General features: G+C 45.3%; 1 protein-coding gene across 1 annotated transcript; it reads right to left on the minus strand.

Annotated features, from left to right (window-relative positions):
* Nucleotides 1-10,142: 10,142 nt before the first annotated feature.
* On the minus strand, nucleotides 10,143-52,537 carry LOC144673076 (ABC-type oligopeptide transporter ABCB9-like). The gene is made up of 9 exons (XM_078535073.1): nucleotides 52,363-52,537; nucleotides 50,113-50,318; nucleotides 48,637-48,834; nucleotides 45,903-46,031; nucleotides 44,618-44,806; nucleotides 42,354-42,527; nucleotides 31,862-32,021; nucleotides 30,547-30,683; nucleotides 10,143-10,615 (listed from the first exon to the last, which is right to left on the minus strand). Exons 1-9 carry the CDS (start codon nucleotides 52,457-52,459, stop codon nucleotides 10,400-10,402), a joined length of 1,506 nt encoding a protein of 501 aa, XP_078391199.1. The 5' UTR covers nucleotides 52,460-52,537; the 3' UTR covers nucleotides 10,143-10,399.
* Nucleotides 52,538-65,827: the final 13,290 nt, after the last annotated feature.

Below are 65,827 nucleotides of genomic sequence, written 5' to 3' on the forward strand. Positions count from 1 at the left end.
GTCACACAGATACACATTTCAGACACTGTGTGACACAGTTACACGTTTCAGACACTGTCACACAGTTACACATTTCTTCCGCTGTCACACAGATACACATTTCAGACACGATTACACATTTCAGACACTGGCACACAGATACACATTTCAGACAGAGTTACACATTTCAGACACTCACACGGTTACAGATTTCAGACACGGTTACACATTTCAAATACTGTCACACAGTCACACATTTCAGTCTCAGTTACACACTTCAAACACTGTCACACATTTACACATTTCAGACAGTCACACAGTTAGACATTTCAAACACTCACACAGATACACTTTTCAGACACAGTCACACGGTTACACATTTCAGACACTGTCAACAGATAACACGTTTCAGACACAGTCAGTTACAAATTTCAAATACTGTCACACAGTCACACATTTCAGTCACAGTTACACATTTCAAACACTGTCGCACATTTACACATTTCAGGCACAGTTACACATTTCAAACACTGTCACAGTGATACACATTTCAGATACTCACACGGTTACACATTTCAGACAATGTCACACGGTCACACATTTCAGACACGGTCACACGATTACACATTTCATCCACTGTCACACAGTTGCACATTTCATCCACTGTCACACGGTTACACATTTCATCCACTGTCACACGGTTATACATTTCAGACACGGTTACACATTTCAGTCACTGTCACACAGATAACACGTTGCAGACACACTCAGTTACACATTTCAAATACTGTTACACAGTTACACGTTTCAGACACTGTCACACAGATACACGTTGCAGACACACACAGATAAACATTTCAGACACTGTCACACGGTTACACATTTCAGACACTGTCACACGGTTACACATTTCAGACACTGTAGCACGGTTACACATTTAACTTACTGTGTCACACAGTTACACATTTCAGACACTGTCACACAGTTACACATTTCATCCACTGTCACACAGTTACACATTTCAGACACTGTCACATAGTTACACAATTCAGACACTGTCACACAGTTACACATTTCAAATACTGTCACCTAGTTACACATTTCAGTCACAGTTACACATTTCAAACACTGTCACACATTTACACATTTCAGACACATTTACACATTTCAAACATTGTCACACTGATATACACATTTCAGACACTCACACGGTTACACATTTCAGACAATGTCACACGGTCACACATTTCAGACACGGTCACACGATTACACATTTCATCCACTGTCACACAGTTGCACATTTCATCCACTGTTACACAGTTACACATTTCATCCACTGTCACACGGTTATACATTTCAGACACGGTTACACATTTCAGACACTATCACAAAGATACATGTTTCAGAGCAGTCACACAGTTACACATTTCAGAGACTCACACGGTTACACATTTCAGACAATGTCACACGGTCACACATTTCAGACACGGTCACACGATTACACATTTCACCCACTGTCACACAGTTGCACATTTCATCCACTGTTACACAGTTACACATTTCATCCACTGTCACACGGTTATACATTTCAGACACGGTTACACATTTCAGACACTATCACACAGATACATGTTTCAGACACAGTCACACAGTTACACATTTCAGACACTCACACAGTTACAGATTACGGACACGGTTACACATTTTATCCACTGTCACACGGTTACACATTTCATCCACTGTCACACGGTTATACATTTCAGACACGGTTACACATTTCAAATACTGTCACACAGTTACACGTTTCAGACACTGTCACATTTACACATTTCAGACACTCACACGGATACACATTTCAGACACAGGCACACAGACATTTCAATCACTGTCACACAGATACACATTTCAGACAGAGTCACACGGTTACACATTTCAGACACTGTCACACAGATAACATGTTTCAGACACAGTCAGTTACACATTTCAAATACTGTCACACAGTTACACGTTTCAGACACTGTCACACAGATACACGTTTCTGACACACACAGATACACATTTCACACACTCACACGGTGACACATTTGACTCACCGTGTCACACGGTAACACATTTCAGACACTGTCACACGGTTACACATTTCAGACACTGTCACACGGTTACACATTTCAGACACTGTAACACGGTTAGACATTTAACTGTGTCACACAGTTACACATTTCAGACATGTCACACAGTTACACATTTCAGACCCTGTCACACAGTTACCCATTCCAGACACTGTCACACAGATACACATTTCAGACACTGTGTGACATAGTTACACATTTCAGACACTGTCACAGTTACACATTTCAGACACTCACACGGTTACACATTTCAGACACGGTAACACAGTTAGACATTTCAGACACTCACACGGTTACACATTTCAGGCACTGTCACACAGATAACACGTTTCAGACACAGTCAGTTACACATTTCAAATACTGTCACACAGTCACACATTTCAGTCACAGTTACACATTTCAAACACTGTCACACATTTACACATTTCAGACACAGTCACACAGTTAGACATTTCAAACACTCACACAGATACACTTTTCAGACACAGTCACATGGTTACACATTTCAGACACTGTCACACCGTTGCACATTTCATCCACTGTCACACGGTTATACATTTCATCCACTGTCACACGGTTACACATTTCATCCACTGTTACACAGTTACACATTTCATCCACTGTCACACGGTTACACATTTCATCCACTGTCACACGGTTACACATTTAATCCACTGTTACACAGTTACACATTTCATCCACTGTTACACAGTTACACATTTCATCCACTGTCACACGATTACACATTTCATCCACTGTCACACGGTTACACATTTCATCCACTGCTACACAGTTACACATTTCATCAACTGTCAGACGTTTATACATTTCAGACACGGTTACACATTTCAAAAACTGTCACGCAGTTACACGTTTCAGACACTGTCACAGTTACACATTTCAGACACTCACACGGTTACAAATTTCAGACACAGTCACACAGACATTTGGAACACGGTCACACAGATACACATTTCAGACAGAGTCACACGGTAACACATTTCAGACACTGTCACACAGATAACACGTTTCAGACACAGTCAGTTACACATTTCAAATACTGTCACATAGTTACACGTTTCAGACACTGTCACACAGATACACGTTTCAGACACACACAGATACACATTTCAGACACTCACACGGTGACACATTTCACTCACCGTGTCACACGGTAACACATTTCAGACACTGTCAACGGTTACACATTTCAGACACTGTCACACGGTTACACATTTCAGATACTGTAACACGGTTACACATTTAACTTACTGTGTCACACAGTTACACATTTCAGACACTGTGACACAGTTACACATTTCAGACCCTGTCACACAGTTACACATTTCATCCACTGTCACATAGTTACACAATTCAGACACTGTCACACAGATACACACTTCATCCACTGTCACACAGTTACACATTTCAAATACTGTCACACAGTTACACATTTCAGTCACAGTTACACATTTCAAACACTGTCACACATTTACACATTTCAGACACAGTTACACATTTCAAACATTGTCACACTGATACACATTTCAGACACTCACACGGTTACACATTCCAGGCAATGTCACACGGTCACACATTTCAGACACGGTCACACGATTACACATTTCATCCACTGTCACACAGTTGCACATTTCATCCACTGTTACACAGTTACACATTTCATCCACTGTCACACGGTTATACATTTCAGACACGGTTACACATTTCAGACACAGTTACACATTTCAGACACTTTCACACAGATACATGTTTCAGACACAGGCACACAGTTAAACATTTCAGACACTCACACGGTTACAGATTACAGACATGGTTACACATTTCAGACACTGTCACACAGATAACACGTTTCAGACACAGTCAGTTACACATTTCAAATACTGTCACACGTTACACATTTCAGACACTGTCACACAGATACACGTTTCTGACACACACAGATACACATTTCAGACACTCACACGGTGACACATTGCACTCACCGTGTCACACGGTAACACATTTCAGACACAGTCACACGGTTACACATTTCAGACACTGTCACACGGTTACACATTTCAGACACTGTAACACGGTTACACATTTAACTTACTGTTTCACACAGTTACACATTTCAGACACTGTCACACAGTTACACATTTCAGACACTGTCACACAGTTACACATTTCATCCACTGTCACAAAGATACATGTTTCAGACACTGTGTCACACAGTTACACATTTCAGACACTGTCACACAGTTACACATTTCTTCCACTGTCACACAGATACACATTTCAGACACGATTACACATTTCAGACACTGGCACACAGATACACATTTCAGACAGAGTTACACATTTCAGACACTCACACGGTTACAGATTTCAGACACGGTTACACATTTCAAATACTGTCACACAGTTACAAGTTTCACTGTCACAGTTACACATTTCAGACACTCACACGGTTACACATTTCAGACACAGTCACACAGTTAGACATTTCAGACACTCACACAAATACACTTTTCAGACAGTCACACGGTTACACATTTCAGACACGGTAACACAGTTAGACATTTCAGACACTCACACGGTTACACATTTCAGGCACTGTCACACAGATAACACGTTTCAGACACAGTCAGTTACACATTTCAAATACTGTCACACAGTCACACATTTCAGTCTCAGTTACACACTTCAAACACTGTCACACATTTACACATTTCAGACACAGTCACACAGTTAGACATTTCAAACAATCACACAGATACACCTTTCAGACACAGTCACACGGTTACACATTTCAGACACTGTCAACAGATAACATGTTTCAGACACAGTCAGTTACAAATTTCAAATACTGTCACACAGTCACACATTTCAGTCACAGTTACACATTTCAAACACTGTCGCACATTTACACATTACAGGCACAGTTACACATTTCAAACACTGTCACACTGATACACATTTCAGACGCTCACACGGTTACACATTTCAGACAATGTCACACGGTCACACATTTCAGACACGGTCACACGATTAACATTTCATCCACTGTCACACAGTTGCACATTTCATCCACTGTCACACGGTTACACATTTCATCCACTGTCACACGGTTATACATTTCAAATACTGTCACACAGTTACACGTTTCAGACACTGCCACAGTTACACATTTCAGACACTCACACGGTTATACATTTCAGACACTGTCACACAGACATTTCAAACACTGTCACACAGATACACATTTCAGACAGAGTTACACATTTCAGACACTCACACGGTTACAGATTTCAGACACGGTTACACATTTCAAATACTGTCACACAGTTACAAGTTTCACTGTCACAGTTACACATTTCAGACACTCACACGGTTACACATTTCAGACACAGTCACACAGTTAGACATTTCAGACACTCACACAGATACACTTTTCAGACAGTCACACGGTTACACATTTCAGACACTGTCGCACAGATAACACGTTTCAGACACAGTCAGTTACACATTTCAAATACTGTCACACAGTCACACATTTCAGTCTCAGTTACACACTTCAAACACTGTCACACATTTACACATTTCAGACACAGTCACACAGTTAGACATTTCAAACACTCACACAGATACACTTTTCAGACACAGTCACACGGTTACACATTTCAGACACTGTCAACAGATAACACGTTTCAGACACAGTCAGTTACAAATTTCAAATACTGTCACACAGTCACACATTTCAGTCACAGTTACACATTTCAAACACTGTCGCGCAGTTACACATTTCAAACACTGTCACACTGATACACATTTCAGACGCTCACACGGTTACACATTTCAGACAATGTCACACGGTCACACATTTCAGACACGGTCACACGATTAACATTTCATCCACTGTCACACGGTTACACATTTCATCCACTGTCACACGGTTACACATTTCATCCACTGTCACACGGTTATACATTTCAGACACGGTTACACATTTCAAATACTGTCACACAGTTACACGTTTCAGACACTGCCACAGTTACACATTTCAGACACTCACACGGTTATACCTTTCAGACACTGTCACACAGACATTTCAAACACTGTCACACAGATACACATTTCAGACAGAGTCACACGGTTACACATTTCAGTCACTGTCACACAGATAACACGTTTCAGACACAGTCAGTTTTACATTTCTAACACTGTCACACAGTTACACGTTTCAGACACTGTCACACAGATACACGTTTCAGACACTCACACGGTGACACATTTCACTCACCGTGTCACACGGTAACACATTTCAGACACTGTCACACGGTTACACATTTCAGACACTGTCACACGGTTACACACTTCAGACACTGTCACACAGTTAACACGTTTCAGACACAGTCAGTTACACATTTCAAATACTGTCACACAGTTACACGTTTCAGACACTGTCACACAGATACACGTTTCTGACACACACAGATACACATTTCAGACACTCACACGGTGACACATTTCACTCACTGTGTCACACGGTAACACATTTCAGACACTGTCACACGGTTACACATTTCAGACACTGTCACACGGTTACACATTTAACTTACTGTGTCACACAGTTACACATTTCAGACACTGTCACACAGTTACACATTTCAGACACTGTCACACAGTTACACATTTCATCCAATGTCACATAGTTACACAATTTAGACACTGTCACACAGTTACACATTTCAGCCACTGTCACACAGTTACACATTTCAGACACTGTCACACAGTTACACATTTCATCCACTGTCACAAAGATACACGTTTCAGACACTGTGTCACACAGTTACACATTTCAGACACTGTTACACATTTACCCATTTCATCCACTTTCACACTGTTACACATTTCAGACACTGTCACACAGTTACACGTTTCATCCACTGTCACACAGATACACATTTCAGACACTGTGTGACACAGTTTCTCGTTTTAGACACTGTCACACAGTTACACATTTCAGACACTGTCACACAATTACACATTTCATCCACTGTCTCACATTTACACACTTCAGACACGATTACACATTTCAGACACTGGCACACAGATACACGTTTCAGACACAGTTACACATTTCAGACACTCACACGGTTACAGATTTCAGACACGGTTACACATTTCAAATACTGTCACACAGTTGCACGTTTCCGACACTGTCACAGTTACACATTTTAGACACTCACACGGTTACACATTTCAGACACAGTCACACAGTTAGACATTTCAGACTCTCACACAGATACACTTTTCAGACACAGTCACACGGTTACATTTCAGACACTGTCACACAGATAACACGATTCAGACACAGTCAGTTACACATTTCAAATACTGTCACACAGTCACACATTTCAGACACAGTTACACATTTCAAACACTGTCTCACATTTACACATTTCAGACACAGTCACACAGTTAGACATTTCAAATGTCACACGGTCACACATTTCAGACACGGTCACACGATTACACATTTCATCCACTGTCACACAGTTGCACATTTCATCCACTGTTACACAGTTAGACATTTCATCCACTGTCACACGGTTATACATTTCAGACACGGTTACACATTTCAAATACTGTCACACAGTTACACGTTTCAGACACTGTCACAGTTACACATTTCAGACACTGTCACACAGATACACATTTCAGACATTGTCACACAGATAACACGTTTCAGACACAGTCAGTTACACATTTCAAATACTGTCACACAGTTACATGTTTCAGACACTGTCACACAGATGCACGTTTCAGACACTCACACGGTGACACATTTCACTCACCGTGTCACACGGTAACACATTTCAGACACTGTCACACGGTTACACATTTCAGACACTGTCACACGGTTACACATTTCAGACACTGTCACACGGTTACACATTTCAGACACTGTCACACGGTTACACATTTCAGACACTGTCACACGGTTACACATTTAACTTACTGTGTCACACAGTTACACATTTCACTGTCACACAGTTACACATTTCAGACCCTGTCACACTGTTACACATTTCATCCACTGTCACATAGTTACACAATTCAGACACTGTCACACAGTTACAGATTTCATCCACTGTCACACAGTTACACATTTCAGACACTGTCACACAGTTACACATTTCATCCACTGTCACACAGATACACGTTTCAGACACTGTGTCACACAGTTACACATTTCAGACACTGTTACACATTTACCCATTTCATCCACTGTCACACTGTTACACATTTCAGATACTGTCACACAGTTACACATTCCAGACACTGTCACACAGTTACACATTCCAGACACTGTCACACAGATACACATTTCAGACACTTTGTGACACAGTTACACGTTTCAGACACTGTCACACATTTACACATTTCATCCACTGTCACACAGTTACACATTTCAGACACGATTACACATTTCAGACACTGGCACACAGATACACATTTCAGACACACACGGTTACAGATTTCAGACACGGTTACACATTTCCAATACTGTCACACAGTTACACGTTTCAGACACTGTCACAGTTACACATTTCAGACACTCACACGGTTACACATTTCAGACACTGTCACACAGTTACACATTTCATCCACTGTCACATAGTTACACAATTCAGACAATTTCAGTGTCTGATACGTGTATCTGTGTGACAGTGTGTGAAATGTGTAACCGTGTCTGAAATGTGTAACCGTGTGACAGTGGATAAAATGTGTAACTGTGTGACAGTGTCTGAAATGTGCATCTGTGTGACAGTGTCTGAAATGTGTAACCGTGTGACAGTGTCTGAAATGTGTATCTGTGTGACAGTGTTTGAAATGTGTATCTGTGTGACAGTGTTTGAAATGTGTATCTGTGTGACAGTGTTTGAAGTGTGTGACTGTGTCTGAAATGTTGAAATGTGTGAGTGTCTGAAATGTGTAACTGTGTGACAGTGTCTGAAATGTGTAACTGTGGGACAGTGTCTGAAATGTGTAACCGTGTGACAGTGGATGAAATGTGTAACTGTGTGACAGTGTTTCAAATGTGTATCTGTGTGACAGTGTTTGAAATGTGTGACAGTGTCTGAAATGTGTATCTGTGTGACAGTGTTTGAAATGTGTATCTGTGTAACAGTGTTTGAAATGTGTGACTGTCTGAAATGTTGAACTGTGTGACAATGTCTGAAATATGTATCTGTGTGACAGTGTCTGAAATGTGTAACTGTGCGACAGTGTCTGAAATGTGTAACCGTGTGACAGTGGATCAAATGTGTAACTGTGTGGCACTGTAAGTGAAATGTGTAACTGTGTTACAGTGTCTGAAATGTGTAACCGTGTGACACGGTGAGTGAAATGTGTCACCGTGTGAGTGAAATGTGTATCTGTGTGACAGTGTCTGAAATGTGTATCTGTGTGACAGTGTCTGAAACGTGTATCTGTGTGACAGTGTCTGAAATGTGTAACCGTGTGACACGGTGAGTGAAATGTGTCACCGTGTGAGTGAAATGTGTATCTGTGTGACAGTGTCTGAAATGTGTATCTGTGTGACAGTGTCTGAAACGTGTATCTGTGTGACAGTGTCTGAAACGTGTATCTGTGTGACAGTGTCTGAAATGTGTAACCGTGTGAGTGTGTCTGAAATGTGTAATTGTGTGACACAGTGAGCGAAATGTGTAACTGTGACAGTGAGTGAAATGTGTAACTGTGACCGTGAGTGAAATGTGTAACTGTGTGACAGTGTGTTAAATGTGTAACCATGTGATAGTGTCTGAAAAGTGTAACTGTGTGACACAGTGAGTGAAATGTGTAACTGTGTGACAGTGTCTGAAATGTGTAACCGTGTTACAGTGTCTGAAATGTGAGTGAAATTATCATCATGTGACTCAGTCTGCAAAATGTGTAACTGTGTGAAACTTCCATCGTTCTTGGCATGAAATAAAGAAGGTAAGTGAATTGTAAATACAAAGTGGGTTAACTGAAACGCAGTTTAATTGCCAATTTCTAATTACAAAACTTTACAGTGTTGGATCCATCAGCGATTACAGCAGTAGATCCATTCAAAATGTACAGAAGCAAAACAGAAGAGAGTAAAACAGTAAAATTAAGGGCGTATGGATTTAAGGGGAGGGTGACTTGCATCAATGAGCCTCAGCCCTCTGCACTCAGGTGCCCCACAGTGTGGTTAACATGCAGCATGGTCCTGATCTCTGTTATTCTGCACAGTTTTGTTAAAACTGAGCATGGTCCTGTTTCCCATTATGAGACAGTCTCCGCAGCAGGCGAAAATAGTAGCCTTTTTGTTCCAGTAATTCCTTATGTTTCCCCTCTTCCACCACCTTCCCATTGTCAATCACAATGATCTTATCGGCCTTTTCCACAGTCTTCAAGCGATGCGCAATTACCAGAATGGTTTGCCCCGTGTCCCTCGATAAGGTCTGCTGGATCTGGGGAGACAGCAGAACATGTCAGCAGCATGGACACTGACAGTGTGGCATAACCCCAGAATCTATCCACAAACAGGGGCAATTTTAACTTCACTCACCCCGTCGAGGGGGCACTGACTGGGCCAGGTGCGGCACTGCATTCCACACTCCCATTATCTGCTCACTTCACCGGGGGAGGGGGTAAAACTGGGGAATCCCCCAATCCTCAGCGATTCCACGATATTTACAGTAAGCAAAGTGCTTCAATTTAACACAATGAAAAACAGTGCTGGGCATGTAGGCACAACTTCCCCAAACCTAATCTCTACGACAGCGCATTAATCCTCCATTAGATCTACACTCTATGACACGGTGTTTTGGTCTAGTTATATCAGTAATAAATACGATCAATCAACACTCTATGACACTGTGTAATATTGCGGTTATATCAGTAATAAACACCATCAATCTACACTCAATGTCACTGTGTTATAGTCTAGTTATATCATTAATATACCCTATCAATCTACACTCTATGACACTGTGTAATAGTCCTGTTATATCAGTAATAAACCCCATCAATCTACACTCGATGTCACTGTGTTATTGTCCAGTTATATCAGTAATAAACCCCATCAATCTACAATCTATGTCACTGTGTTATATTCCTGTTATATGAGTAATAAATCTATCAATCTACACTCTATGTCACAATGTTATAGTCTAGTTATATCAGTAATATACCATATCAATCTACATTCTATGTCATTGTGTTATATTCCTGTTATATCAGTAATAAACCCTTTCAATCTACACTCTATGACACAGTGCTATAGTCCAGTTATATCAGTAATAAACCCTATCAATCTACAATCAACGTCACTGTGTTATATTCCTGTTATATCAGTAATAAACCCTATCAATCTACAATCTATGTCACTGTGTTATATTCCTGTTATATCAGTAATAAACCCTATCAATCTACACTCTATGTCACTGTGTAATATTCCTGTTATATCAGTAATAAACCCCATCAATCTACACTCTATGTCATTGTGTAATATTGCTGTTATATCAGTAATAAACCCTATCAATCTACACTCTATGTCACTGCGTTATATTCCTGCTATATGAGTAATAAATCCTATCAATCTACACTCTATGTCACAATGTTATAGTCTAGTTATATCAGTAATATACCATATCAATCTACAGTCTATGTCACTGTGTAATATTCCTGTTATATCAGCAATAAACCCTACCATTCTACACTCTATGACACAGTGGTATAGTCCGGTTATAGGAGTAATAAACACCATCAGTCTACACTCTTTGTAACTGTGTTATAGTCCAGTTATATCAGTAATAAACCCCATCAATCTACACTATATGTCATTGTGTTATTGTCCAGTTATATCAGTAATAAACCCCATCAATCTACAATCTATGTCACTGTGTTATATTCCTGTTATATCAGTAATAAACCCCATCAATCTACACTCTATGTCACTGTGTCATGTTCCTCTTATATCAGTAATAAACCCCATCAATCTACACTTTATGTCACAGTGTTATATTCCTGTTATATCAGTAATAAACCCCATCAATCTACACTCTATGTCACTGTGTTATATTCCTGTTATATCAGTAATAAATGTTTTAATCAATCTACACTCTATGTCACTATGTTAGTATCGTCTAGTTATATCAGTAATAAACCCTATCAATCTACACTCTATGTCACTGTGTTATATTCCTGTTATATCAGTAATAAACCCTATCAATCTACACTCTATGTCACTGTGTTATATTCCTGTTATATCAGTAATAAACCCTATCAATCTACACTCTATGTCACAGTGTGATATTTCTGTTATATCAGTAATAAACCCTATCAATCTACACTCAATGTCACTGTGTTATATTCCTGTTATATCAGTAATAAACCCCGTCAATCTACACTCTATGTCACTATGTTAGTATTGTCTAGTTATATCAGTAATCAACCCTATCAATCTACACTCTATGTCACTGTGTAATATTGCTGTTATATGAGTAATAAATCCTATCAATCTACACTCTATGTCACTATGTTAGTATCGTCTAGTTATATCAGTAATAAACCCTATCAATCTACACTCTATGTCACTGTGTAATATTGCTGTTATATCAGTAATAAACCCTATCAATCTACACTCTATGTCACTGTGTAATATTCCTGTTATATCAGTAATAAACCCCATCAATCTACACTCTATGTCACTGTGTAATATTGCTGTTATATCAGTAATAAACCCCGTCAATCTACATTCTATGACACTGTGTTATGTTCCAGTTATATGAGTAATAGATCCTATCAATCTACACTCTATGTCACAATGTTATAGTCTAGTTATATCAGTAATATACCCTATCATTCTACACTCTATGACACAGTGTGATAGTCCAGTTATAGGAGTAATAAACACCACCAATCTACATTCTATGTCACTGTGTTATATTCGTGTTATATCAGTAATAAACCCTATCATTCTACACTCTAAGTCACTGTGTAAAAGTGTTGGTACATCAGTAATAAACCCCATCAATCTACATTCTATGACACTGTGTTATATTCCTGTTATATCAGTAATATAGCCCATCAATCTACACTCTACGTCACTGTGTTATTGTCCAGTTATATCAGTAATAAACCCTATCAATCTACATTCTATGTCACTGTGTTATATTCCTGTTATATCAGTAATAAACCCCATCAATCTACAATCAACGTCACTGTGTTATAGTCCTGTTATATCAGTAATAAACCCCATCAATCTACACTATATGTCACTGTGTTATTGTCCAGTTATATCAGTAATAAACCCCATCAATCTACATTCTATGTCACTGTGTTATATTCTGGTTATATCAGTAATAAACACTTTCAATCTACACTCTATGTCACTAAGTTATAGTCTAGTTATATCATTAATATACCCTATCAATCTACACATTATGACACTGTGTAATAGTCCTGTTATATCAGTAATAAACCCCATCAATCTACACTCGATGTCACTGTGTTATAGTCCTATTATATCAGTAATAAACCCCATCAATGTACACTATATGTCACAGTGTAAAAATCCTGTTATATCAGTAATAAACCCTATCAATCTACACTCTATGTCACTGTGTCATGTTCCTCTTGTATCAGTAATAAACCCCATCAATCTACACTCTATGTCACTATATTAGTATCGTCTAGTTATATCAGAAATAAACCCCATCAATCTACACTCTATGTCACTGTGTAATATTGCTGTTATATCAGTAATAAACCCCGTCAATCTACATTCTATGACACTGTGTTATGTTCCAGTTATATGAGTAATAGATCCTATCAATCTACACTCTATGTCACAATGTTATAGTCTAGTTATATCAGTAATAAACCCTATCATTCTACACTCTAAGTCACTGTGTAAAAGTGTTGGTACATCAGTAATAAACCCCATCAATCTACATTCTATGACACTGTGTTATATTCCTGTTATATCAGTAATATAGCCCATCAATCTACACTCTACGTCACTGTGTTATTGTCCAGTTATATCAGTAATAAACCCTATCAATCTACATTCTATGTCACTGTGTTATATTCCTGTTATATCAGTAATAAACCCCATCAATCTACAATCAACGTCACTGTGTTATAGTCCTGTTATATCAGTAATAAACCCCATCAATCTACACTATATGTCACTGTGTTATTGTCCAGTTATATCAGTAATAAACCCCATCAATCTACATTCTATGTCACTGTGTTATATTCTGGTTATATCAGTAATAAACACTTTCAATCTACACTCTATGTCACTAAGTTATAGTCTAGTTATATCATTAATATACCCTATCAATCTACACATTATGACACTGTGTAATAGTCCTGTTATATCAGTAATAAACCCCATCAATCTACACTCGATGTCACTGTGTTATAGTCCTATTATATCAGTAATAAACCCCATCAATGTACACTATATGTCACAGTGTAAAAATCCTGTTATATCAGTAATAAACCCTATCAATCTACACTCTATGTCACTGTGTCATGTTCCTCTTGTATCAGTAATAAACCCCATCAATCTACACTCTATGTCACTATATTAGTATCGTCTAGTTATATCAGAAATAAACCCTATCAATCTACACTCTATGTCACTGTGTAATATTCCTGTTATATCCGTAATAAACCCTATCAATCTACACTCTATGTCACTGTGGTATATTCCTGTTATGTCACTAATAAACCCAATCATTCTACACTCTATGACACAGTGTTATAATCCGGTTATATCAGTAATAAACCCCATCAATCTACACTCTATGACACTGTGGTATAGTCCTGTTATATCAGTAATAAACGCTATCAATCTACACTATATGACACTGTGGTATAGTCCTGTTATATCAGTAATTAACCGCATCAATCCTCAATCTATGTCACTGTGTTATATTCCTGTTATATCAGTAATAAACCACATCAATCTACATTCTATGTAACTGTGTTATATTCCTGTTATATCCGTAATAAACCCCATCAATCTACATTCTATGTCACTGTGTTATATTCCTGTTATATCAGTAATAAACCCAATCAATCTACTATCTATGTCACTAAGTTATAGTCTAGTTATATCATTAATATACCCTATCAATCTACACTCTATGACACTGTGTAACAGTCCTGTTATATCAGTAATAAACCCCATCAATCTACACTCGATGTCACTTTGTTATTGTCCAGATATATCAGTAATAAACCCCGTCAATCTACACTATATGTCACTGTGTTATTGTCCAGTTATATCAGTAATAAACCCCGTCAATCTACACTATATGTCACTGTGTTATTGTCCAGTTATATCAGTAATAAACCCCATCAATCTACACTATATGTCACCGTGTTATTGTTTAGTTATATCAGTAATAAACCCCATCAATCTACAATCTATGTCACTGTGTTATATTCCTGTTATATCAGTAATAAACCCCATCAATCTACATTCTATGTCACTGTGTTATATTCCGGTTATATCAGTAATAAACACTTTCAATCTACACTCTATGACACAGTGCTATAGTCCGGTAATATCAGTAATAAACCCTATCAATCTACACTCTATGTCACAAAGTTATAGTCTAGTTATATCATTAATATACCCTATCAATCTACACTCTATGACACTGTGTAATAGTCCAGTTATATCAGTAATAAACCCCATCAATCTACACTCGATGTCACTGTCTAATAGTCCTGTTACATCAGTAATAATCCCATCAATCTACACTCTATGACACTGTGATATAGTCCTATTATATCAGTAATAAACCCCATCAATCTACACTATATGTCACAGTGTAAAAATCCTGTTATATCAGTAATAAACCCTATCAATCTACACTCTATGTCACTGTGTCATGTTCCTCTTATATCAGTAATAAATGTTTTAATCAATCTACACTCTATGTCACTATGTTAGTATCGTTTAGTTATATCAGTAATAAACCGTATAAATCTACACTCTATGTCACTGTATTATATTCCTGTTATATGAGTACTAAATCCTATCAATCTACACTCTATATCACAATGTTATAGTCTAGTTATATCAGTAATATACCATATCAATCTACAGTCTATGTCACTGCGTAATATTCCTGTTATATCAGCAATAAACCCTATCATTCTATACTCTATGACACAGTGTTATAGTCCGGATATAGGAGTAATAAACACCATCAATCTACACTCTATGTCACTGTGTTATATTCCTGTTATATCAGTAATAAACCCTATCATTCTACACTCTAAGTCACTGTGTAAAAGTGTTGGTACATCAGTAATAAACCCCATCAATCTACATTCTATGACACTGTGTTATATTCCTGTTATATCAGTAATATACCCTATCAATCTACACTCTACGTCACTGTGTTATTGTCCAGTTATATCAGTAATAAACCCCATCAATCTACACTCTATGTCACTGTGTTATATTCCTGTTATATCAGTAATAAACCCCATGAATCTACATTCTTTGTCACTGTGTTATATTCCTGTTCTATCAGTAATAAACCCTTTCAATCTACACTCTATGACACAGTGCTATAGTCCGGTTATATCAGTAATAAACCATATCAATCTACACTCTATGTCACTGTGTTATATTCCTGTTATATAAGTAATAAACCCCATCAATCTACAATTATGTCACTGGGTTATAGTCCTGTTATATCAGTAATAAACCCTATCAAACTACATTCTATCTCACTGTGTTATATTCCTGTTATATCAGTAATAAACCTCATCAATCTACAATCTAAGTCACTGTGTTATATTCCTGTTATATCAGTAATAAACCCTATCAATCTACATTCTATGTCACTGTGTTATATTTCTGTTATGTCAGTAATAAACCCCATCAATCTACAATCAACATCACTGTGTTATATTCCTGTTATATCAGTAATAAATCCTATCAATCTACACTCAGTCACTGTGTTATAGTCCTGTTATATCAGTAATAAACCCTATCAATCTACATTCTATGTCAATGTGTTATATTCCGGTTATATCAGTAATAAACCCCATCAATCTACAATCTATGTCAATGGGTTATAGTCGAGTTATATCAGGAATAAACCCTATCAATCTACACTCTATGTCACTGTGTTATATTCCTGTTATATCAGGAATAAACCCTATCAATCTTCACTCTATGTCACTGTATTATATTCCTGTTATATCAGTAATAAACCCTATTAATCTACATTCTATGTCACCATGTTATATTGCTGTCATATCCGTAATAAACCCCATCAATGTACAGTCTATGTCAATGTGTTATATTCCTGTTATATCAGTAATAAATCTGTGTTATATTCCTGTTATATCAGTAATAAACCCTACCAATCTCCACTCTATGTCACTGTGTTATATTCCTGTGATACCAGTAATAAACCCCATCAATCTATACTCGATGTCACTGTGTTATATTCCTGTTATATCAGTAATAAACCCCATCAATCTACAATCTATGGCACTGTGTTATATTCCTGTTATATCAGTAATAAACCTCATCAACCTACAATCTATGGCACTGTGTTATATTCCTGTTATATCAGTAATAAACCCTATCAATCTACATTCTATGTCACTGTGTTATATTCCTGTTATATCCGTAATAAACTCCATCAATGTACAGTCCATGTCACTGCGCTATATTCCTATTATATCAGTAATAAACTCTATTAATCTAAATTCTATGTCACTGTGATATATTCCTGTAATATCAGTAATAAACGTTTTAATCAATCTACACTCTATGTCACAATGTTATAGTCTAGTTATATCAGTAATATACCCTATCAATCTTAAGTCTATGTCACTGTGTAATATTCCTGTTATATCAGCAATAAACCCTATCAATCTACAATCTATGTCACTGTGTTATATTCCTGTTATATCAGTAATAAATCCTATCATTCTACACTCTATGACACAGTGTTATAGTCCGGTTATATCAGTAATAAACCCTATCAATCTACACTCTAAGTCACTGTGTTAAAGTGTTGGTACATCAGTAATAAACCCTATCAATCTACATTCTATGACACTGTGTTATATTCCTGTTATATCAGTAATATACCCTATCAATCTACACTCTACGTCACTGTGTTATTGTCCAGTTATATCAGTAATAAACCCCGTCAATCTACACTCTGTGTCACTGTGTTATATTGCTGTTATATCAGTAATAAACCCCATCAATCTACAATCTATGTCACTGTGTTATAGTCCTGGCATATCAGTAATAAACCCTATCAATCTACACTCTATGTCACTGTGTTATTGTCCAGTTATATCAGTAATAAACCCCAACAATCCACACTCTATGACACAGTGTGAAAGTCCAGTTATAGCAGTAATAAACCCCATCATTCTACACTCTATGTCACTGTGTTATAGTCCTTTTATATCAGTAATAAACCCTTTCAATCTACATTCTATGTCACTGTCTTATAGTCCTGTAATATCAGTAATAAACCCCATCAATCTACAATCTATGTCACTGTGTTATAGTCCTGTTACATCGGTAATAAACCCTACCAATCTCCACTCTATGTCACTGTGTTATATTCCTGTTATATCAGTAATAAACCCCATCAATCTACACTCTATGTCACTGCGTTATATTCCTGTTATATCAGTAATAAACACGGTTAATCTACACTCTATGTCACTGTGTTACATTCCCGTTATATCAGTAATAAACACGGTTAATCTACACTCTATGTCACTGTGTTATATTCCTGTTATATCAGTAATAAACCCCATCAATCTACAATCTATGTCAATGTTTTATAGTCGAGTTATATGAGGAATAAACCCTATCAATCTACACTCTATGTCACTGTGTTATATTCCTCTTATATCAGAAATAAACCCCATCAATGTACAATCTAAGTCACAGTGTTATAGTCCTGGTATATCAATAATAAACCCTATCAATCTACACTCTGTGTCACTGTGTTATTCTCCAGTTATATCAGTAATAAACACCATCAATCTACAATCTATGACACTGTGGTATATTCCTGTTATGTCAGTAATAAGCCCTATCATTCCACACTCTGTGACACAGTGTTATAATCCGGTTATCTCAGTGTTAATCCCCATCAATCTACAATTTCTGTCACGGTGTTATAGTGCTCTTTTATCAGGAATAAACCCCATCAACCTACACTCTATGACACTATGTTATATTCCTGTTATATCAGTAATAACCCCTATCAATCTACATTCTATGTCACTGTGTTATAGTCCTGTTATATCAGTAATAAACCCCATCAATCTACAATGTATGTCATTGTGTTATATTCCTGTTATATCAGTAATAAACTCCGTCAATCTACAATCTATGGCACTGTGTTATTGTCCAGTTATATCAGTAATAAACCCCAAAAATCCACACTCTATGACACAGTGTGAAAGTCCGGTTATAGCAGTAATAAACCCTATCAATCTACACTCTACATCACTGTGTTATTGTCCAGTTATATCAGTAATAAACCCCAACAATCCACACTCTATGACACAGTGTAAAAGTCCGGTTATAGCAGTAATAAACCCCATCATTCTACACTCTATGTCACTGTGTTATAGTCCTGTTATATCAGTAATAAACCCTTTCAATCTAGATTCTATGTCACTGTCTTATAGTCCTGTTATATAAGTAATAAACCACATCAATCTAAAATCTATGTCACTGTGTTATAGTCCTGTTATATCAGTAATAAACCACATCAATCTACAATCTATGTCACTGTGTTTTAGTTCTGTTTCATCAGTAATAAACCCCATCAATGTACAGTCTAAGTCACAGTGTTATATTCCTGTTATATCAATAATAAACCCCATCAATCTACATTCTATGTCACGGTGTTATATTCCTGTTATATCAGTAATAAACACGGTAAATCTACACTCTGTGTCACTGTGTTACATTCCTGTTATATCAGTAATAAACACGGTTAATCTACACTCTATGTCACTGTGTTATATTCCTGTTATATCAGTAATAAACCCCATCAATCTACAATCTATGTCACGGTGTGATAGTCCTGTTATATCAGTAATAAACCCCATCAATCTACAATCTCTGTCAATGTGTTATAGTCCTGTTACATCAGTAATAAACCCTGCCAATCTACACTCTATGTCACTGTGTTATATTCCTGTTATATCAGTAATAAACCCCAACAATCTATACTCTATGTCACTGCTTTATATTCTTGTTATATCAGTAATAAACACGGTTAATCCACACTCTATGTCACTGTGTTATATTCCTGTTATATCAGTAATAAACCCTATCAATCTACACTGTATGTCACTGTGTAATATTGCTGTAATATCAGTAATAAACCCCGTCAACTACACTCTATGTCACAGTGTTATATTCCTGTTATTTCAGTAATAAATCCTATCAATCTACACTCTAAGTCACAATGTTATAGTCTAGTTATATCAGTAATATACCCTATCAATCTACAGTATATGTCACTGTGTAGTATTCCTGTTATATCAGTAATAAACCCTATCATTCTACACTCTATGACACAGTGTTATACTCCGGTTATAGGAGTAATAAACACCATCAATCTACATTCTATGACACTGTGTTATATTCCTGTTATATCAGTAATAAACCCTATCATTCTACACTCTAAGTCACTGTGTTAAAGTGTTGGTATATCAGTAATAAACCCCATCAATCTACATTCTATGACACTGTGTTATATTCCTGTTATATCAGTAATAAATATTATCAATCAACACTCTATGTCACAATGTTATAGTCTAGTTATATCAGTAATATACCCTATCAATCTACAGTCTATGTCACTGTGTAATATTCCTGTTATATCAGCAATAAACCCAATCATTCTACACACTATGACACAGTGTTATAGCCCGGTTATAGGAGTAATAAACACCATCAATCTACACTCGACTTATAGTCGAGTTATATCAGGAATAAACCCTATCAATCTACACTCTATGTCACTGTGTTATATTCCTGTTATATCAGTAATAAACCCTATCATTCTACACTCTAAGTCACTGTGTTAAAGTGTTGGTATATCAGTAATAAACCCCATCAATCTACATTCTATGACACAGTGTTATAGTCCAGTTATATCAGTAATAAACCCTATCAATCTACACTCTAAGTCACTGTGTTAAAGTGTTGGTACATCAGTAATAAACCCCATCAATCTACATTCTATGACACTGTGTTATATTCCTGTTATATCAGTAATATACCCTATCAATCTACACTCTACGTCACTGCGTTATTGTCCAGTTATATCAGTAATAAACCCCATCAATCTACACTCTATGTCACTGTGTTATATTCCTGTTATATAAGTAATAAACCCCATCAATCTACAATTATGTCACTGGGTTATAGTCCTGTTAGATCAGTAATAAACCCTATCAATCTACATTCTATGTCACTGTTTTATATTCCTGTTACATCAGTAATAAACCCCATCAATCTACAATCTATGTCATTGTGTTATATTCCTGTTATATCAGTAATAAACCCTATCAAACTACATTCTATGTCAATGTGTTATATTCCCGTTATATCAGTAATAAATCCCATCAATCTACAATCTATGTCAATGGGTTATAGTCAAGTTATATCAGGAATAAACCCTTACAATCTACACTCTGTGTCACTGTGTTATATTCCTGTTATATCAGCAATAAACCCCATCAATGTACAGTCTAAGTCACAGTGTTATAGTCCTGGTATATCAATAATAAACCCTATCAATCTACACTCTATGTCACTGTGTTATTCTCCAGTTATATCAGTAATAAACCCCATCAATCTACACTCTATGTCACTGTGTTATTATACAGTTATATCAGTAATAAACCCCAACAATCTACACTCTATGACACAGTGTGATAGTCCGGTTATAGCAGTAATAAACCCCATCAATCTACAATCTATGTCACTGTGGTATATTCCTGTTATGTCAGTAATAGACCCAATCATTCTACACTCTGTGACACAGTGTTATAATCCGGTTATATCAGTAATAAACCCCATCAATCTACAATTTCTGTCACTGTGTTATAGTGCTCTTTTATCAGGAATAAACCCCATCAATCTACACTCTATGACACTGTGTTATATTCCTGTTATATCAGTAATAAACAACATCAAGCTACAATGTATGTCACTGTGTTATATTCTTGTTATATCAGTAATAAACCCCGTCAATCTACACTCTATGTCACTGTGTTATATTCCTGTTATATCAGTAATAAACCCAATCAATCTACAATCTATGTCACTGTGTTATAATCCTGGTATATCAGTAATAAACCCTATCAATCTACACTCTATGTCACTGTGTTATAGTCCTGGTATATCAGTAATAAACCCTATCAATCTACAATCTATGTCACTGTGTTATTGTCCAGTTATATCAGTAATAAACCCCAACAATCCACACTCTATGTCACTGTGTTATATTCCTGTTGTATCGGTAATAAATCCTATCATTCTACACTCTATGACACAGTGTTATAGTCCGGTTATATCAGTAATAAACCCTATCAATCTACACTCTAAGTCACTGTGTTAAATGTTGGTACATCAGTAATAAACCCCATCAATCTACATTCTATGACACTGTGTTATATTCCTGTTATATCAGTAATATACCCTATCAATCTACACTCTACGTCACTGTGTTATTGTCCAGTTATATCAGTAATAAACCCCATCAATCTACACTCTATTTCACTGTGTTATATTCCTGTTATATCAGTAATAAACCCCATCAATCTACATTCTATGTCACTGTGTTATATTCCTGTTATATCAGTAATAAACCCTATCAATCTACACTCTATGACACAGTGCTATAGTCCGGTTATATCAGTAATAAACCCTATCAATCTACACCCTATGTCACTGTGTTATAATCCTGTTATATAAGTAATAAACCCCATCAATCTACAATTATGTCACTGGGTTAAAGTCCTGTTATATCAGTAATAAACCCTATCAATCTACATTCTATGTCACTGTGTTATATTCCTGTTACATCAGTAATAAACCCCATCAATCTACAATCTATGTCATTGTGTTATATTCCTGTTATATCAGTAATAAACCCGATCAATCAACATTCTATGTCACTGTGTTATATTCCTGTTATATCAGTAATAAACCCCATCAATCTGCAATCAACGTCACTGTGTTATATTCCTGTTATATCAGTAATAAACCCTATCAATCTACACTCTGTCAATGTGTTATATTCCTGTTATATCAGTAATAAACCCCATCAATCTACAATCTATGTCAATGGGTTATAGTCGAGTTATATCAGGAATAAACCCTATCAATCTACGCTCAATGTCACTGTGTTATATTCCTGTTATATCAGTAATAAACCCTATCAATCTTCACTCTATGTCACTGTATTATATTCCTGTTATATCAGTAATAATCGCTATTAATCTACATTCTATGCCACTGTGTTATATTGCTGTTATATCCGTAATAAACCCCATCAATGTACAGTCTATGACACTGTGTTATATTCCTGTTATATCAGTAATAAAACCCATCAATCTACACTCTATGTCACTGTGTTATAATCCGGTTATATCAGTAATAAACCCCATCAATCTACACTCTATGTCACTGTGATATATTCCTGTTATATCAGTAATAAATCCTAACAATCTACACTCTATGTCACAATGTTATAATCTAGTAATATCAGTAATAAACACTATCAATCTACAGTCTATGTCACAGTGTAATATTCCTGTTATATCAGCAATAAAGCCTATCATTCTACACTCTATGACACAGTGTTATAGTCCAGTTATAGGAGTAATAGACACCATCAATCTACACTCGACTTATAGTCGAGTTATATCAGGAATAAACCCTATCAACCTACACTCTACGTCACTGTGTTATATTGCTGTTATATCCATAATAAACCCCATCAATGTAAAGTCTATGTCACTGTGTTATATTCCTGTTATATCAGTAATAAAACCCATCAATCTACACTCTATGTCACTGTGTTATTGTCCAGTTATATCAGTAAAAAACCACAACAATCCACACTCTATGACACAGTGTGGAAGTCCGGTTATAGCAGTAATAAACCCCATCAATCTACAATCTATGTCACTGTGTTATAGTCCTGTTATATCAGTAATAAACCCCATCCATCTACAATCTATGTCACTGTGTTATAGTCCTGTTATATCAGTAATAAACCCCATCAATCTACAATCTATGTCACTGTGTTATAGTCCTGTTACATCAGTAACAAACCCTACCAATCTCCACTCTATGTCACTGTGTTATATTCCTGTTATATCAGTAATAAACCCCATCAATCTACACTCTATGTCACTGCATTATAGTCCTGTTATATCAGTAATAAACCCCATCCATCTACAATCTATGTCACTGTGTTATAGTCCTGTTATATCAGTAATAAACCCCATCAATCTACAATCTATGTCACTGTGTTATAGTCCTGTTACATCAGTCACAAACCCTACCAATCTCCACTCTATGTCACTGTGTTATATTCCTGTTATATCAGTAATAAACATGGTTAATCTACACTCTATGTCACTGTGTTATATTGCTGCTATATAAGTAATAAACTCCATCAATCCACAATCTATGTCACTGTGTTATAGTCCTGTTATATCAGTAATAAACACCATCAATCTACAATCTATGTCACTGTGTTATAGTCCTGTTACATCAGTAATAAACCCTACCAATCTCCACTCAATGTCACTGTGTTATATTCCTGTTATATCAGTAATAAACCCCATCAATCTACACTCTACGACACTGTGGTATAGTCCTCTTATATCAGTAATAAACCCTATATATCTACACTCTATGACACTGTGGTATAGTCCTGTTTTATCAGTAATAAACCGCATCAATCTTAAATCTATGTCACTGTGTTATATTCCTGTTATATCAGTAATAAACACCATCAATCTACAATCTATGTCACTGTGTTATAGTCCTGTTACATCAGTAATAAACCCTACCAATCTCCACTCAATGTCACTGTGTTATATTCCTGTTATATCAGTAATAAACCCCATCAATCTACACTCTACGACACTGTGGTATAGTCCTCTTATATCAGTAATAAACCCTATATATCTACACTCTATGACACTGTGGTATAGTCCTGTTTTATCAGTAATAAACCGCATCAATCTTAAATCTATGTCACTGTGTTATATTCCTGTTATATCAGTAATAAACCCTATCAATCTACATTCTATGCCACTGTGTTATATTCCTGTTACATCAGTAATAAACCCCATCAATCTACACTCTATGTCAATGTGTTATATACCTGTTATATCAGTAATAAACCCTATTAATCTACATTCTATGTCACTGTGTTATATTCCTGTTATATCCGTAATAAGCCCCATCAATGTACAGTCTAAGTCACAGTGTTATAGTCCTGGTATATCAGTAATAAACCCTATCAATCAACACTCTAAGTCATTGTGTTATTCTCCAGTTATATCAGCAATTAACCCCGTCAATCTACACTCTATGACACAGTGTGATAGTCCGGTTATAGCAGTAATAAACCACGTCAATCTACAATCTATGACACTGTGGTATAGTCCTGTTATGTCAGTAATAAACCCTATCATTCTACACTCTATGACACAGTGTGATAGTCCGGTTATAGCAGTAATAAACCACGTCAATCTACAATCTATGACACGGTGGTATAGTCCTGTTATGTCAGTAATAAACCCTATCAATCTACACTCTATGACACTGTGGTATAGTCCTGTTATATCAGTAATAAACCTCATCAATCTATACTCTATGTCACTGTGTTATATTCCTGTTATATCAGTAATAAACCCGTTTAATCTACATTCTATGTCACTGTGTTATATTCCTGTTATATCCGTAATAAACCCCATCAATGTACAGTCTATGTCACTGTGTTATATTCCTGTTATATCAGTAATAAACCCTATCAGACTGCACTCTATGACACTGTGGAATAGTCCCGTTATATCAGTATTAAACCCCATCAATCTACAATCTATGTCACTGTGTTATATTCCTGTTATATCAGTAATAAACCCCATCAATGTACAGTCTAAGTCACAGTGTTATAGTCCTGGTATATCAATAATAAACCCTATCAATCTACAATTTCTGTCACTGTGTTATAGTGCTCTTTTATCAGGAATAAACCCCATCAATCTACTCTCTATGACACTGTGTTATATTCCTGTTAAATCAGTAATAAACCCTATGAATCTACACTCTATGACACTGTGGTATAGTCCTCTTATATCAGTAATAAACCCTATCAATCTACGCTCTATGACACTGTGGTATAGTCCTGTTTTATCAGTAATAAACCGCATCAATCTTAAATCTATGTCTCTGTGTTATAGTCCTGTTATTTCAGTAATAAACCCTATCAATCTACATTCTATGCCACTGTGTTATATTCCTGTTATATCCGTAATAAACCCCATCAATGTACAGTCTAAGTCAGAGAGTTATAGTCCTGGTATATCAGTAATAAACCCTATCAATCTACACTCTATGTCACTGTGTTATTATCCAGTTATATCAGCAATAAACCCCATCAATCTACACTCTATGACACAGTGTGATAGTCCGGTTATAGCAGTAATAAACCACGTCAATCTACAATCTATGACACTGTGGTATAGTCCTGTTATGTCAGTAATAAACCCTATCATTCTACTCTCTGTGACACAGTGTTATAATCCGGTTATATCAGTAATAAACCTCATCAATATACATTCTATGTCACTGTGTTATAGTCCTGTTATATCAGTAATAAACCCGTTTAATCTACATTCTATGTCACTGTGTTATATTCCTGTTATATCCGTAATAAACCCCATCAATGCACAGTCTATGTCACTGTGTTATATTCCTGTTATATCAGTAATAAACCCTATCAATCTACATTCTATGTCACTGTGTTATATTCCTGTTGTATCAGTAATAAACCCTATCAATCTACACTCTATGATACTGTGGTATAGTCCTGTTATATCCGTAATAAACCCTATCAATCTACACTCTATGACACTGTGGTATAGTCCTGTTATATCAGTATTAAACCCCATCAATCTACAATCTATGTCACTGTGTTATAGTCCTGTTATATCAGTAATAAACCCCATCAATCTACATTCTATGTCACTGTGTTATATTCCTGTTATATCAGTAATAAACCCAATCAATCCACTATCTATGTCACTGTGTTATATTCCTGTTATATCAGTAATAAAACCCATCAATCTACAATCTATGTCACTGTGTTATATTCCTGTTATATCAGTAATAAACCCCATCAATGTACAGTCTAAGTCACAGTGTTATATTCCTGGTATATCAATAATAAACCCTATCAATCTACACTCTATGTCACTGTGTTATTCTCCAGTTATATCAGTAATAAACCCCATCAATCTACACTCTATGACACAGTGTGATAGTCCGGTTATAGCAGTAATAAACCCCATCAATCTACAATCCATGACACTGTGTTATAGTCCTGTTATATCAGTAATAAACCCTATCATTCTACACTCTGTGACACAGTGTTATAATCCGGTTATATCAGTAATAAACCCCATCAAACTACAATTTCTGTCACTGTGTTATAGTGCTCTTTTATCAGGAATAAACCCCATCAATCTACACTCTATGACACTGTGTTATATTCCTGTTATATCAGTAATAAACCCCATCATTCTACACTCTATGTCACTGTGTCATAGTCCTGTTATATCAGTAATAACCCCTATCAATCTACATTCTATGTCACTGTGTTATATTCCTGTTATATCAGTAATAAACCCCATCAATCTACAATGTATGTCACTGTGTTAAATTCCTGTTATATTAGTAATAAACCCCGTCAATCTACACTCTATGTCTCTGTGTTATATTCCTGTTATATCAGTAATAAACCCCATCAATATACAATCTAAGTCAATGTGTTATAGTCCTGGTATATCAGTAATAAACCCTATCAATCTACACTCTATATCACTGTGTTATTGTCCAGTTATATCAGTAAAAAACCCCAACAATCCACACTCTATGACACAGTGTTAAAGTCCGGCTATAGCAGTAATAAACCCCATCATTCTACACTCTATGTCACTGTGTTATAGTCCTGTAATATCAGTAATAAACCCTATCAATCTAGATTCTATGTCACTGTCTTATAGTCCTGTTATATCAGTAATAAACCCCATCCATCTGCAATCTATGTCACTGTGTTATAGTCCTGTTATATCAGTAATAAACCCCATCAATCTACAATCTATGTCACTGTGTTATAGTCCTGTTACATCAGTAACAAACCCTACCAATCTCCACTCTATGTCACTGTGTTATATTCCTGTTATATCAGTAATAAACATGGTTAATCTACACTCTATGTCACTGTGTTATATTGCTGTTATATCAGTAATAAACCCCATCCATCTACAATCTATGTCACTGTGTTATAGTCCTGTTATATCAGTAATAAACCCCATCAATCTACAATCTATGTCACTGTGTTATAGTCCTGTTACATCAGTAATAAACCCTACCAATCTCCACTCTATGTCACTGTGTTACATTCCTGTTATATCAGTAATAAACCCCATCAATCTACACTCTATGTCACTGTGTTATATTCCTGTTATATCAGTAATAAACCCCATCAATCTACAATCTATGGCACTGTGTTATATTCCTGTTATATCAGTAATAAACCCTATCAATCTACATTCTATGTCACTGTGTTATATTCCTGTTATATCCGTAATAAACCCCATCAATGTACACTCTATGTCACATTGTTATATTCCTGTTATATCAGTAATAAACTCCATCAATGTACAGTCCATGTCACTGTGTTATATTCCTATTATATCAGTAATAAACCCTATTAATCTAAATTCTATGTCACTGTGTTATATTCCTGTTATATCCGTAATAAACCCCATCAATGTACACTCTATGTCACAGTGTTATATTCCTGTTATATCAGTAATAAACCCCATCAATGTACAGTCAGTGTCACTTTGTTATATTCCTGTTATATCAGTAATAAAACCCATCAATCTACACTCTATGACACTGTGGTATAGTCCTGTTATATCAGTAATAAACACTATCAATCTATACTCTATGACACAGTGTTATAATCCGGTTATATCAGTAATAACCCCCATCAATCTACAATTTATGTCTCTGTGTTATATTCCTGTTATATCAGTAACAAACCCCATCAATCTACATTCTATGTCACTATGTTATATTCCTGTTCTATCAGTCATAAACCCTATCAATCTATACTCTATGTCACTGTGTAGTATTCCGGTAATATCAGTAATAAACCCCATCAACCTACAGTCTATGTCACTTTGTTATAGTGTTATTATATCAGTAATAAACCCTATCAATCTACAGTCTATGTCACTGTGTTATATTCCTGTTATACTACTAATAAACCCTATCAATCTACACTCTTATGACACAGTGTTATAGTCTTGTTATATCAGTAATAAACCCCATCAATCTACATTCTATGTCACTGTGTTATATTCCTGTTATATCAGTAATAAACCCCATCAATCTAAACTCTATGGCACTGTGTTATAGTCCTGTTATATCAGTAATAAACCCCATCAATCTACACTCTATGTCACTGTGTTATATTCGTTATATCAGTAATAAACCCTATCAATCTACAATCTATGTCACTGTTATATTCCTGTTATATCAGTAATAAACCCCATCAATCTACACTCTACGTCACAGTGTTATAGTCCGGTTATATCAGTAATAAACCCTATCAATCTACACTCTATGTCACAGTGTTATAGTCCGGTTATATCAGTAATAAACCCTATCAATCTACACTCTATGTCACTGTGTTATAGTCCTGTTATATCAGTAATAAACCCCATCAATGTACAGTCCACGTCACTGTGTTATATTCCTGTTATATCAGTAATAAACCCTATCAATCTACAATCTTTGTCACTGTGTTATATTCCTGTTATATCAGTAATAAACCCTATCAATCTACACTGTATGTCACTGTGTTATAGTCCTTTTATATCAGTAACAAAACCCATCAATCTACACACTATGTCACTGTGTTATATTCCTGTTATTTCAGTAACAAAACCCATCAATCTACACTCTATGACACAGTTTTATAGTCCGGTTATAGCAGTAATAATTGTTTCTATGAATCAGGAACCTGCTTACCGTGTGCTCACTCTCCATGTCCAGTGAGCTGGTGGCCTCGTCCAGCACGAGTATCTGTGGCTGTCGGATGAGGGCTCGGGCAATGGCTATTCTCTGCTTCTCTCCGGCAGAGAGCTGTCCACCTGCCTCTCCTATATCTGAACACAACCATAGATGTTTGAGTGATGGCTGCATACTATCGATGGTGGGACGCACAAAACCTTGGGTGGGCAAGGGCAAGGGGTTGAGTGGTCATTCCCTGGCTACTCTGTGAGGGAGCAGCAGAGTTTCCAATGGTTCATCCTCTGTCAGGCTGAATGGTGGTAACCTCTAGCACTGGGAACTAGCCAGAGTCATGCACGGTTAGTTTCACTGATACAGTGCATGGTTTTCCATGACCCTGAAGCAGATACTCCCAGTACTGGGGCCATGAGCAGTCACTCCTGCTGTTGGCCTCGCCAGCGAACGGTCACTCCCGCCGCTGGCCTCAAAAGCGAGCGGTCACTCCGGCTGCTAGCCTAAAGAGCGAGTGGTACTCCCCCCGCTGGTCTCACGAGCAAACAGTCACTTCCGCCGCTGGGCTCACAAGTGAGCCGTCACTCCCTGTGCCACGTTCTCTCCTGGTGCTGGAGTCATTAGTGGTCACTCTGGGTGCCGGGGTCACTCCTTCTGCTGGGATCACTCCCAGTGCTGTCAGGGTCACTTCTGGTGCTGAGTTCACTCCCAGTGCTCCAGTCACTACAGTCACCTCCAGTGCCAGGGTCACTCCTAGTGCCAGGGTCACTCCTAGTGCCAGAGTCACTCCTAGTGCCAGGGTCACTTCTGGTGCCAGGGTCACTAGGGGTCATTCCTAATGTGGCACTCACTGGTGGTCACTCCCAGTGCCACAAAAACAGAAAATGTTGGAAAACCTCAGCAGGTCTGACAGCATCTGTGGAGAGAGAAAAACAAAGTTAACATTTCGCGTCTGTATGACCCTTCTTCAGGGCTCTGAAATGTTAACTTTGCTTTTCTCTCCACAGATGCTGTCAGACCTGCTAAGCTTTTCCAGCATTTTCTGTTTTTGTTTCAGATTTCCAGCATCCGCAGTATTTTGCTTTTATCACTCCCAATGCCGCTATGGTCACTCGAACGTACGAAATGGGGGCAGGAGTAGGCCACATGGTTCCTTGAGCCTGCTCCACCATTCGATAAGACCTTGGCTGATCTGATTATAACCTCCTGCCTACCCCTGATAACCTTTCACCCCCTTGTTTATCAAGAATCTACCTCTGCCTTAAAAGTATTCAGAGCCTGTGAAGTCCCTGTGGGTTTATGCTGTGGTGTGTGTTGATACCTGTGTTGTATCCATGCTCCAGTCTCTTGATGAATACATCAGCATTGGCTCTTTGAGCTGCTTCAATGACGGAACTCATTGGGCAGTTTGGGAGGCCGTAGCTGATATTCTCCTGGACCGAGAGGGCGAACAGTACAGGTTCCTGTCCCACGAGACCCAACTGCGAAATGAGGAGCAAAAATACACCAGCTTAGTTCAAAATTGCCAGCAGATACACCGCTCTGTAACCGCACTGTATTCTGTGTTTGTGGGAGCGTACCAGGGCAGAAGGCTGAGTCCGGAAAAAAAAACTGTTCTCCAGTAGGCTGGGAGTGAGAGAGACGGAGACTGGGGAGCGGATAGACAGAAAGGAACAACATCTTTCAGGATGTCCCAAACCACGATAAGGCCAATGAAGTACTTTTTAAAGTGTAGTCAGTGTTGTAATGTAGGGAAATAAGGCAGCCTATTTATACGTAGTAATATTAAGTCTCAATAGTAATGGTCAATTAATGCTGCTCTTGTCCGCAACACCCACCCCCCTGTTAACAAGCATTAAAATACTCCGACAAACAGCAATGTCCTGCTGACCAGATAATGTTTCTTTGTGATGTTGATTGAGGGGTAAATATTGGCCAGGGACATACGAGATAACTCCTCTGCTCTTCTCCAAAACAGTACCATCACTCTATCATTTAACCTCCATCAGAGTGATCAGGCATTTAGCATCTCCCCTGGGAGACTGGGGGAGGAGGAGAGATTCACTGAGCTGATCCAGGGGTGAGACGCTTTAGTTAGGAGCTGAAACTACAAAAACAAAGGCTCTCTTCATCATAACAGTGAAGATCTGACACGGGCTTTTGCTCCACAATTATTAAGGGTCTTGATCTGATAAGAGTGTTAGAAATAATTTCCCCAATCTTGGGGGAATTAAATAAGAGGGCAGTGGTTGAGTGGAAATCTAAAACTCTCACTCGCTGTTGAACATGGAGGTCAAATGAAAATTTAAGGACTGGGATTGTAGGAATTTTGTTTATCAAAGGTATTAAGGGTGACGGAGCCACAGTGGGTAGATAAGGTTGAACATGGAGGTCAAATGAAAATTTAAGGACTGGGATTGTAGGAATTTTGTTTATCAAAGGTATTAAGGGTGACGGAGCCACAGTGGGTAGATAAGGTTAACATAGAGATCAGATGTGATGGAATTTAATAGTGGACCATGGTCAATGGGCTGAATGGCCTTCTCCTAATGGAGAGAGGCAGGGGGCTGAGATTGAGGGGAGATTTCTTCCAGAGAGTAAGGGGGTGGGGGATAGACAGAAATCCACACCCTGGGGAATTATGATACTGTTACCTTTCCTGTGCATTAGCGATAGTATTACTCCGCAGTACATTATTCTGTTAACAACTGTGTATATTACACTCTCTCACTGTTACTGTGTATATTATACTCTGTCACTGTCCCTCTGCATATTACACTCTCCCTCTGGCCCTGTGTATATTATACTCTCTCACTGTCTCTGTGCATAGTACACTCTCTCACTGTCCCAATGTATATTACACTCTCCCTATGGCCCTGTGTGTATTTCACACACCATCACTGTCCCTGTGCATACTACACTGTGTTACTGTCCCTGTGCATACTACACTGTGTTACTGTCCCAGTGTACGTGACGCTCTCTCTCACCGTCCCAGTGCACGTTACGCTCTCTCTCACCGTCCCAGTGCACGTTACGCTCTCTCTCACCGTCCCAGTGCACGTTACGCTCTCTCTCACCGTCCCAGTGCACGTTACGCTCTCTCTCACCGTCCCAGTGCACGTTACGCTCTCTCTCACCGTCCCAGTGCACGTTACGCTCACTCTCACCGTCCCAGTGCACGTTACACTCTCTCTCTCTCACCGTCCCAGTGCACGTTACGCTCTCCCTCACCGTCCCAGTGTACGTTACACTCTCACACTGTCCCAGTGTACGTTACACTCTCTCACACTGTCCCAGTGTTCATTACACTCACTCTCGCTGTCTGTGTACACTACACTCTCTCACTGTCCCTGTGTACACTACACTCTCTCACTGTCCCTGTGTACATTACACTCACTCTCACTGTCCCTGTGTACATTACACTCTCTCTCACTGTCCCTGTGTACATTACACTCTCTCACTGTCCCTGTGTACATCACACACACACTCTCTCTTGCTGTCCCTGTGTACATTCCACTCTCTCTCACTGTCCGTGTACATTATACAATCTCTCGCTGTCCCTGTGCACATTACACTTTCTCACTGTTTCTGTGTATATTACACTCTGTCACTGTCCCTCTGCATATTACACTCTCCCTCTGGCCCTGTGTATATTATACCCTCACAGTGTCTCTGTGCATAGTACACTCTCTCGCTGTCCCTCTGTATATTACACTCCCCCTTTGGCCCTGTGTATATTATACTCTCTCTGTCTCAGTGCATAGTACACTCTCTCACTATCGCTGTGAACATTACACTCTCTCACTATCCCTATGTAAATTATATTCTCCCTCTGGCCCTGTGCATATTACACTCTCCCTCTGGCCCTGTGTATATTGTACTCTCTCATTGTCCCTGTGTATTTCACACACCATCACTGTCCCTGTGCATACCACACTGTGTCACTGTCCCTGTGTATGTTACACTTTCTCACTCTCTCTGTGTACATTACATCTCTCATTGTACCTGTGTACATTACACTCTCTCTGTTGCTGTGAATATTATACTGTGTTACTGTCCCTGTGTACATTACACGCTCTCTCACTGTCCGTGTGTACACTACACTCTCTCTCACTGTCCCTGTGTAGATTACACACTCTGTCTCACTGTCCCAGTGTACATTACACTCTCTCTCACTCACTGTCCCAGTGTACATTACACTCTCTCTCACTCACTGTCCCTGTGTACACTACACTGTCTCTCACTGTCCCTGTGTAGATTACACACTCTCTCTCTGTCCCAGTGTACATTACACTCTCTCTCACTCACTGTCCCTGTGTACACTACACTCTCTCTCACTGTCCCTGTGTAGATTACACACTCTCTCTCACTGTCCCAGTGTACATTACACTCTCTCTCACTCACTGTCCCTGTGTACATTACACTCTCTCTCACTGTCCCATTGTACATTACACTCTCTCTCGCTGTCCCTGTGCACATTACGCTCTCTCTCACTGTCCCTTTTCACATTACACTCTCTCTCAGGGTCCCTGTGTACATGACACTTTCTCGCTGTCCGTGTACATTACACTCTCTCTCTCTATTGATGTCCCTGTGTACATTACACTCTCTCGCTGTCCCTGTGTGCATTACACTCTTCTCTCTCTCACTGTCCCTGTATACATTACACTCTCTCTCTCTGTCTTGCTGTCCCTGTGTTTATTACACTCTCTCTCTCACTGCCCCTGTGTACATTACATGCTCTCTCACTGTCCCTGTGTACATTACACTCTCTGTCACTGTCCCTGTGCACATTACGCTCTCTCTCACGGTCCCTGTGTACATTACACTCTCTCGCTGTCCGTGTACATTACACTCTCTCACTGTCCCAGTGTACGTTACACTCTCTCTCACTGTCCCTGTATACATTACACTCGCTCTCACTGTCCCTGTGTACATTACACTCGCTCTCACTGCCCCTGTGTACCTTATACACTCTCTCCCTCACTGCCCATGTACATTATACACTCTCTCTCTCTCACTGCCTGTGTACATTATACACTCTCTCTCTCACTGCCCGTGTACATTATACACTCTCTCTCTCACTGCCCTTGTACATTATACACTCTCTCTCACTGCCCGTGTACATTATACACTCTCTCTCTCTCTCACTGCCCGTGTACATTATACACTCTCTCTCTCACTGCCCGTGTACATTATACACTCTCTCTCTCACTGCCCGTGTACATTATACACTCTCTCTCTCACTGCCCGTGTACATTATGCACTCTCTCTCTCACTGCCCGTGTACATTATACACTCTCTCTCACTGCCCGTGTACATTATACACTCTCTCTCTCACTGCCCGTGTACATTATACACTCTCTCTCTCACTGCCCGTGTACATTATAAACTCTCTCTCTCACTGCCCGTGTACATTATACACTCTCTCTCTCACTGCCCGTGTACATTATACACTCTCTCTCTCACTGCCCGTGTACATTATACACTCTCTCTCTCACTGTCCGTGTACATTATACACTCTCTTTCTCACTGCCCGTGTACATTATACACTCTCTCTCTCACTGCCCGTGTACATTATACACACTCTCTCTCACTGCCCGTGTACATTATACACTCTCTCTCTCACTGTCCGTGTACATTATACACTCTCTCTCACTGCCCGTGTACATTATACACTCTCTCTCACTGCCCGTGTACATTATACAATCTCTCTCTCACTGCCCGTGTACATTATACACTCTCTCTCTCACTGCCTGTGTACATTATACACTCTCTCTCTCACTGCCCGTGTACATTATATACTCTCTTTCACTGCCTGTGTACATTATACACTCTCTCTCTCACTGCCCGTGTACATTATACACTCTCTCTCTCACTGCCCATGTACATTATACACTCTCTCTCTCACTGCCCGTGAACATTATACACTCTCTCTCTCACTGCCCGTGTACATTATACACTGTCTCTCACTGCCCGTGTACATTATACACTCTCTCTCTCACTGCCCGTGTACATTAAACACTCTCTCTCTCACTGCCCATGTACATTATACACTCTCTCACTGCCCATGCACATTATACACACTTTCTCTCACTGCCCGTGTACATTACACTTACTCATTGTCCCTGTGTATATCACACATCATCCCTGTCACTGTGCATACTACACTGTCACTTTCTATATTACTCTGTGTACATTACAATCTCTCACTGTCCCTGTGTACATTACACTCTCTCTCGCTGCCCGTGTGTACATTACACTCTCTCTCGCTGCCCGTGTGTACATTACACTCACTCGCTGTCCCAGTGTAGGTTACACTCTCTCTCTCTCTGTCCCAGCGTACGTTACACTCTCTCTCTCTCACTGTCCCAGTGTACATTACACTCACTCTCGCTGTCTGTGTACACTACACTCTCTCACTGTCCCTGTGTACATTACACTCTCTCACTGTCCCTGTGTACATCACACACACACTCTCTCTTGCTGTCCCTGTGTACATTCCACTCTCTCTCACTGTCCGTGTACATTATACAATCTCTCGCTGTCCCTGTGCACATTACACTTTCTCACTGTTTCTGTGTATATTACACTCTGTCACTGTCCCTCTGCATATTACACTCTCCCTCTGGCCCTGTGTATATTATACCCTCACAGTGTCTCTGTGCATAGTACACTCTCTCGCTGTCCCTCTGTATATTACACTCCCCCTTTGGCCCTGTGTATATTATACTCTCTCTGTCTCAGTGCATAGTACACTCTCTCACTATCGCTGTGAACATTACACTCTCTCACTATCCCTATGTAAATTATATTCTCCCTCTGGCCCTGTGCATATTACACTCTCCCTCTGGCCCTGTGTATATTGTACTCTCTCATTGTCCCTGTGTATTTCACACACCATCACTGTCCCTGTGCATACCACACTGTGTCACTGTCCCTGTGTATGTTACACTTTCTCACTCTCTCTGTGTACATTACATCCCTCATTGTACCTGTGTACATTACACTCTCTCTGTTGCTGTGAATATTATACTGTGTTACTGTCCCTGTGTACATTACACGCTCTCTCACTGTCCGTGTGTACACTACACTCTCTCTCACTGTCCCTGTGTAGATTACACACTCTGTCTCACTGTCCCAGTGTACATTACACTCTCTCTCACTCACTGTCCCAGTGTACATTACACTCTCTCTCACTCACTGTCCCTGTGTACACTACACTGTCTCTCACTGTCCCTGTGTAGATTACACACTCTCTCTCACTCACTGTCCCTGTGTACATTACACTCTCTCTCACTGTCCCATTGTACATTACACTCTCTCTCGCTGTCCCTGTGCACATTACGCTCTCTCTCACTGTCCCTTTTCACATTACACTCTCTCTCAGGGTCCCTGTGTACATGACACTCTCTCGCTGTCCGTGTACATTACACTCTCTCTCTCTATTGATGTCCCTGTGTACATTACACTCTCTCGCTGTCCCTGTGTGCATTACACGCTCTCTCTCACTGTCCCTGTATACATTACACTCTCTCTCTCTGTCTTGCTGTCCCTGTGTTTATTACACTCTCTCTCTCACTGCCCCTGTGTACATTACACTCTCTGTCACTGTCCATGTGTACATGACACTCTCTCGCTGTCCGTGTACATTACACTCTCTCACTGTCCCAGTGTACGTTACACTCTCTCTCACTGTCCCTGTATACATTACACTCTCTCTCGCTGTCCCTGTGTGCATTACACTCTCTCTCACTGTCCCTGTATACATTACGCTCTCTCACGGTCCCTGTGTACATTACACTCTCTCTGTCCGTGTACATTACATTCTCTCACTGTCCCAGTGTACGTTACACTCTCTCTTGCTGTCCCTGTGTGCATTACACTCTCTCTCACTGTCCCTGTGCACATTACGCTCTCTCTCACGGTCCCTGTGTACATTACACTCTCTGTCCGTGTACATTACACTCTCTCACTGTCCCAGTGTACGTTACACTCTCTCTCGCTGTCCCTGTGTGCATTACACTCTCTCTCACTGTCTCTGTATACATTACACTCTCTCTCTCTGTCTTGCTGTCCATGTGTATATTACACTCTCTCTCTCACTGCCCCTGTGTACATTACACGCTCTCTCACCGTCCCTGTGTATATTACACTATCTTATTGTCCCTGTGTATATCACACTCCATCACTGTCCCTGTGCATACTACAATGTGTCACTGTCCCTGTGTATATTACACTCTCTCTCTGTACATTACACTCTCTCACTGTCCCTGTGTACATTACACTCTCTCTCGGTGTCCCTGTATACATTACACTCGCTCTCGCTGTCCCTGTGTACATTACACTCTCTCTCGGTGTCCCTGTATACATTACACTCGCTCTCACTGTCCCTGTGTACATTACACTCGCTCTCACTGTCCCTGTGTACCTTATACACTCTCTCCCTCACTGCCCATGTACATTATACACTCTCTCTCTCACTGCCCGTGTACATTATACACTCTCTTTCTCACTGCCCGTGTACATTATACACTCTCTCTCTCACTGCCCGTGTACATTATACACTCTCTCTCTCACTGCCCGTGTACATTATACACTCTCTCTTTCACTGCCTGTGTACATTATACACTCTCTCTCTCACTGCCCGTGTACATTATACACTCTCTCTCACTGCCCGTGTACATTATACACTCTCTCTCTCACTGCCCATGTACATTATACACTCTCTCTCTCACTGCCCATGTACATTATACACTCTCTCTCTCACTGCCCTTTTACATTATACACTCTCTCTCTCACTGCCCGTGTACATTATACACACTCTCTCACTGCCCGTGTACATTATACACTCTCTCTCTCACTGCCCGTGTACATTATACACTCTCTCTCTCACTGCCTGTGTACATTATACACTCTCTCTCTCACTGCCCGTGTACATTATACACTCTCTCTCTCACTGCCCGTGTACATTATACACTCTCTTTCACTGCCCGTGTACATTATACACTCTCTCTCTCACTGCCCGTGTACATTATACACTCTCTCTCACTGCCCGTGTACATTATACACTCTCTCTCTCACTGCCCATGTACATTATACACTCTCTCTCTCACTGCCCATGTACATTATACACTCTCTCTCTCACTGCCCTTTTACATTATACACTCTCTCTCTCACTGCCCGTGTACATTATACACTCTCTCTCTCACTGCCCGTGTACATTATACACTCTCTCTCTCACTGCCCGTGTACATTATACACTCTCTCTCTCACTGCCTGTGTACATTATACACTCTCTCTCTCACTGCCCGTGTACATTATACACTCTCTCTCTCACTGCCCGTGTACATTATACACTCTCTCTCACTGCCCGTGTACATTATACACTCTCTCTCTCACTGCCCGTGTACATTATACACTCTCTCTCTCACTGCCCGTGTACATTATACACTCTCACTCTCACTGCCCGTGTACATTACACACTCTCTCTCTCACTGCCTGTGTACATTATACACTCTCTCTCTCACTGCCCGGGTACATTATACACTCGCTCTCACTGCCCGTGTACATTATACACTCTCTCTCTCACTGCCCGTGTACATTAAACTCTCTCTCTCTCACTGCTCGTGTACATTATACACTCTCTCACTGCCCATGCACATTATACACACTTTCTCTCACTGCCCGTGTACATTACACTTACTCATTGTTCCTGTGTATATCACACACCATCCCTGTCACTGTGCATACTACACTGTCACTTTCTATATTACTCTGTGTACATTACAATCTCTCACTGTCCCTGTGTACATTACACTCTCTCTCGTTGCCCGTGTGTACATTACACTCTCTCTCGCTGCCCGTGTGTACATTACACTCACTCGCTGTCCCAGTGTACGTTACACTCTCTCTCTCGCTGTCCCAGTGTACGTTACACTCTCTCTCACTCACTGTCCCAGTGTACGTTACACTCTCTCTCTCACTGTCCCAGTGTATGTTACACTCTCTCTCTCTCACTGTCCCAGTGTACGTTACACACTCTCTCTCTCACTGTCCCAGTGTACGTTACACTCTCTATCTCTCTCACTTGTCCCAGTGTACGTTACACTCTCTCTCTCTCACTGTCCCAGTGTACGTTACACTCTCTCTCTCTCACTGTCCCAGTGTACGTTACACTCTCTCTCTCACTGTCCCAGTGTACGTTACACTCTCTCTCTCTCTCACTGTCCCAGTGTACGTTACACTCTCTCTCTCTCTCTCACTGTCCCAGTGTACGTTACATTCTCTCTCTCACTGTCCCAGTGTACGTTACACTCTCTCTCTCTCACTGTCCCAGTGTACGTTACACTCTCTCTCTCTCAGTCCCAGTGTACGTTACACTCTCTCTCTCTCACTGTCCCAGTGTACGTTACACTCTCTCTCTCACTGTCCCAGTGTACGTTACACTCTCTCACTGTCCCAGTGTACGTTACACTCTCCCTCTCTCACTGTCCCAGTGTACGTTACACTCTCTCTCTCACTGTCCCAGTGTACGTTACAATCTCTCTCTCTCACTGTCCGTGTACGTTACACTCTCTCTCTCTCACTGTCCCAGTGTACGTTACACTCTCTCTCTCTCACTGTCCCAGTGTATGTTACACTCTCTCTCTCTCACTGTCCAAGTGTACGTTACACTCTCTCTCTCTCTCACTGTCCCAGTGTATGTTACACTGTCTCTCTCTCACTGTCCCAGTGTACGTTACACTCTCTCTCTCTCACTGTCCCAGTGTACGTTACACTCTCTCTCTCTCACTGTCCCAGTGTACGTTACACTCTCTCTCTCTCACTGTCCCAGTGTACGTTACACTCTGTCACTGCCCCAGTGTACATTACGCTCTGTCACTGCCCCAATGTACATTACGCTCTGTCACTGCCCCAGTGTACATTACGCTCTGTCACTGCCCCAGTGTACATTACGCTCTGTCACTGCCCCAGTGTATATTACGCTCTGTCACTGCCCCAGTGTACATTACGCTCTGTCACTGCCCCAGTGTACATTGCACTCTGTCACTGCCCCAGTGTACATTACACTCTGTCACTGCCCCAGTGTACATTGCACTCTGTCACTGCCCCAGTGTACATTACACTCTGTCACTGCCCCAGTGTACATTACACTCTGTCACTGCCCCAGTGTACATTACACTCTGTCACTGCCCCAGTGTACATTACACTCTGTCACTGTCCCTGGGTATATTACACTCTCTCACTGTCCCTGGGTATATTACACTCTCTCACTGTCCTTGTATATATTACAGTCTCTCACTGTCCCTCTGTATATTACACCCTCTCACTGTCCCTGTGTATATTACACCCTCTCACTGTCCCTGTGTATATTACACCCTCTCATTGACCCTGTGTATATTACACCCTCTCATTGACCCTGTGTATATTACACTCTCTCATTGACCCTGTGTATATTACACTCTCTCATTGACCCTGTGTATATTACATTCTCTCATTGACCCTGTGTATATTACACTCTCTCATTGACCCTGTGTATATTACACACTCTCACTGTCCCTGGGTATATTACACTCCCTCACTGTCCCTGTATATATTACACTCCCTCACTGTCCCTGTATATATTACACTCTCTCACTGTCCCTGTGTATACTACACTCTCTCACTGTCCCTGGGTATATTACACACCATCACTGTCCCTGTATATCTTACACTCTCTCGCTGTCCCTGTATATATTACACTCTGTCGCTGTCCCTCTGTATATTACACTCTGTCACTGTCCCTGTGTACACTACACTCTGTCACTCACCTTGTTATGATAATATTTGTGTTCATATTCCTCAATTGGTTTCCCATCCAGCAGAATCTCTCCAGACTGTGGTTGATAAAATCGCTCCAGCAGAGCCACACAGGTAGTCTTCCCCCCACCAGAGGGACCCACCAGGGCTGTGATCTCCCCTCGCTTCAGCTCAAAGGACACATTCTGAAAACAAATACAATAGTCACAAGTAGCAGATCAACTTGGAGCGATACTGGAAACAGCACACGTGGTCTGGAATTGGCAAAATAGGTCAAATTGATAGTCACCACTCAGGCCTGAATCCATCCCCTTTGAAACAGTGTGAACTCTGGTACAAAAGGATGGGGATCCAGGTTTGTTCCTCATACCAAGCTAGAAAGTGAGGAACAAGGTAAGAGACTAGAGAAGGATAGAAACAGGAGAAGAGGCTGACAAGTGGCCAACAACAGTTTAACACTCAAAACTAAGGAGATTGGTTTTGGACATAAAGAGCACAGGATGGAAGTAGAATTAAGAGAGTGAACATCTCAATGAGGTGAAAACAGTGGAAGCGAATACAAGCCTTTCGGAGCTCGTTCTAACATCAACCTCAATACATCATCTCAGATCTCATTGCGATCCACTGTAACATGACCTTTAACACCTGATCTCAGATCACGCTGGGATCCAATGTAACATTCAGTACCTGATGTAATATCTCATTGAAATTCACTGTAACACTACCATCAATATCCGAACTCAGGTCTCAGTGGAATTCACTGTTTCATCCACTGCTGGAATCTGTAAACTCATGGCCCAGCATTTCCCCCATTCTACTATTATTACCAAACCAGGGGATCAACCCTGGTTCAATGAAGAGTGCAGGAGGGCATGCCAGGAGCAGCACCAGGCATACCTAAAAATGAGGTGTCAACCTGGTGAAGCTATAACACAGGACCACAGTGCCAAACAGCATAAGCAGCAAGTGGTAGACAGAGCTAAGCTATCCCACAACCAATAGATCAGAACTAAGCTCTGTAGTCTTGCTACATCCAGTTGTGAATGGTGGTGGACAATTAAACAACTCACTGGAGAAGGAGGCTCCACAAATATTCCCAACTCAGTGGAGAAGCCCAGCATGTCAGTGCAAAAGATAAGGCTAAAGCATTTGCTACAATCTTCAGCCAGAAGTGCCGAGTGGATGATCCATCTCAGCCTCCTCCAGAGGTCCCCAGCATCACAGATGCCAGTTTTCAGCCAATTCGATTCACTCCATGTGATATCAAGAAACGGCTGAAGGCATTGATTGGATACTGCAAAGGCTATGGGCCCTGATAATATTCTGCCAAAAGTACTGAAGATTTGTGCTCCAGAACTTGCCGTGCCCCTAGTCAAGCTGTTCCAGTACAGCTACAACACTGACATCTACACGGCCATGTGGAAAATTGCCCAGGGATGTCCTGTACACAAAAAGCAGGACAAATCCAACCCGGCCAATTACCGCCTCATCAGTCTACTCTCGATCATCAGTAAAGTGATAGAAGGGGTCATCAACAGTGCTGTCAAGTGGCACTTGCTTAGCAATAACCTGCTCAGTGATGCCCAGTTTGGGTTCCGCCTGGGTCACTCAGCTCCTGACCTCATAACAGTCTTGGTTCAAACATGGACAAAAGAGCTGAACTCCCGAGGTGAGGTGACAGTGAGTGCCCTTGACATCAAGACAGCATTTGACCGAGTGTGGCATCAAGGGGCCCTAGCAAAACTGAAGTCAATGAGAATCAGGGGGAAAACTCTCCACTGGTTTGTGTCATACCTAGCACAAAGGAAGATGGTTGTGGTTGTTGGAGGTCAGTGATCTCAGCTCCAGGACATCACTGCAGGAGTTCCTCAGGGTAGTGTCCTTGGCCCAACCATCTTCAGCTGCTTCATCAATGACCTTCCTTCCATCATAAGGTCAGAAGTGGAGATGTTCGCTGATGATTGCACAATATTCAGCACCATTCCTGACTCCACAGATATTGAAGCAGTCCATGTTCAAATGCAGCAAGACCCGGACAATATCCAGACTTGGGCTGACAAGTGGCAAGTAACATTTGCACCACATAAGTGTCAGGCAATGATCATCTCCGACAAGAGAGAATCTAACCATCACCTCTTGACATTCAATGGTATTACCATCACTGAATCCTCCACTATCAACATCCTGGGGGTTACCATTGACCAGAAACTGAACTGGCCTAGACATATAAATACTGTGGCTGCAGTATGGCGATTTCAATGTATTATAATCTTACCTTTAAGACCTGGATGTCGGGTCTTGTTGGGTAGGAGAAGGACACATTCTGGAATTTCACATGTGCTTTCAGTTTCTCGACTGCGAGTTTCCCATCAGTCGGAACACTGGACTTCCGATCTAGATATTCAAAGACTTTCTCTGCTGCTCCCACTGAATGAATCATCTCGGAGTACATGTGAACCAAGGTCTGTTCAAATTGAGAGAGATCAGCATTACTCTGAATGTATTCATGTACTTGCTCACAAGGAAGACTGGAACACAGACAGACACACAGACAGACAGACACACAGACAGACACACAGACAGACACACACACACAGACACACACACACAGACACACACACACACACACACAGACACACACACACACAGACACACACCCAGACAGAGACACACGCAGACAGAGACACACATAGACAGAGACACACGCAGACACACACACACACACACACAGACACACACACACAGACACACACACAGAGAAATGCACATCAAATACACATGGAAACAAAGACAACACGTTCACAAACATTCCAGAAACACATGGCAGAAGTGGCATGTAACATTCATACCACATAAGTGCCAGGCAATGACCATCTCCAACAAAATAGAATCTAACCATCGCCCTTTGACATTCAATGGCATTACCGTCATTAATCCCCCACTATCAACATCCTGGGGGTTACCATTGACCAGAAACTGAACAGGAGTGGCCACATAAATACTGTAGCCACAAGAGCAGGCCAGAGGCTAGCAATCTTGCGAAAAGTAACCCACCTCCTGACTCCCTAAACCCGGTTCACCACCTACAAGGCACAAGTCAGGTTATGAAGGAGCACTTACCTGGTTGGGTGTGGCTCTAACAGCAGGGTAACGGATGTGTATGGAATGAGAAGGCACAGGGAAAGCAACGCAATGGAAATTTAAATGGATCAGTTGGGAATGTGGAGGGATGGATGAGCAATGTACAGGGGCTGGGTAGGAATGTGGGAAACTCGGACATGAATTAGACAGGAATCTACAGAGATCAGATGGGAATATACAGGGATGGGCAGGAATGAGCTGAGATGCCACCATATAAATCTCCCAACTTTTATTTCCTTCCAACTCATTAAAGCCTTCAGCCGAAACTGTGGACTGGAGTAATTCAAGATTCACCAGTCCATGCTGGACATGCTGGGACTGAGAGAAGAGAATGGAACAGACTGTGGAACTACCAAGAGACCTCAGCAGCAAACTAACACTTCAATCAGGAGACCAGCAGGGACTGGAGTTAAACTTACCCGCACATAAATTCCAAAATCCATTTGGTACATTATAAAAGCGACAAGATTCCCACTGCTCATCTGTCCTGTGTGTATCAGGTACTGTCCACAGTACAACATGATCAGCTGCATGGCAAGCTGTACGTGCTAGATAAACACAGAAACAAAAAATAATCAAGAACTGGGCAGAGTGAGAGACACAGAACTACAGACTAGGTGACCGCTTTGTGGAACACCTTTGGTCTGTCCGCAAGCATGACCCAGATCTCCCTGTCGCTTGCCACTTCGACACTCCACCCTGCTCTCATGCCCACTTGTCCATCCTTGGCCTGCTGCAATGTTCCAGTGAAGCTCAACACAAACTGGAGGAACAGCACCTCATCTTCCGACTAGGCACTTTACAGCCTTCCGAACTTAACATTGAGTTCAACAACTTCAGACCATGAATTCTTTCCTCCATCCCCACCCATTTTTGCTATATTCATTTTTTATTTATTTATTTATTTATTCCCCCCGTCAATTTATTTCCATTTTTATTCATTGTTTTACCTCGAGCTTTTAACCTATATCCCACCACCGTCCCCTCCTCTTACTCCACCCCCAGGAGGGCCATCTGTCACTTTCCAGAGTGCTCACCCTGGCCCTGCCATTATCACATTCTGCTTTCCACTCTTAATGTCACCATTAGCACCTCCTTTAGCCAATACCACCATGTTTAACAACCCTTTGACCTTTTGTTTATGACATATTTTTGCAATTTCTCCTTTGCCTCCACCTATTAGTGGCCTTCTATCCAGCTTCACCTGTTCCACCCCCCTTAAACAGTATCAATTTAATCACATTTTTACTTCCCTTTAGCTCTGAAGAAAAGTCATATGGATTCGAAATGTTAACCCTGTTATTCTCTCCACAGGTGATGTCAGACCTGCTGTGTTTTTCCAGCATTTTCTGTTTTTCTTTCAGTCACAGAACTAATCCTGTACATAGAGAGTGAGAGCGAGGCAGAGAGAGAGAGTGAGAGTGAGGCAGAGTGAGAGAGAGAGTAAGAGCGAGGCAGAGAGAGAGAGAGTGAGAGCGAGGCAGAGAGAGAGAGTGAGAGCGAGGCAGAGTGAGAGAGAAAGAGCGAGGCAGAGAGAGAGAGTAAGAGCGAGGCAGAGAGAGAGAGAGAGTGAGAGCGAGGCAGAGTGAGAGAGAGAGTAAGAGCGAGGCAGAGAGAGAGAGAGAGTGAGAGCAAGGCAGAGAGAGAGAGAGTGAGAGCGAGGCAGAGAGAGAGAGAGAGAGTGAGAGCGAGGCAGAGAGAGAGAGTGAGAGCGAGGCAGAGAGAGAGTGAGAGCGAGGCAGAGAGAGAGTGAGAGCGAGGCGGAGAGAGAGTGTGAGAGCGAGGCAGAGAGAGAGAGTGAGAGCGAGGCAGAGAGAGAGAGTGAGAGCGAGGCAGAGAGAGTGAGAGCGAGGCAGAGAGAGTGAGAGCGAGGCAGATAGAGTGAGAGCGAGGCAGAGAGAGTGAGAGCGAGGCAGAGAGAGAGTGAGAGCGAGGCAGAGAGAGAGAGTGAGAGCGAGGCAGAGAGAGTGAGAGCGAGGCAGAGAGATAGAGTGAGAGCGAGGCAGAGAGAGAGTGAGAGCGAGGCAGAGAGAGAGAGTGAGAGCGAGGCAGAGAGAGAGAGTGAGAGCGAGGCAGAGAGAGAGAGTGAGAGCGAGGCAGAGAGAGAGAGTGAGAGCGAGGCAGAGAGAGAGAGTGAGAGCGAGGCAGAGAGAGAGAGTGAGAGACACAGAACTACACCCCCTGTACACAGAGAGTGAGAGAGACAGGTGAGACGCACAGAGGGGGACGGACACAGAACTACCCTCCCCTGTACACAGAGGGAAGAATTTTCCCCCTGTTGGGGGGGAAGTGCAGGAGTGGGCGCGTGCTGGCGCGCTGCTCATCGGCGCTTACAATTGCGGGCGTCCCGCCATTTTAAGTGGACAGGCTAATTAAGGCCCGCCCAGCATGACGTCTGCCAGGAGGCTGTATGTGCTCCCTGTGCAGGCGGTGGGGGGATTCCCTCAGCCAGGAGTGTGCTCTTTCACACATGCGTACAAAAGAGCGCACTCATCTCCCTGAGGCTAAGTGCTGCCTCAGGGAGATTGACTTCAAATGTAAAAATGGTAAAGGTACAAAAACAAAATTTCCCTGACCCTGTCACAGGAGTTGGGACATGTCCATCGCTTTAAATCAAATATTTATTAAATTTTTAAAAACGCTCATGGAAAGGATGAGGTTTCATGCTTCTTCTGTAGCCCACCAGGGCTCCCGGCCTGCCTGCCAGCCCCAAGGTTGGACGGGCAGGTCCATTAATGAGGTTATTGGCTCTGTCAATGGCCTCAATAGGCCATTGACAGGTCGGCGGGTGCACAGCTGATTCGGCTGCGCCCCCGCCGACCTGGAAATGGAAATGACGCGGGGTGAGGTCGGGCGTTCCACTCAACGTCATCCTGCGTCATTTTACGCATCGGTGAGCGGGCCCCGCCACCCCGCTCGCCGACCTAAAGATCCTGGCCAGAGAGTGGGAAACACTGAACTACCCCACCCTATAAACGTTCCAGACTGCCACGCATCTGTTTTCATGCCAAACTTGTGGATTCACACGCTGTCCGAAAGAGTTAACATTATGAAGAGGTGGATCGGTGCTCAGGGTAGGAGGTGACCATTAGCTGGGTGAAGCAGTCCCAATGCTGGGATATACACAGGGAGCAGATTGACCTGTCCACTTACCCTGAGACACACTAGATACACCGCTCTAACAATATCCCGTTTGGTCTTGAGTTGGTGTGTTGCCTGGAGCTTCTCCTTGAACAGTTCCGACTCCTCGTGCTCAGTAGCGAAACTCCTGACTGTTCTTATCCCTGAAACGATCTCTCCGGCCAGTTGGTTTGACTTAGCGATGGAATCCTGCACCTCTTGGACCAGCGTCTGCCCCCAGAACAAAACACAACATTCAGACCCAATACAACTCTTGGGGACCCTGACATATCCCTGGCTGTGTGATAGAGGATGAATTTCAACATAAGTATAAAGTGTTAACATTTTAGCAGAGATCTGGAACTACCACTTACAAAGTTGCAATGCACATTAATAAAGCCATAAGGAACAAAAAGCAAACCAAGCAGTGGGTTCATTTCTAGAGGGATGAATTGAAAAGGGGTTTTGTTAAATTTGAACTTAAACCTTAATTATATTGCACTTGGAATACTGTGCGCATTTGTGGTGTCCCTATGATAGGAGGAGGGTATTGAGGCACTGGAGAAGGTGTAAAAGAAGCGATCAATTAGATTTTTACCAAGACTGAGAGGTTATACCTTAGGATAGACCGAGCAGGCTGAGGTACTTTACTCTAGAAAGAAACGACAGTGGGATGAGCAAATAGGGTCTTTAAGATTCTGAAAGTATGTGAGAGAGTAGACATAGAGGTGTTCACATCGGAGTCTAAAACTGGAGGTCATAAATATGAGACAGTCACTAATCTAACTTCACTGATTAAGTGATCAGAGCGAAGAACTTGCCAGCACAAGTAGCTGTTTAAATGAAAAACATGGATAGATTTCAGGGGAAGTTAGATAACACATAAGGGAGAAAGCAATAGCTGGATTACACTGATAGGCTTAAAAGATTTAGGGAGAGAAGAGTTTGTATGGAGCACAAACACCAACATAGACCAGCTGGACTGAACGACCTGTTTCTGTGATATACATTCTATCTAAGTATTGATAAAGAATTGTAGTGGATGCTGTGTATATGGATATGGAGTATTGTAAAGAATGATGTCCCTCAGGGTCAGTGCTGGGACCACTGGTGCATCGCAATCTGGATTTGGGTACAGAGGGGGTTATCATTTCAAAATGTACAGTCATACAAATAGCATGCGGTTGCTGCAGGGAACTACCAGTGACTTCTCACACACACAGAGTCACACACTGACACACACACTCACAAACACAGAGACACATACACACAGTCATAGATATCAGTACATAGATATCAGATGATATTTGATAGGGTGAAATGTGAAGCGATATCTTTTGAGGGAATAAATGAAGAGAGAAAATATATACTCTATGGTAAAAATTGTAAAGGAACTTAGTAACTGGGTTCCAGATACACCAATTTTTAAAAGTGGAGTCAAACTGACAGAGGCACAAAGAAACTATCTGGAACAACTGCAACCTGTTGTATTGCTGGATGTATACCTACCATGTGATACTTATTATAGAGCTTCTGAATGGTTATGGTGAGGGGAGACTCTATAAACATTAGCAAGGTGAGTTGCCACGAGAGGGAGAACATGAAGAAAAGGATCCCGACTGTCTTCACCAAACTACGCAGGAAGATATTCACATTGGCTGCGATGGAACGACTCATGAGTGTGGTGTCAGTGGAGAGACGCGAGGTGATGTTACCTGTGGGATAAAACACAATACACATACAGGCAATCGTGTGTGTGTTACGATATTGACAGTAATAGTAATACAACAGCTATACAAGAATGTTACTAACCATAATGTTACAGACTGTTCGTCACGAACAGTCATATTACAGTGTGTTCATTATGAACAGCAATATTAGTGTATTCATTACGGACAATAATATTACAGTATGTTCATGACAAACAGTAATATTACGGTGTATCCATTATGAACAGTAATATTAGTGTGTTCATCACAAACAATAATAGTACAGTGTATTCATTACAAACAGTAATATTAGTGTGCATTTTGTTATGCTAAGCTGCTCAAATCCAAAGGGAAACTTGAAACAACTGCCACAACTGTTTTGTAATTTGTATATTTATTCCGAGATGCGTGCCTTGAATTCAATAGAAAGAAGACCACCGAGTCTTATTGCTTTTTTTTCCACAAAACTAAATTAAACATTTATTGATAGAAGAAATGATTTTAAGCATATACATTGGTCGACAAATTAATACTATGATAACTCCCAGCTCCCCTGATTAACCTAACTCCCAGTTACACCTCTGTCAAGGCAATAGCAAAAACAAATAGATTTTAACAGACCCAATCAAGACGATACCCTGAACAGTCAAATTCAAAGTGAGTTTTCTTAACTTCAGTTCTTGCAGACAGCAATTTGGGCAAGAGGCTGGAAGCTTTTCACACTTGTTAGATCTTAGAATGCCCCCTTACACACAGCCTTCTCTCCTTTATACATATTTTCCCCTTTGAATGCAAATCCCCATTGTTTCACAATGTCTTTGGACTTTACCTCTCTAATAACAAAAATCTATCATAGTACTAATTTTACCAGTGATCTTTGGGAAAAATATACACACTGGGCTGGATTTTACCGTCGGCAAGCGGGGGCGGGGCGGGGCCCGCTCGCCGACGCATAAAATGACTTGTGGTGACGTCGGGCGGAACTCCTGACGTCACCACGCCCCATTTAAATTTTCAGGAAGGCGGGAGCACAGCAAAATCAGCTGCACGCCCGCCGACCTGTCAATGGCCAATTGAGGCCATTGACAGAGTAATTAAAGTAATTAGTGGACCAGCCCGTCCAACCTTAAGGTTGGCGGGCAGGACGGGAGCCCTGACGCGAACTAGAAAAAACATGAAACCTCATCCATGGGCGGGATGAGGTTTCATGTAGGGTTTAAAAATTTTAATAAAGTTTTTTTTGGAAATTATGAACATGTCCCAACTCATGTGACACTGTCACATGAGGGGGCAAGTTAAAGAAATTTTATTTTTCTATTTTTAGCTTTTTCACATTTAGAGCCGATCTCCCTGAGGCTGCACTTAGCCTCAGGGAGATGAGTGCGCTCTTTCGTGTGCATGCGCAAAAGAGCGCACTCTCGATTTTAGGAATCCGCCCCCCAGCCTGCACAGGGAGCGCACAGTGCTTCCCTGCGGACGTCACGCTGGGTGGGCCTTAATTGGCCCGCCCACGTAAAATGGCACCGCACCTCCGATTGGAGGTGCCAATCGGAAGCGTGCCGGCACGCGCTCGCCCATCAACTTCCCCCTCCCTAACGGGGGGAAAATTCAGCCCACTATTTCTTAACTTCTTCTGGCTAGATGTAACATTTCACCCCCCCTCTTTTGAATTAAAGCTACTCTTGTTTATTTTAAAATGCAAATGCTCCCTTTACACCTCACATTCCAAAATTTCACCCATGTTTACCTACTTAGCATTTCAAAACCTAGCTTCTATTCTGACATCAAAGCCTTCAGACCAGCTGCCTTTAATTCAATTAAGTCACACACACCCACAGACCCCACTATTACTCTACTTCACGATAAATTCCAATAACATTGTGAAAATTATCTTCCTGACATCATAACAAACAGTAATTTTACAGTGTGTTGATTACAAGTGCACTAATAGCCACCACCCATGTCTCTTACTAACAGGAATGTTTCTAACAGCACGGGGATTTCATTCTGAACAGCTGTATGAATACATAAGAGCTGTTTTCGTCCTTACCAGTCCGAGTTGCCTCAAAGAAGCCAATTTCCTGCTGTACCAGGGAAGAGAAGAGCTGATTTCGAACCCGTTTGTTGAGCCTGCACATGGTGAACATGAAGAGCCCTCCCCGGAGACCTGCTGAAATGGAGCTGGAAGAACAGTTCCTTCAGTCAGAAAGGCTTCACGTTAGCAGCATAGAAGTTCCTGTGCTAGACCCTGGGACTCACAGAGCTCTCGCCTGAGTCGATCATTATCACTGTCAGCATCTTCTGATAGTGACAGTCTAAGCAGCTCACCACTCTAGAACAGGGTGACCATGAGCTCACCTGAAACCCACCAAACTTCCCCACCACCTTAACCCTGATCACCCACCCTCTACCATACACCAATCCTCAAGACGGACACCATTCCACACTCACCCTGCCACCAGCCCACAAACTCACCCTGCCACCCCCACCCAACTCAGTCTGCCACCCCCCCAAACTCACCCAGCCACCCCCACCCAACTCACTCTGCCACCAACCAAACTCACCATGCCACCCCCCCCAAACTCACCCTGCCACCCCCCCCAAACTCACCCTGCCATCCCCCCCAAACTCACCCTGCCACCCCCACCCAACTCACCCTGCCACAACCCCAAACTCACCCTGCCACCCCCACACAACTCACCCTGCCACCCCCCAAACTCACCCTGACACTCCCCCAAATTCACCCTGCCACCCCCACCCAACTCACCCTGCCACAACCCCAAACTCACCCTGCCACCCCCACACAACTCACCCTGCCACCCCCCCAAACTCACCCTGCCAACCCCCCAAACTCATCCTGCCACCCCCACCCAACACACCCTGCCACCCCCCCAAACTCACCCTGCCACCCCCCAAACTCACCCAGCCACCCCCCCCAAACTCACCCTGCTACCCCCCCAAATTCACCCTGCCACCCCCCTCCAAACTCACCCTGCCACCCCCCCAACTCACCCTGCCACCCCCCAAACTCACCCTGCCACTCCCCCAACTCAACCTGCCACCCCCCATATTCACCCTGCCACTCCCCTCATACTCACCCTGCCACCCTCCAAACTCACCCTGCCACCCCCACCCCACACCTTGCCACCCCCCAAACTCATCCTGCCAACCCCCCGAAACTCACCCTGCCAACCCACAAACTCACCCTGCCACCCCCCCAAACTCACCCTGCCACCACCCCCCAAACTCACCCTGCCACCCCCACCAAACTCACCCTGCCAGCCCCCTAAACTCACCCTGCCACCCCCCCGAAACTCACCCTGTCACTCCCACCCAACTCACCCTGCCAAACCCCCCCAAACTCACCCTGCCACCCCCCCAAACTCACCCTGCCACCACCCCCGAAACTCTCCCTGCCACCCCCACCTAACTCACCCTGCCAGCCCCCCAAACTCACCCTGCCACCGCCCCCCCCAACTCACCCTGACACCACCCGAAACTCACCCTGCCACCCCCCCGCAAACTCACCCTGCTAGCCCCCCCAAATTCACACTGCCACCCCCCACAAACTCACCATGCCACCCCCCCAAACTCACCCTGCTACCCCCCTGAAATTCACCCTGCCACTCCACCCAAACTCACCCTGCCACCCCCTGAAACTCACCCTGCCACCCCCACCCAACTCAGTCTGCCACCCCCCAAACTCACCCTGCCACCGCCCCCCCCAACTCACCCTGCCACCAACCAAACTCACCATGCCACCCCCCCCAAACTCACCCTGCCATCCCCCCAAACTCACCCTGCCACCCCCACCCAACTCACTCTGCCACCAACCAAACTCACCATGCCACCTCCCCAAACTCACCCTGACACTCCCCCAAATTCACCCTGCCACCCCCACCCAACTCACCCTGCCACAACCCCAAACTCACCCTGCCACCCCCACACAACTCACCATGCCACCCCCCCAAACTCACCCTGCCATCCCCCCCAAACTCACCCTGCCACCCCCACCCAACTCACTCTGCCACCAACCAAACTCACCATGCCACCTCCCCAAACTCACCCTGACACTCCCCCAAATTCACCCTGCCACCCCCACCCAACTCACCCTGCCACAACCCAAACTCACCCTGCCACAACCCCAAACTCACCCTGCCACCCCCACACAACTCACCCTGCCACCCCCCAAACTCACCCTGCCAACCCCCCAAACTCATCCTGCCACCCCCACCCAACTCACCCTGCCAGCCCCCAAACTCACCCTGCCACGCCCACCCAACACACCCTGCCACCCCCCCAAACTCACCCTGCCACCCCCCCAAACTCACCCAGCCACCCCCCCAAACTCACCCTGCTACCCCCCCAAATTCACCCTGCCACCCCCTCCAAACTCACCCTGCCACCCCCACCAAACTCACCCTGCCACCCCCCCAAACTCACCCTGCCACTCCCCCCAAACTCAACCTGCCACCCCCCCATATTCACCCTGCCACTCCCCTCATACTCACCCTGCCACCCCTCCAAACTCACCCTGCCACCCCCACCCCACACCTTGCCACCCCCCAAACTCATCCTGCCAACCCCCCGAAACTCACCCTGCCAACCCCCAAACTCACCCTGCCACCCCCCAAACTCACCCTGCCACCACCCCCCAAAATCACCCTGCCACCCCCACCAAACTCACCCTGCCAGCCCCCCAAACTCACCCTGCCACCCCCCCGAAACTCACCCTGTCACTCCCACCCAACTCACCCTGCCAACCCCCCCCAAACTCACCCTGCCACCCCCCCCAAACTCACCCTGCCACCACCCCCGAAACTCTCCCTGCCACCCCCACCTAACTCACCCTGCCAGCCCCCCAAACTCACCCTGCCACCGCCCCCCCCAACTCACCCTGCCACCACCCGAAACTCACCCTGCCACCCCCCCGCAAACTCACCCTGCTAGCCCCCCCAAATTCACACTGCCACCCCCCACAAACTCACCATGCCACCCCCCCAAACTCACCCTGCTACCCCCCTGAAATTCACCCTGCCACCCCCCAAACTCACCCTGCCACCCCCCCAAACTCACCCTGCCACCCCCACCCCAAACCCTGCCACCCCCCAAACTCACCCTGCCACCACCCTCCAGAAACTCACCCTGCCAACCCCCAAACTCACCCTGCCACCACCCACCAAACTCACCCTGCCACCCCCACCCAACTAACCCTGCCAGCCCCGAAACTCATCCTGTCACCACCCCCAATACTCACCCTGCCACCCGCACCCAACTAACCCTGCCACCCCGCCAAACTTACCCTGCCACCCCGCCCCAAACTCACCCTGCCAGCCCCCAAACTCATCCTGCCAACCCCCCCAAACTCACCCTGCCAACCCCCCCAAACTCACCCTGCCACGCCCCCCAAACTCACCCTGCCACCCCCCAAACTCACCGTGCCACCCCCACCCAATTCACCCTGCCAACCCCCCCAAACTCACCTTCCCAACCCCCCCAAACTCACCCTGTCACCCCCCCCAAACACACCCTGCCACCCCCACCCAACTCACCCTGCCAACACCACCAAACTCACCCTGCCACCCCCACCAAACTCACCCTGCCACCCCCGCAAACTCACCCCGCCACCCCCCCAAACTCACTCTGCCACACCCACCCAAATCACCCGGTCACCCCCACAAACTCACCCTGCAACCACCCCCCAAACTCACCCTGCCACCACCCCCCAAACTCACCCTGCCACCCCCACCAAACTCACCCTGCCACCACCCCAAACTCACCCTGCGATTCCCACCAAACTCACCCTGCCACCACCCCCACACTCACCCTGCCACCCTCCCCAAACTCACGCTGCCTCCCCTCACACACTCACCCTGCCACCACCCCCCAAACTCACCCTGTCACCCCACCAAACTCAGCCTGCCACCAACCCCAAAGTCACCATGCCACCCCCCCAAATCTCACCCTGCCACCCACCCCAAACTCACCCTGCCAACCACCCCAAATTCACCCTGCCACCCCCCCCAAACTCACCCTAACACCCCAACCCAACTCACCCTGCCACACACACACAAATCACCATGCCACCCCCACAAACACACACTGCCACCACGCCAAACTCACCCTGCCACCACCCCCCAAACTCACCCTGCAACCACCCCCCAAACTAACCCTGCCACCCCCACCAAACTCACCCTGCCATTCCCCCCAAAATCACCCTGCAACCCCAACACACTCACCCTGCCACTCCCCCCAAACACTCCCTGCCACCGCCCCCAAACTCACCCTGCCACCCCCACCCAACTCACCCTGCCACCACCCCAAACTCACCCTGCCACACCAACAAATCACCCTGCCATTCCCCCCAAACTCACACTGCCACCCCCCCAACACTCACCCTGCCACCACCCCCCAAACTCACCCAGCCACCCCCCCCAAACTCACCCTGTCACCCCCCAAACTCACCCTGCCACCAACACTCAAACTCACCCTGCCACTCCCCCAAACTCACCGTGCCACTCCCCCCAAACTCGCCCTGCCACCCCCCCCACACTCACCCTGCCACCCCCCCAAACTCACCCTGCCACCATCCCCCAAACTCACCCTGCCACCCCCCCCAAACTCACCCTGCCACCACCCCCCAAACTCACCCTGCCACCCCCCCCAAACTCACCCAGACATTCCCCCCAAACTCACCCAGCCTCCCCCCCAAACTAACCCTGCCACCCACCCCAAACTCAACCTGCGACCCCCCCAAACTCACCATGCCACCCCCCCAAACTCGCCCTGCCACCCCCCCAAACTCACCCCACCATCCCCCCAAACTCACCCTGCCACGCCACCAAACTCACCCTGCCACCCCCCCAAACTCAACCTGCCCCCCCCAAGCTCACCCTGCCACACACCCAAACTCACACTGCCACTCCCACACAACTCACCCTGCCACCTCCCCAAACTCATTCTGCCAACCCCCCCCAAACTCACCCTGCCAACCCCTCCAAACTCACCCTGCCACCACCCCCCAAACTCACCCTGCCACCACCCCCCAAACTCACCCTGCCACCACCCCCCAAACTCACCCTGCCACCTCCCCAAACTCATTCTGCCACCCCCACCCAACTCACCCTGCCACCCCCCCCACACTCACCCTGCCACACCCCAAACTCACCCTGCCACCACCCCCCAAACTCACTCTGCCACCCCCCCCACACTCACCCCTGCCACCCCCCCACACTCACCCTGCCACCCCCCCAATCTCACCCTGCCACCATCCCCCAAACTCACCCTGCCACCCCCACCCAACTCACCCTGCCACCCCTCCAAACTCACCCTGGCACACCCTCCCAACTCTCCCTGCCACCACCCCAAACTCACCCTGCCACCACCCCAAATTCACCAACCCACCCCCCAAACTCACCCTGCCACCCCCACCCAAACTCACCGTGCCACCACCCCCCAAACTCACCCTGCCACCCCCCCAAACTCACCCTGCCATTCCACCCAAACTCACCCTGCCACCCCCCAAACTCACCCTGCCACGCACCCCAAACTCAACCTGCCACCCCCCCCCAAACTCACCCTGCCACCACCCCCAAATCACCCTGCAATTCTCCCCCAAACTCACCCTGCCACCAACCCCCAAACTAACCCTGCCACCCCCCCAAACTCACCCTGCCACCCCCCCAAACTCACCCTGCCACCCCCCCCAAACTCACCCTGCCACCCCCCCAATCTCACCCTGCCATCCCCCAAACTCACCCTGCCACCCCGACCCAACTCTCCCTGACACCACTCCAAACTCACCCTGCCACCCCCCCAAATTCACCCTCCCACCCCCCCAAAATCACCCTGCCACCTCCTCAAACTCACCCTGTCACCCCCCCCAAACTCACCCTGCCACTCCCCGCAAACACTCCCTGCCACCGCCCCCAAACTCACCCTGCCACCACCCCCCCAAACTCATCCTGCCACCCCCACCCAACTCACCCTGCCACCACCCCAAACTCACCCTGCCACACCAACAAATCACTCTGCCATTCCCCCCAAACTCACACTGCCACCCCCCCCAACACTCACCCTGCCACCAACCCCCAAACTCACCCAGCCACCCCCCCAAACTCACCCTGTCACCCCCCCAAACTCACCCTGCCACCAACACTCAAACTCACCCTGCCACTCCCCCAAACTCACCCTGCCACCCCCCCAAACTCGCCCTGCCACACCCCAAACTCACCCCACCATCCCCCCAAACTCACCCTGCCACGCCACCAAACTCACCATGCCACCCCCCAAACTCACCCTGCCCCCTCCAAGCTCACCCTGCCACACACCCAAACTCATCCTGCCACTCCCACCCAACTCACCCTGCCACCTCCCCAAACCCATTCTGCCAACCCCCCCCAAACTCACCCTGCCAACCCCTCCAAACTCACCCTGCCACCTCCCCAAACTCGCCCTGCCATTCCCCCCACACACATCCTGCCACCCCCCTCAAACTCACCCTGCCACCCCCTAAACTCACCATGCCACCACCCCCCAAACTCACCCTGCCACTACCCCCTAAACTCACCCTGCCACCCCCACCAAACTCACCCTGCCACACCACCCCAAACTCACCCTGCCATTCCCCCCAAACTCACCCTGCCACCCCACCCACACTCACCCTGCCACCCTCCCCAAACTCACCCTGCCACCCCTCCAACACTCACCCTGCCATCACCCCCCAAACTCACCCTGTCACCCCACCAAACTCACCCTGTCTCCAAACCCCAAACTCACCCTGCCACCACCCCCAAATCTCACCCTGCCACCCACCCCAAAATCACCCTGCCAGCCTCACCAAATTCACCCTGCCACCCCCACCCAACTCACCCTGCCACCCCCCCAAACTCACCCTGCCACCCCAACCCAACTCACACTGCCTCCACCCCAAACTCACCCTGTCATGCCCCCAAACTCACCATGCCACTCCCCCCAAAAACTCCCCGCCACCCCCCCCCAAACTCACCCTGCCACTCCCCCCAAACACTCCCTGCCACCCCCCCCAAACTCACCCTGCCACCACCCCCCAAACTCACCCTGCCACCCCCACCCAACTCACCCTGCCACCACCCCAAACTCACCCTGCCATACCAACAAATCACCCTGCCATTCCCCCCAAACTCACACTGCCACCCCCCCAACACTCACCCTGCCACCACCCCCCAAACTCACCCTGTCACCCCCCCAAACTCACCCTGCCACCAACCCTCAAACTCACCCTGCCACTCCCCCAAACTCACCCCGCCATCCCCCCAAACTCACCCTGCCACGCCACCAAACTCACCATGCCACCCCCCCAAACTCACCCTGCCCCCCCCAAGCTCACCCTGCCACACACCCAAACTCACCCTGCCAACCCCTCCAAACTCACCCTGCCACCTCCCCAAACTCGCCCTGCCATTCCCCCCACACACATCCTGCCACCCCCCTCAAACTCACCCTGCCACCCCCTAAACTCACCATGCCACCACCCCCCAAACTCACCCTGCCACTACCCCCTAAACTCACCCTGCCACCCCCACCAAACTCACCCTGCCACACCACCCCAAACTCACCCTGCCATTCCCCCCAAACTCACCCTGCCACCCCACCCACACTCACCCTGCCACCCTCCCAAAACTCACCCTGCCACCCCTCCAACACTCACCCTGCCATCACCCCCCAAACTCACCCTGTCACCCCACCAAACTCACCCTGTCTCCAAACCCCAAACTCACCCTGCCACCACCCCCAAATCTCACCCTGCCACCCACCCCAAAATCACCCTGCCAGCCTCACCAAATTCACCCTGCCACCCCCACCCAACTCACCCTGCCACCCCCCCAAACTCACCCTGCCACCCCAACCCAACTCACACTGCCTCCACCCCAAACTCACCCTGTCATGCCCCCAAACTCACCATGCCACTCCCCCAAAAACTCCCCGCCACCCCCCCCCAAACTCACCCTGCCACTCCCCCCAAACACTCCCTGCCACCCCCCCCAAACTCACCCTGTCACCCCCCCAAACTCACCCTGCCATACCAACAAATCACCCTGCCATTCCCCCCAAACTCACACTGCCACCCCCCCAACACTCACCCTGCCACCACCCCCCAAACTCACCCTGTCACCCCCCCAAACTCACCCTGCCACCAACCCTCAAACTCACCCTGCCACTCCCCCAAACTCACCCCGCCATCCCCCCAAACTCACCCTGCCACGCCACCAAACTCACCATGCCACCCCCCCAAACTCACCCTGCCCCCCCCAAGCTCACCCTGCCACACACCCAAACTCACCCTGCCACTCCCACACAACTCACCCTGCCAACCTCCCCAAACTCACCCTGCCAACCCCTCCAAACTCATCCTGCCAAACCCCCAAACTCACCATGCCACCCCACCAAACTCACCCTGCCACACCCCAAAACTCACCCTGCCACCCCCCAAAACTCACCCTGCCACCCCCACCCAACTCACCCAGCCACCACCCCCCAAACTCACTCTGCCACCTCCCCAAACTCACCCCGTCACCCCCCCCGAACTCACCCTGCCACCAACCCCCAAAATAACCCAGCCACCCCCCCCAAACTCACCCTGCCACCCCCCCAAACTCACCCTGCCACCCCCCCCACACTCACCCTGCCACCCACCCAAACTCACCCTGCCACCCCCCCAATCTCACCCTGCCACCATCCCCCAAACTCACCCTGCCACCCCCACCCAACTCACCCTGCCACCCCCCCAAACTCACCTTGCCAGCCCCTCCCAACTCTCCCTGCCACCACCCCAAACTCACCCTGCCACCCCCCCAAATTCACCCACCCACCCCCCAAACTCACCCTGCCACCCCCCCCAAACTCACCCTGCCACCACCCCCCAAACTCACCCTGCCACCCCCCCAAACTCACCCAGACATTCCCCCCAAACTCACCCAGCCTCCCCCACAAACTAACCCTGCCACCCACCCCAAACTCAACCTGCGACCCCCCAAACTCACCATGCCACCCCCCCAAACTCACCCTGCCACCACCCCCCAAACTCACTCTGCCACTTCCCCAAACTCACCCCGCCATCCCCCCAAATTCACCCTGCCACCCCCCCAAACTCACCCCGCCATCCCCCCAAGCTCACCCTGCCACACACCCAAACTCACCCTGCCACTCCCACACAACTCACCCTGCCACCTCCCCAAACTCATTCTGCCAACCCCCCCAAACTCACCCTGCCAACCCCTCCAAACTCACCCTACCAAACCCCCAAACTCACCCTGCCACCCCCCCAAACTCACCCTGCCACACTCCCAAACTCACCCTGCCACACCCCCAAACTCACCCTGCCACCCCCACCCAACTCACCCTGCCACCCCCCAAACTCACACTGACACACCCCCCAAACTCACCGTGCCACCACCCCCCAAACTCACTCTGCCACCTCCCCAAACTCACTCCGTCACCCCCCCCCGAACTCACCCTGCCACCAACCCCCAAACTAACCCTGCCACCCCCCCCCCAAACTCACCCTGCCACCCCCCCAAACTCACCCTGCCACCCCCCCCACACTCACCCTGCCACCCCCCCAAACTCACTCTGCCACCCCCCCAATCTCACCCTGCCACCATCCCCCAAACTCACCCTGCCACCCCCACCCAACTCACCCTGCCACCCCCCCAAACTCACCTTGCCACCCCCTCCCAACTCTCCCTGCCACCACCCCCAACTCACCCTGCCACCCCCCCAAATTCACCCACCCAGCCCCCAAACTCACCCTGCCACACCAAATCACCCTGCCATTCCCCCCAAACTCACACTGCCACTCCCCGAACACTCACCCTGCCACCACCCCCCAAACTCACCCTGCCACCACCCCAAACTCATTCTGCCAACCCCCCCAAACTCACCCTGCCAACCACTCCAAACTCACCCTGCCAAACCCCCAAACTCACCCTGCCACCCCCCCAAACTCACCCTGCCACACCCCCAAACTCACCATGCCACCCCCCCAAATTCACCCTGCCACCCCCACAAACTCGCCCTGCCACCCCCCCAAACTCACCCTGCCACCCCCACCCAACTCACCCTGCCACCCCCCAAACTCACACTGACACCCCCCCCAAACTCACCCTGCCACCACCCCCCAAACTCACTCTGCCACCTCCCCAAACTCACCACGTCACCCCCCCCGAAATCACCCTGCCACCAACCCCCAAACTAACCCTGCCACCCAGCCCAAACTCACCCTGCCACCCCCCCAAACTCACCCTTCCACCCCCCCCACACTCACCCTGCCACCCCCCCAAACTCACCCTGCCACCCCCCCAATCTCACCCTGCCACCATCCCCCAAACTCACCCTGCCACCCCCACCCAACTCACCCTGCCACCACCCCAAACTCATTCTGCCAACCCCCCCAAACTCACCCTGCCAACCACTCCAAACTCACCCTGCCAAACCCCCAAACTCACCCTGCCACCCCCCCAAACTCACCCTGCCACACCCCCAAACTCACCCTGCCACCCCCCCAAATTCACCCTGCCACCCCCACAAACTCGCCCTGCCACCCCCCCAAACTCACCCTGCCACCCCCACCCAACTCACCCTGCCACCCCCGAAACTCACACTGCCACCCCCCCCAAACTCACCCTGCCACCACCCCCCAAACTCACTCTGCCACCTCCCCAAACTCACCCCGTCACCCCCCCCGAACTCACCCTGCCACCAACCCCCAAACTCACCCTGCCACCCACCCCAAACTCACCCTGCCGCCCCCCCAAACTCACCCTGCCACCATCCCCCAAACTCACCCTGCCACCCCCACCCAACTCACCCTGCCACCCCCCCAAACTCACCTTGCCACCCCCTCCCAACTCTCCCTGCCACCACCCCAAACTCACCCTGCCACCCCCCCCAAATTCACCCACCCACCCCCCAAACTCACCCTGCCACCCCCCCCAAACTCACCCTGCCACCACCCCCCAAACTCACCCTGCCACCCCCCCCAAACTCACCCAGACATTCCCCCCAAACTCACGCAGCCTCCACCCCAAACTAACCCTGCCACCCACCCCAAACTCAACCTGCGACCCCCCCAAACTCTCCCTGCCACCCCACCAAACTGGCCCTGCCACCCCCCCAAACTCACCCCGCCATCCCCCAAGCTCACCCTGCCACACACCCAAACTCACCCTGCCACTCCCACACAACTCACCCTGCCACCTCCCCAAACTCATTCTGCCAACCCCCCCAAACTCACCCTGCCAACCCCTCCAAACTCACCCTACCAAACCCCCAAACTCACCCTGCCACCCCCCCAAACTCACCCTGCCACACTCCCAAACTCACCCTGCCACCCCCACCCAACTCACCCTGCCACCCCCCAAACTCACACTGACACCCCCCCCAAACTCACCGTGCCACCACCCCCCAAACTCACTCTGCCACCTCCCCAAACTCACTCCGTCACCCCCCCCGAACTCACCCTGCCACCAACCCCCAAACTAACCCTGCCACCCCCCCCCAAACTCACCCTGCCACCCCCCCAAACTCACCCTGCCACCCCCCCACACTCACCCTGCCACCCCCCCAAACTCACTCTGCCACCCCCCCAATCTCACCCTGCCACCATCCCCCAAACTCACCCTGCCACCCCCACCCAACTCACCCTGCCACCCCCCCAAACTCACCTTGCCACCCCCTCCCAACTCTCCCTGCCACCACCCCCAACTCACCCTGCCACCCCCCCAAATTCACCCACCCAGCCCCCAAACTCACCCTGCCACCCCCCCAAACTCACCCTGCCACCACCGCAAACTCACCCTGCCACACCAAATCACCCTGCCATTCCCCCCAAACTCACACTGCCACTCCCCGAACACTCACCCTGCCACCACCCCCCAAACTCACCCTGCCACCACCCCAAACTCATTCTGCCAACCCCCCCAAACTCACCCTGCCAACCACTCCAAACTCACCCTGCCAAACCCCCAAACTCACCCTGCCACCCCCCCAAACTCACCCTGCCACACCCCCAAACTCACCATGCCACCCCCCCAAATTCACCCTGCCACCCCCACAAACTCGCCCTGCCACCCCCCCAAACTCACCCTGCCACCCCCACCCAACTCACCCTGCCACCCCCCAAACCCACACTGCCACCCCCCCAAACTCACCCTGCCACCACCCCCCAAACTCACTCTGCCACCTCCCCAAACTCACCACGTCACCCCCCCCGAAATCACCCTGCCACCAACCCCCAAACTAACCCTGCCACCCAGCCCAAACTCACCCTGCCACCCCCCCAAACTCACCCTGCCACCCCCCCCACACTCACCCCTGCCACCCCCCCAATCTCACCCTGCCACCCCCCCAATCTCACCCTGCCACCATCCCCCAAACTCACCCTGCCACCCCCACCCAACTCACCCTGCCACCCCCCCAAACTCACCTTGCCACCCCTTCCCAACTCTCCCTGCCACCACCCCAAACTCACCCTGCCACCCCCCCAAATTCACCCACCCACCCCCCAAACTTACCCTGCCACCCTCCACAAACTCACCCTGCCACCACCCCCCAAGCTCACACTGCCACACACCCAAACTCACCCTGCCACTCCCACCCAACTCACCCTGCCAACCACTCCAAACTCACCCTGCCAAACCCCCAAACTCACCCTGCCACCCCCCCAAACTCACCCTGCCACACCCCCAAACTCACCCTGCCACCCCCCCAAATTCACCCTGCCACCCCCACAAACTCGCCCTGCCACCCCCCCAAACTCACCCTGCCACCCCCACCCAACTCACCCTGCCACCCCCGAAACTCACACTGCCACCCCCCCCAAACTCACCCTGCCACCCCCCCCAAACTCACCCTGCCGCCCCCCAAACTCACCCTGCCACCCCCCACTCACCCTGCCACCCCCCCAAACTCACCCTGCCACCCCCCCAATCTCACCCTGCCACCATCCCCCAAACTCACCCTGCCACCCCCGCCCAACTCACCCTGCCACCCCCCCAAACTCACCTTGCCACCCCCTCCCAACTCTCCCTGCCACCACCCCAAACTCACCCTGCCACCCCCCCAAATTCACCCACCCACCCCCCAAACTCATCCTGCCACCCCCCCAAACTCACCCTGCCACCACCCCCCAAACTCACCCTGCCACCCCCCCCAAACTCACCCAGACATTCCCCCCAAACTCACGCAGCCTCCACCCCAAACTAACCCTGCCACCCACCCCAAACTCAACCTGCGACCCCCCCAAACTCTCCCTGCCACCCCACCAAACTGGCCCTGCCACCCCCCCAAACTCACCCTGCCACCCCCCCAAACTCACCCCGCCATCCCCCCAAACTCACCCCGCCATCCCCCAAGCTCACCCTGCCACACACCCAAACTCACCCTGCCACTCCCACACAACTCACCCTGCCACCTCCCCAAACTCATTCTGCCAACCCCCCCAAACTCACCCTGCCAACCCCTCCAAACTCACCCTG

Source organism: Cetorhinus maximus, unplaced genomic scaffold (genome assembly GCF_964194155.1).
Source record: "Cetorhinus maximus unplaced genomic scaffold, sCetMax3.hap1.1 HAP1_SCAFFOLD_245, whole genome shotgun sequence".
In the NCBI taxonomy this organism is placed as follows: Eukaryota; Metazoa; Chordata; class Chondrichthyes; order Lamniformes; family Cetorhinidae; genus Cetorhinus; species Cetorhinus maximus.

What these genes read in the sequence shown, in the direction of transcription:
- LOC144673076 (XM_078535073.1), bottom strand. Translation starts at nt 52,459, where the DNA reads ATGTTCACCATGTGCAGGCTCAACAAACGGGTTCGAAATCAGCTCTTC. An exon ending in CTTTGAGGCAACTCGGACTG is followed by an intron (nt 50,319 to 52,362) that starts GTAAGGACGAAA and finishes TTTATCCCACAG; the next exon opens with GTAACATCACCTCGCGTCTC. An exon ending in ACATGGAGAGTGAGCACACG is followed by an intron (nt 10,616 to 30,546) that starts GTAAGCAGGTTC and finishes CTGTCTCCCCAG; the next exon opens with ATCCAGCAGACCTTATCGAG.